This window comes from Sebastes umbrosus, chromosome 6 (genome assembly GCF_015220745.1).
Source record: "Sebastes umbrosus isolate fSebUmb1 chromosome 6, fSebUmb1.pri, whole genome shotgun sequence".
Taxonomy (NCBI): Eukaryota; Metazoa; Chordata; class Actinopteri; order Perciformes; family Sebastidae; genus Sebastes; species Sebastes umbrosus.
The window spans coordinates 30,182,297-30,252,952 of record NC_051274.1 but is presented as its reverse complement, the minus strand read 5'-3'; the positions used below and the strand labels follow the sequence as shown (position 1 = coordinate 30,252,952).

At 42.8% G+C, this 70,656-nt stretch overlaps 4 protein-coding genes and 2 long non-coding RNA genes across 9 annotated transcripts in view; 5 read left to right on the top strand and 1 right to left on the bottom strand.

Annotated features, from left to right (window-relative positions):
* Positions 1-1,060, bottom strand: part of LOC119489311 — a 13,290-nt gene extending 12,230 nt beyond the window's left edge. Inside the window, exon 1 of the long non-coding RNA XR_005207150.1 lies at positions 865-1,060. This is a non-coding gene — a long non-coding RNA (uncharacterized LOC119489311). The remainder of the gene's footprint in view (positions 1-864) is intronic.
* Positions 538-10,296, top strand: mecp2 (methyl CpG binding protein 2). 2 transcript variants are annotated; one of them, XM_037771553.1, is made up of 6 exons: positions 538-692; positions 4,076-4,244; positions 4,385-4,593; positions 4,681-4,874; positions 5,004-5,140; positions 5,993-10,296. In XM_037771553.1, the coding sequence occupies exons 1-6, from the start codon at positions 661-663 to the stop codon at positions 8,579-8,581; spliced, it is 3,330 nt and encodes a 1,109-aa protein (XP_037627481.1). In that variant the 5' UTR covers positions 538-660; the 3' UTR covers positions 8,582-10,296. The 2 variants fall into 2 exon arrangements, with proteins under 2 accessions (XP_037627481.1, XP_037627480.1); XM_037771552.1 differs by lacking the exon at positions 538-692 and having other exon boundaries at positions 3,696-4,244.
* Positions 10,297-13,925: 3,629 nt separating this feature from the next.
* On the top strand, positions 13,926-19,029 carry LOC119489320. 2 transcript variants are annotated; one of them, XM_037771565.1, is made up of 10 exons: positions 13,929-14,239; positions 14,778-14,951; positions 15,714-15,871; positions 16,079-16,277; positions 16,934-17,030; positions 17,117-17,279; positions 17,429-17,472; positions 17,552-17,711; positions 17,837-18,033; positions 18,891-19,029. In XM_037771565.1, exons 1-10 carry the CDS (start codon positions 13,968-13,970, stop codon positions 18,930-18,932), a joined length of 1,506 nt encoding a protein of 501 aa, XP_037627493.1. In that variant the 5' UTR covers positions 13,929-13,967; the 3' UTR covers positions 18,933-19,029. The 2 variants fall into 2 exon arrangements, with proteins under 2 accessions (XP_037627494.1, XP_037627493.1); XM_037771566.1 differs by lacking the exon at positions 18,891-19,029 and having other exon boundaries at positions 13,926-14,239; positions 17,552-17,755; positions 17,837-17,998.
* Positions 19,030-20,417: 1,388 nt separating this feature from the next.
* Positions 20,418-44,957, top strand: fgd1 (FYVE, RhoGEF and PH domain containing 1). 2 transcript variants are annotated; one of them, XM_037772656.1, is made up of 18 exons: positions 20,418-21,428; positions 34,074-34,379; positions 34,470-34,668; positions 34,782-35,529; positions 36,818-36,907; positions 37,297-37,445; positions 37,550-37,706; positions 37,810-37,948; positions 38,909-38,967; positions 39,138-39,284; positions 39,371-39,463; positions 39,573-39,652; positions 39,781-39,811; positions 40,029-40,130; positions 41,581-41,709; positions 41,890-42,048; positions 42,209-42,355; positions 42,858-44,957. In XM_037772656.1, exons 1-18 carry the CDS (start codon positions 21,242-21,244, stop codon positions 43,131-43,133), a joined length of 3,198 nt encoding a protein of 1,065 aa, XP_037628584.1. In that variant the 5' UTR covers positions 20,418-21,241; the 3' UTR covers positions 43,134-44,957. The 2 variants fall into 2 exon arrangements, with proteins under 2 accessions (XP_037628584.1, XP_037628585.1); XM_037772657.1 differs by lacking the exon at positions 20,418-21,428 and adding an exon at positions 29,059-29,383.
* Positions 44,958-47,876: 2,919 nt separating this feature from the next.
* LOC119489838 lies at positions 47,877-51,599 on the top strand. The gene is made up of 2 exons (XR_005207267.1): positions 47,877-49,975; positions 51,391-51,599. It is a non-coding gene; the product is annotated as an uncharacterized LOC119489838 (long non-coding RNA).
* A 2,738-nt stretch (positions 51,600-54,337) lies between these two features.
* tfe3a (transcription factor binding to IGHM enhancer 3a) lies at positions 54,338-69,427 on the top strand. Its single transcript, XM_037772704.1, has 11 exons — positions 54,338-54,929; positions 58,537-58,635; positions 59,321-59,386; positions 59,653-59,818; positions 60,119-60,304; positions 60,480-60,578; positions 63,903-64,023; positions 64,808-64,864; positions 65,044-65,119; positions 65,394-65,541; positions 65,990-69,427. Exons 1-11 carry the CDS (start codon positions 54,790-54,792, stop codon positions 66,362-66,364), a joined length of 1,533 nt encoding a protein of 510 aa, XP_037628632.1. The 5' UTR covers positions 54,338-54,789; the 3' UTR covers positions 66,365-69,427.
* Positions 69,428-70,656: the final 1,229 nt, after the last annotated feature.

Here is a 70,656-nt window from a genome sequence, read left to right as displayed (position 1 = left end):
GATGACCACTATAGTAAACTATACTTAATTTTGTTCTACCTTTTGATTTGTGTTAATATTATTCAATTTAATTCTTAACTCTATTTCCAATTAATTCCTCACACAAATGATTAGGAAAATATTTGAAAAATATAGATAATTATAAAAATATAGATATTTTATTGTTTTAATTTATTTGATTATTTTATTTTATTGTTTTAATTTATTTTATTGTTTTAATTTATTTCATTTTTTAATTTTAAAAATATATATAATTATAAAAATATATATTTTATTGTTTTAATTTATTGTTTTAATTTTTTTTATTGTTTTAATTTATTTAATTTAAAAAAAAAAAATCTTATTTTATTTGATCATGTTTGGCTTCATTAACATTTATTAATTTAATGTTTTCCTGAAACAGCTTCTTAGTAAGTTTGTCATTTTTACGGATCTCAGAGCGTGTCCCTGAACGCCTCGGTGTGACCGAGGAAAGCTCACATCTCGCGAGACTACACCGCCCCTGCGTATGGTTGTCGGTGTCGTTGACCTCATCTTCGGGGCAGATCTCGCGATGTTTCGCTGTACTGACGGCGGTTGGAAATGGAGTCGGAGGGGGCGGGGTGCAGCAGAGATGTTTGGAGGCTTTTTTTTAATATAAAATTATTTATTTAAATAAAAATGGCCGCCGTGGAGAGCGGAGAGGAGAGACTGTAAGTGGGCTATTTCACCTTTTCTCCTCCGTTAAAGCGCCGCCGCCGCCGCCGCCTCCGACCGCCGCCGAGCCGTTAACTGGCGTCGGTTTTATTCAAGTTAAAGTGCGTTGTTTTTTACCCCGGCCTGTCTCGGCGGAGCGGGGTTAGCGGGAATACGTCACCAACTTACTGCTAAGTCCTGTGTGTGTAGTTGAGCTGCTGCTGTAGCGTCTCTACCGTCAGTTCAGAGCTTCAACCCGCTCTCCGTGCGCCACCGGGCCGCTACGACTAACACACAACTCCCCGGGAAGTCAGGCCGGTGGGTCGGTGGAGGAGTGTCCGCCCGCCCGGCGGTGTGTCCGGTTCACCCGCCTCCGTCAGACAGCCAGCGAGCTAACAGGCTGCTAGCTCGTTAGCAAACACTGAGAGTGTGTTTTCATCAGGCTGGACGGGACGGGAGGTTAACCCGGGTTATCCTGAGATAACCCGGGTTAACCTCCCGTTACACACACACACATCCCGTTATAAGATAATGCCCCGACCAGCGGGCTGTTACTCATCATTTCTATTATTATTATTATTATTATTATATTATTATTATTATTGTTGTTATTATATTATTATTATTATTGTTGTTATTATATTATTATTATCATTATTATTGTTTTTGTTGTTGTTATTCATTATTATATTATTATTATCATTATTATTGTTATCACATTATTATTGTTATTATCATTATTATTATTATTATTATTATCATCATTATATTATTGTTATTATCATTATTGTTGTTATTATTATATTATTATTATTGTTATTATAATTAGTATCATATTATTATTGTTATCATTATTATTATTATTTTTATTATCATTATATTATTGTTATTATCATTATTATTATTGTTATCATATTATTATTATTATTGTTATTATCATTATTATTAATATTGTTATTATTATTACCAGGTAGCTGCCTCAGTGCCCCTGAACTAGACTCGAACCTGCGGCTCTGTGTGTGTGTGCGTGTGTGTGTGTAGGGGGGGTGAGGGGGCTGCTGCAGGTTCATCATCATCATCATCATCACACACACACACACACACACACACACACTGGGGTTCTCAATCTGAGGGTCGAGACCCCTACAGGGGGTCAGGTGATGAACGTGAGGGGTCAGTGGGGGGGACTGGACCAGAACTGGAACCATGAACAGAATAGTGTGGACTTCCTCTGGTGCTGTTGTTGTTATTAAAGTAGACTCTGTTTTAATGTAGATGAACTGGTCTCAAACCATTAATTGATTAGTCAATTAGAGGTAAAGGTAAAAATAATCAGAGGTGGAAGAAGTACTTACAGTAGTAGTAATACTACAGTGTAGAAATACTCTGTTACAAATACAAGTCCTGCATTCAAAAGGTTACTCAAGTAAAAGCAAAAAATAAAAACACTCATTATCCTTTAAAAGTGTTATATTACTGTAGAATAATATATTCTGGTTTTTTTTATCACTAATGAATACATTTTAATGTTGTAGTTCATCAATGTGGAGATAATTTAAGATACGTTGTGTACCTGATTAGTATTATATTACCACAGAAAGTATATTGATAAGTGAAAGTCAATTGTTTTTTCCATTGCAACGTCAGCGCCCAGTAGCAGAGCTACGCTTCCACCATTTAGAACTGAAAGTGGCTACCGGATGCCGGTAAAACGTCCGCCTACAAAGTGCCATACAAAAGTTAAACAAAATTATTTCTATTCTATTATGTTATTGGTTATATTCTATTGTATCTATTTATGTCTCTATTAAAATGTCCTGTGTTGAACAATAAAAAAATATCATAAATACGCATACTAATATAACTATTTACTAACTTGTTTATTTATTAAACCTTTTTGCCCGGCTGCTTCCCAGAGGAGCATAAGTGAGCGATGGACATAAATAGATGTTAGAAAAATCCAGCACACAGATTTTGTGACCAATCTCAAACTTTTTCATTTCAAGGGCCTCAAAAATGGATTTCCAATAGACCACAGACCATGGAGGTATAAAGCTTTGTTTATACTCGCGCGAGACACCGTGGCGCGAGACACAAGCATGCACAGAGGTGTTTATGCTCAGCATGTTGTTCGTTGCAATATGCTTCGAAACGCCAGGAGGCATACAAAAAAAATATTCTGTGGATAAGCAAGAAGTCAACGAGTGAAACCGGAAAGGAAAGTAGCGAACACTAAACTTCGATGTACGTACCGCCAAACATTGCATTTGCGTACTGTAATTTCGCTTACTGTACCTCTAAGTAAAAATTACTTTTTGTCTCTCGATGCTTTCCCTTGGGTCGCCACTCTTTCCATGAGACCTTTTTTTTTTAGCTTTTACAAAACGATCTCTCATATTCTTTCACAGAAAAAGAGCCTCTTCTTTCCCCAGTGTGTTGCCTATTTCTTTCCAAGTATTTAATGTAATTTAACTGCTCCTGTGGTCTCTCAATGAACAGTTGTAGAGATGTCTGTACAGGCGAACCTGCTCGGCCAGTTGTGCCATAATTTTCTGCCGCGCGCACCTCATGCTGGCTTCACTACGGCGACCATAAACCAGGCTTAAGAGGTTGTGTCCTGTGCTTTTGCCCTGCGTGTTAGTGAACAGCCTACAACTGCATTAAATTCTGTTTATGTCATGCTACTAGCACTACTAGCTACCAGCCGATAGCCGGTTGTTAGGGAACAGAGACATTAATACATCCACCGCGGTACAGGCTTACAGCATACAGCCTATGGGTGTATTATGAGATAATAAAAGTGATGAATTACAGCCAATATATCCATGATTACAGCTAGCAGGAAGCTGGCAGAACCGGCAGAAATATCTATATCTTTAAATACCTATGAAATATCTGTTATATATATCTAAATATCTATGAAATATCTGTTATATATCTTGAAATATCTATTAAATAATATATATATTATATATCTTGAAAATATCTATTAAATAATATATATATTATATATCTTGAAATATCTATTAAATATCTGTTTTATATCTTGAAATATTTGTTATATTTTTTGTATATCTATTTCTTTAAATATGTTGTAAAAAAGAAATGATCAGTTGGTTCGAATGTTTGTGTAATCTCAGTAGCTTAAACTAACTATATACACAGATCTCAGATTCTCAGTTCTGTGCTCCACCTTGTGCTGACGTAGTCTTGCTCGTCTCCTGCATCCGAGTGTCTGTGGTCTCGTCCACATGTTAATAACAGAGCACGCCGTCAGACTGTCTCTCCTGGAGGATTTTCATAGTGTTGCACTCAGTTTACATGAAAAGAAACCCCGCCTATGGTCAATCACTGTCATCAGTGATGTAATGTTAACATGCACGTCATCTTTTTTCCACAGGGAGGAGGGTGAGGAGGGCCCCGTCGACCCCCAGCCCCCCTCCAGAGAGAGAGACAGGTCTCGCAGTAAGACCAAGAAGGCCCGCAGGGAGCGTCGCCATGCCGACCGGGGGGCGGAGACCACAGCCTCTGTGCCGCAGCAACAGACGGGGGCGGAGCCACAGACCCAGGTAAAGACAGGTGTCAGAGGTCAGCCAGAACAGGTGGAGTCCTGGAGGGGCCGAGTTTTATCACCTACCAAACAATATGATCCAAAATAATAGATGTGTTCAGGACGAGAATCTGGTTTCATGTCACTTCCTTCATGCAGGCGTCGGAGCCGGTGGCGGGCCCCTCAGAGCCAGGGTCAGAGTCCGTGGCCGGCAGTGAGTCTGCAGGTTCTCCCAGGCAGCGGCGCTCTGTCATCCGGGACCGCGGACCGCTGTACGACGACCCGTCACTGCCTGAAGGCTGGACCCGCAAACTCAAACAGAGGAAGTCTGGACGCTCTGCGGGGAAGTTTGATGTCTACCTGATCAAGTAAGCCAAACCCACCCCAATGATGTGTTGGCTTTCCATGATTAGATGGAGTAAAGGATGTGTTGTTGTTTCTATCTCATTGTTCAGCTCGGAGGGAAAAGCATTTCGTTCCAAGGTGGAACTTATCGCCTACTTCCAGAAGGTCGGCGACACGACCACCGACCCCAACGATTTTGATTTCACTGTCACCGGACGTGGAAGCCCCTCCCGCCGTGAGAAGCGTCCCCCCAAGAAACCCAAGGTGGTGAAACCATCAGGACGGGGCCGGGGGCGGCCCAAAGGTATTCGGGCGCTTACATTAATAATTAAACTGAAGTTAAACTTAATTGAACTCAACAGTTAGCATAAGTGTTTCTTGTTTTTCTTTGTTTTTTTGTTGAAAGTGTTTATTTCTCTTTGTGTTTGTGCAGGCAGTGGGAAGATGCGGCAGGCTACGGAGGGCGTAGCTATGAAACGTGTGGTTGAGAAAACTCCGGGCAAACTGCTGGTCAAGATGCCCTTCGGCAAGGCAGAATCCTCCACTGGCACCACCTCCACTGCCTCAAAGGTACGATCAGTCTGTCATTAAGTTGGTCAACCATAATACATACAGAATGTACTTGCAGATTTTTTCACACACACATAAATACTTGTTACTAATGTCAAAAGAAGTTTCCATTTAAATGATCACATCTTAAAGCGATCATCTTATCTGTGAACCACCACCTTGTTGTGGTGGAGGGGTAATCCTTCAGCAGGTCTTGGTAGGGTCTCCAAAGGAAAACTGGTCCCAGGTGAGCCACCCATTTAAAGACCCTTATGAATCAGCAAAGACAAAAAAGAGCAACGGTGCCCTGCTGAGGGAGACCGTAGCTCCCACCTAGAGCCAGGACTTGGAGCGCCCAACCAGTCTCACCTGAAAGGAGAACTAGGATAGGTGTAGGGGTCTTCGACAGGGGCCTTTACTGGAGGACTTCAGTAGTCATACGGGTAATGATGGGAAAACCGGAAGAGGCTGTCTGAACGGAACCTGAGCAGTGTTTTATCATGGACTGTCTATAATGAACACTGAATGAACTGTTTGAGCATAAGGTAGTCCACCAGATACCCTTATTGATGATAAACATCAAGAAGCAGAGTTACCAACTGATAACCACCTGGTTTTCAGTTAAATCAGGTGGCCAGACAGATCTGGTATTACAAACCTCTGGTGCATCCCAAGTTTTTTAATGGCATCCAAGTTTCCCTCACTTATTTATGTTTGTGATTTACATGGTGAGGATTTCGCAGGTATATGACACGTGCATTGACGAAGTATAGTTAGTGCTTTGGGACCTTACATAACGCAATCTTACTTTTTTTTTTAATGCATTAACAAGTTGACGCTAATGCTAGGTGTTGATGTGGTACTTCCCTGCAGGTGGTGTCTCCGACCCTCGTGCCCAAGGCCCGTCCCGGCAGAAAGAGGAAATCAGAACAGGAACTTCCGACCTCACCACAGACCACCCCCAAGAAACGGGGCAGGAAACCAGCCTCAGCCTCAGCCTCAGCAGCATCATCAGTTGCCACAGCATCCACCCCTGTGGCATCAACCTCTAGTAGCTCAACAGCTGGGAGCTACGCTGCAGCTGCCATTTTAGCTGCGGAGGCCAAACGAAGAGCAGCCAAGGAGTCTTCCACCAAACAAGTCGTCCAGGACACAGCCCTGCCAATCAAAAAACGCAAAACGAGAGAGACAGTGGAGGAGAGGGAGAGCGTTCAGACTCCAGCCGCTACACCAACTGAGACTGAAAGAAGGGTCTCTGTAGAGGTGGAGGCAGGTAAAGGAGAGGGAGCGTCAACCTCAGAACCTCAGCCTGCCCCCTCTGAGCAGAGTCAGTCACAATCACAGAAGCAGCCCACTGCTTCAGATGAAAGCCAACCACAGGGACACAAGGCGCATAAAGGGAGGAAGCACAAGGAGAAAATGGGAATAGCAGCAGGAGATGTAAAAAGCAGAGGAGAGGAAGAAGATGAGGATGTAGGTGATAAGGGAGGAGAGGGAGGAGGTGGAGGAAGAAGTAGCAGCAGCAGCAGTAGCATTAGCCCATCAAAAAGCCACAAAAGGAAGGACCGGCCGCCTCACAAACACCACCATCATCACCACCACCATCATCATCATCGCCACCAACATTCCTCTGCCTCCACATTGGATCAGCCTACTCCTCCTCCTCCGCCTCCTCCTCCTCCTCCACCTCCTCCTCCTCCAGCACCCTCCAGCCAGTCCAGGCCTGAAGTCAAGCCCCAGACTGTGCCTCAGCCCACCACCCAACAATTGCAGCACACCCAGCAAGCTCCTCCCAGACCACAATCCAAGTCTGCCCCTCAGTCCCCGCCTGAACCTCGGCATCCTCCCCCTCAACCACGGCACCCACCTCAACCCCGTTCCCAGCAGCATCCCCAGACCCAGTCTCTCAGTCAGCCTCAAGCCCAGCCTCGATACCCAGCATCCCAGCCCTCTCCTACCAGGCATGTCTTGCCCCAGCCACGGTCCCAACAACCCTCACCCCAAATCCACAGTCAGACCCAGGCCTCCCCCCAAAAAGCCCAATCACAGCCTGTCCACTCCCCAGCCCAGCACCAAACCCAGCTTCAGGCTCAGCATGCTCCACCACAGTCACATCCTCCTCAGTCCCCATCCATCCTGCATGTTCATCCGCCCCAAACAAGGCACCCGCATTCCCAAACCCAGTCTCCCACAGTACTCCAAGCTCAAACCCAGCCCAGGCACCCGTTTCAACCCCAAACCCAGCTCAAACAACAATCTCAACCCCAGCCCCGGCAGTCACTGCAGCCTCAACTCCAACCCCAGGCCAGGATCCCAGCCCAACTTCAGACTCAACTGCAGCTCAGAACCCCGACCCAAATACAACCTCAATCCCAGCCCAGGACCCTAGCCCAAACTCAGCATCAACCCCAATCCAGGACCCCAGCCCAAACTCAGCATCAACCCCAATCCAGGACCCCAGCCCAAACTCAGCATCAACCCCAATCCAGGACCCCAGCCCAAACGCAACCTCTATCCCGGCCTAGGACCCCAACCCAAACCCCACCTCAACCCCAGTTCAGGACCCCAGCTCAAACTCAGCCTCAACCACAGTCAAGGACCCCAGCTCAAACTCAGCCTCAACCACAGTCAAGGACCCCAGCTCAAACTCAGTCTCAACCACAGTCAAAGACCCCAGGCCAAACTCAGCCTCAACCACAGTCCAGGACCCCAGCCCAAACACAGCCTCAACCCCAGTCCAGGACCCCAGGCCAATCTCAGCCTCAACCCCAGTCCAGGACCTCAGCCCAACCTCACCTGCAACCCAGACATCAAGCGCAGCCCCAACCACAGATGAGGCACCCATCGCAAGACCAACCCCAGACTCAATACAGACCGCAACCCAGACAGTCTCTCTCCCAGCCAAGGCCACCCCAGTCCCAGTCCCAAGCACAACCACATTTTCAGCGGATTCAAACACAGCCACACCCCCAGCCCCACCCTCAGCTCACCAGGCCCCATTCGCAGCACCTCTCATCCCACCGACCATCTCCCAGCCTAACCAGGACCAACCTGGTCCCTGCCCAGCAGAACCAGAGCGAACAGCCCCAAGATCTGAGCACCACACGGCCCAGCCGAGGAAGCGTGCTGCCGAGCCGAGAGGTCGGTGTGGAAGGCGTCAGAATGGAAGGGAGAGGGGAGCCGGCCATGACATCTGAAAGCAGAGAGGTTTTAGGAGGAGAAAGAGGGTCAAACAGCAACTCCAGGCCTCCCAGCTCCATGCCTTCTGGACCTCCAGGAGTAGCCGGGGCTGGGGTCGGTCTTGTTCCTGGGGCAGATGGAAGGGCTAGGCTCCGGGTGGAGCCAGAGGCAGCAGGTGAGGGCAGAGAGCTCAGAGACATCGTACCCCAGTCTACCGTCCCCTGTCCCAGCCGAGAAGAAACCGTAGAGTCACGGACTGCCGTCAGCGAAAGAGTCAGCTGATTGGTCGGGCTGACGAACAGGCTGAGTGATCGGTAGACTGACGGACTGAGTCAGCACCAGGTGGAAGAGGCGTGTGACTGGGCTGTTCAAGGACGTTTAATGATTTTACACTGTTTTCAGATAGATGGATAACGTCACACAGAGCTGGTAGGACTGTCGCAGCTTCTACTCCGTCTGACTCTGTCTGGCGACTCTGTAAAGTTCTGGATTTGAGAACCAACCTGGCACTGAGGGACAGCTGGAGAGGAGAACGGATAGTGTCTTTTTCTAGGAAAAACAAACAGAGGAAAAACCCGATAAAAAGTGTGTGTGTATATATAATCAAAAGGCAGCTGTTGTGTCCCGCTAGTCTCCGAGGGGAGGGGGGGAGTAGTTTGGAACTAAAAACCAACGCTTAACAACACATTACTCTGAACGAAACGTTGCTTCCGGAATATAACCTATTTTTTTTATTTTGATAGTTTATTGTTTTGTCTCTGTTATACAGCTTTAAACTCTGATATTATTGACTGACGGTCCCTTACTCATCGCCATGCTGCTGACTGACAGTCCCTTATTTAAAGTCCTGCTCTTAACTGACTCAGTAAGACTCCTCCTATTGACTGACAGTCCCTTACTGAAACTAGTTCTTTACTGAAAGCCTCAGAGGTGATGTGGGGCGGTGGTTTGCACCTTTAACTGGTTTCTTAGAATTTTTTTCATCCCCATTTCCATCAAGCCCACAATAAACAAAGAAGGGGGTCTGTAATGTTCTCCATCCACTTCCAGACTGCCCCCTACAGGTAGCGAATCTGATGTATGAGTATTTATATTCATGACTCCACACAGACCTCATTCTGAAGTCTTTGAAACCCATTATGAATATCGTTTGAAATATTTGAACAACTTGAGGAGTTCACGATTCCTCCTGTCAGACACCAAAACAGTCGAGTCAGTTGTTTGATAAGAAAACCTTGAGCGCTCCTCATTCGTTTTTCAAGTATTTCAGACGCAACGAGTTGTTCTTCCAGGTTAGAGATTCTTCCTTACTGGTCTTCATTGTTTGTTTTGGTAGTGTTTTTGTTTCCAAAGGAAGCGCTTTTAATATCAAACCAAACCCACTTTTACAGTAGCTTTATTTTAGTTTGTAGTCTTAATGAAAGAGTGGGAAATGGACTCATTTTTATTGTGTCTTCGTGTTGAATGTCTGGAACAGTTTGCACTCCTCCAGTTTGTACAATCAACCGCCTGCATGTCGCTCGGAGACCCCGCAGGCCTTCAACCGGAGCTGGCACGTACGCAGAGGTCGACCTCGCCGTGGGTTTACTGTCAGCCATGTTGGTGATGAACGAGGTCTGGTTTAGCTTCATGTGGAGTCACAACACAAAACTATTCAGTGAGCAGAAAACGAACTTTGAGTCTGTAAATCCAGATTTGAGAGCATCAAGGAGAATGTAAGATTTGGAGACATCTAGTGGTGTGGTTGCAGATTGCAACCAACTGAGTACCCCTCCGCTCACTCCTCATTTTCCAAGACTGAGGTAACGTGAGCCGCCGAGTGCTAAACTGTGGTAACTCCGTTGGCCTCGCTCAGAGGCCATCCATAACATAATAACAGTACTTAAGGAGCAACGGAAGTCATGGGCTCCAGAAGTATGGGGGCCAACGGGCCATCCTCCCCTACACACACACTTTACGGCCCTGTCCCACTTTCTTTTTAAGGTCGTGAATCGCTGTATCCCCTCAAATGCCTCCATATTGTAACGCGGTAAAAAGACGTTTCAATCATTCCCGTCCACCCCGTGTGTGTCCAGACTGGAGGGTTGTTTTTACTCTACAGATTTGCTCTCATTTTAATCTGTGCAGCAGCTGTCTGCGTGGCTCCGTGTCAGCTGAGTCTCACGTAACCGCAACCTGAACTAAAGCGTTTATTTACGCTTCAAGTCTTTTTTCTTTTTTTTCAACAATACGTGCGTAACGCGAGGTTGATGCCCAATAAACAAGCACTGAATAATATACTGTATTTATCAGTGAGCTATGGATCTTTACCCAATCATAATCAACCATTGCGTAGCCTAATTCAAATCAAATCACAGTGATCTGACATTCAGCCCGCTACAGTTTCATAATGAACCCAAAATATTTGTACACTTCTCAACTGGTGGGCTGGCCCTCGCCAGGTGCATTGTCCGATGCGCCGTGACCGAGCTCTGCTTGGAAAGACTCGACCGTGAGTTTTATAGCACCCCACACCCGGACCTCGTCGTGGCCAGGGGTCGTTGAGTTCTTCCTGTGCAGTGCACCTTCTCTCCCTGTGGGGAGGGACGAGATTCCCGGCGCGACTGTCAACCGGGGCGGACTGTCCTCACTGCGAGGAGTCTCGTTTACCGTGCTTATGCTGCGTGACTTTCAGCATTCATAACCATACAACCTTTATGATTAAACTGTTTAGGAGAACCAAGTTCCTCATAGATCTAGGCTGTTTGTCAGTGGAATGCACCCTGGGAGTCGTAGTTGTCTTCACGTCCACAGGCTTTTTATCATAGAAGCAGGTCTTTTCTTTTGTTTTATGTTGATCACAAACTGACTCCAGATCCGTCTCCTGAGCTCTCAGATCTGAACGTACAGACGCCATGTGAATGTCGCTGCTCTCTCAGTAGATTTGACATCGATAAAGTTTTGCACCTTAGTGGTCACATGTTTCCGTGGGGAAGGAAGGCTCCAGCACTTTAACAATGACGTTGGGACATTGAGCTCTTCGCCCCTCAAACCAGAAAATAATCCAATAACTGAATGTCTTCATCCTCGATCCAGTAAATGTGCCTCGTCCTTTAACGTCCTCTCAGCCGACGCTCCGGTCGCTTCGTTGCATCATCGTGACCTCACACAGGTGATGTTGTTTGTGCCCACCTGAGGCTGAAGTGGCCTCACCTCTGCGTACTTGGCGCTCCGCGTGGCACCCAGTCCACCTGTTAGCATGCTGTCTCTCACGCAGCTGCAGAAATCCGACGTCCCTCTGTGAACGGACTCACTCCACAGGACTCGACCCGGCACCAACTACAGTAACCAGCCACCATATTGCATGTTCCAGAGTTTAGTGCCTATAATATTGTGCGTCTTGCCAGAAGCCACCATGTCAGCCAAGCCATGTTGTGTTTCTAGACTTAGTAGTGATGTGTGTGGTGACTTCATAGTTGCTAATATTGAGGATGAATATTCTGCTTTTACTCTGGTTGGACTTCAGTGAAACTCCAATACACTGTCGCTGTAGACAAACTAGTTTTTACCTGTTTTCTTATTTTTCTTTCTAACTAAAAGCGTTTGTTGTCCCCTGATCTGTGGTCGTCAACTCCTTCACACACACACACACACACACACACACACACACACACAAAGTAACTAAGTACTTTTAATAAGTACTTCAGTAGAAATTTGAGGTACTCGTCTTTCCATTATATTTCTCCTCTACTACATCTCAGAGGTCAATATTGTACTTTAAACTCCACTACATCTCAGAGGTAAATATTGTACTTTAAACTCCACTACATCTCAGAGGTAAATATTGTACTTTATACATCACTACATCTTAGAGGTAAATATTGTACTTTATACTCCACTACATCTTAGAGGTAAATATTGTACTTTTTACTCCACTACATCTCAGAGGTAAATATTGTACTTTATACTTCACTACATCTCAGAGGTAAATATTGTACTTTTTACTCCAATACATTTATCTGACAGCTTTAGTTCCTTCCTGGCAACCAAGGCATGTTTGTATGTGTTGATAAAATATCCGAAAATTATGTGAAAAATATCCAAAACACATCAGAACATTTCTGAAAATTAGGTGAATAATATAAAGAAAAAAACATCAGAAAAATATCCGAAGATTATGTGAAAAATAACCAAAAAAACATCAGGAAATTGTCTGAAAATTAGATGAAAAATATCTTTAAAAAAACATCAGAAATATATCCGAAAATGATGTGGAAAAATAACCAAAAAACATCAGATCAATGTAAGAAAAATATCTGAAAATTATGTGAAAAATATCCAAGAATTATGTGAAAAATAACTAAAAAAACATCAGAAAAATATGTAAAAAGAGTGTTGAGAAAATCCTCCTCATTAACTCGTTATTGTGTATTACTGTACCTGATCATTGATCACTGATCATTGATCACAGTTTTGCCAGGTGAGTGACCATCAGGTCACATCAGGAGCTCCAACAAGGTCTGATGAGGACTACACATCCCATGATGCACTGCTGCCACCTGCTGGCTGTTGCTGCTCAGCTGTATGAACATGATGTATTATATTATTATTATATACAGTCTATCAACACATTAAGGTTTCTTATGGAAGTTTTTATTGGACTTTATTAGTTGTAACCCACAGAAGACATTCCACAAATGTGTACCATGATCTGCAAATATTTCACTATCCAGAAACATGTATATTTGTATTTGTGTTGTGTAAAGTCACATCCACAAAAACACAGGGCGATTTGCAAATACGCATAACTTACTCTGTAAATATGTATTTTAAAGTTTACATGTAAAGTGATATCTACACACATTTGTGCATCTTTTTCGCGTTTTCAGATCGCTTCCTGTGGATTTACGGGCCACATGACATTTGTAACTTTCCTCCTGTTTGTTTACAGAATTTTGTCCGATTGGTACTTCAGCAGATCTGTAGATATTAGTTGTAATCCACAGAAGACAATTCACAAATATGTAACATGATCTGCAAATATTTCACTACCCACAAACGTATTTTTGTATTTGTGTTGTGTAAAGTCACATCACATCAGAAGCGATCTGCAAATGTGCAAATAGCATTCCACGTGTAGAAATAGATGCACAAATACATGTTTATCACTTTACATGCAAACCTTAAAATACGTATTTACAGAGTAAGTTATGAGTATTTGCAAATCGGCCTGTATTTTTGTGGATGTGACTTTACACAACACAAATACAAAAAATCCGTTTGTGGGTAGTGAAATATCTGCAGATCATGTTACATATTTGTGGAATGTCTTCTGTGGGTTACAACTAGTAAAGTCCAATAAAAACTTCCATAGTTTCTTTAAACGTTCATCTGTAACTAATGTTTTTAATATTTCATCGGTTTTTAATGAGCTTCAGTTTCTAGTTTCCGTCAAACTGGAAGTATATATTTATTTGTTTGTTTGTTTGTTTGTTTGTTTGTTTATTTCTGTAAATATTAATTTAAAGTTTTAAAGCATACAGTTTGACTGACTGAAGCTGTTACTGATGAAAAAAAATGAAATAATTAATGAAAACAAATAATGACTCGTGACCTCTCGTTGACCTCTGACCTGGTGAAATCCTGGCTCTGTGATTGGCTGAGCAGACTGAGTGGCAGACGGGTGAAGATGGCGGTTCAGGTGTCCGCGGTGCTGCTGCTGCTTGGACTCTCAGCGGGTCTCGGTCTCTCTGCGGGCCCCGGACTCTCGTCTCCCGGTTCCGGTCCGGACTCTGAGCGCGGCCGGATGGAGCTGCGTCGCGTGCGGAGCCTCGCCGCTCAGCCCAGGTACGGAGGATGTTGGGCTCGAGCTGTGGAGCACCTGGACACGCGCTGCAGGGACATGACGTCAGAGAGCCAGAGCCAGATCGCGCTGAGTTTCACCTTCTGTCACCTGAGCAGGTAAATATAATGTTTTTAACAGGTTAAAGCTTCGTTATGAGCACTTTTACTTTTGAGACTGAGAGTGTTTTTTCTGATAACAATATCAGGACTACAGTGGCCTTCTGGGTTAATGTCTTCTTACCAAAGTAAACGTCTTAAGGGGAATAAAAGTAATAATAATAATAATAATAATAATTTAATATGTATTCAATATATACATTAAACTGGTTTATTATTCATTTATTTGACTGAAAACAGTCAAATCTAATGTTAAAATTTGAAAATCAGCCAAAAAACCCAACATGTGTAATATTAACATGTTGTCGTCAGGTCAACGCATCAATATTAAACTAACATGTATCAATGATCTGATGACTTCATGATTTTATAGAAAGAAAGAAACTGTTTGACAAAAGTAAACAACAGAAATTATTTAAAAAAATATATATTTTTTTTTGACGATGAATTAATGATTGCTGTTTGTATAAAAAAATGTATAGATAAATTAAAGAAAAGAGATTTAGTTTGAAAATCTCTCTCTCTCTCTGTATGTCAGCTCAGGCAGGGATTTCCCATCATGCCCTGAGGGGTCAGAGGTCAGCAGGTGTACAGGTGGTATGGATGCTGTGGCCTTTAACACCTATACCGAGTTCTTCACCCACACTCACTCCATCTGTCACTTCCTGCAGTCTGAAGCCTGGCATAGCCGAGCTGAGAACACCATGCACAGGTGAGACACCTGAACAGGTAACATACACACAGGTAATACAGGTAACACCCTGTACAGGTAACATACACACAGGTAATACAGGTAACACCTGTACAGGTAACATACACACAGGTAATACAGGTGAAACCTGTACATGTAACATACACACAGGTAATACAGGTAACATAGACACAGGTAATACAGGTAACACCTGTACAGGTAACACAGGTAACACCCTGTACAGGTATCATACACACAGGTAATACAAGTAACACCCTGTACAGGTATCATACACATAGGTAATACAAGTAACATACACACAGGTAATACAGGTAACACCTGTACAGGTAATATAGGTAACACCTGTACAGGTAACATACACACAGGTAATACAGGTAACATCCTGTACAGGTAACATACACACAGGTAATACAGGTAACACCTGTACAGGTAATATAGACACAGGTAATACAGGTAACACCTGTACAGGTAACATACACACAGGTAATACAGGTTATCACCCAGTACAGGTATCATACACACAGGTAATACAAGTAACATACACACAGGTAATACAGGTAACACCTGTACAGGTAATATAGGTAACACCTGTACAGGTAACATACACACAGGTAATACAGGTAACACCTGTAACATTGACTTGACTGTACAGGTAGTGGTATGATATCGGGTTGTTTGCTGTCTGTGTGAATGTTACCTGTATTACCTGTGTGAATGTTACATGTATTACCTGTGTGAATGTTACCTGTACATGTGTGTCAGGTTAACAGAGAGTTCAGCAGGTGTCGCTGACCAGCTTCAGTCCACCAGGCAGATGGCTGAGGATCTAATTGATGCCCAGACTGCTGCCTTAGAGGCACAACAAGAGATCCTGAACAACGGCGAGGAGCTGAGAGTCACCCTGAGAGACTCTACCCAGGGTAAAAAATACACAGACACACAACCTGAGAGACTTGACACTGGGTAAAAAAATGATAGATCCTAAAAAAAAATTACATGTTTGTCTGTCTCTCTCTCCACCTGTCTGTCTGTCTGTCTCGCTCCGCCTCTCTGTGTCTCTCCACCTGTCTGTGTCTCTCCACCTGTCTGTCTGTCTGTCTGTCTGTCTCCGCCTGTCTGTCTGTCAGGTCTGCGGTCGGTGTTCTCGGAGCTCAGCAGTGTCTCCAGAGAGCAGCAGGTGGTTTTGTCTGAACTCTTCAACAGAGTTTCTTTCCTGCACAGTTTCCTGCTGATGGAGTCTCACAGTCTGAGCTCCTGCTGCTACAACGCTGCTGCTCTCTGCACCTCCTTCCTGCTCACCTCCACCCGCCGCTCCTCCAGAGCCAGGTAACTCCTCTTCCTCCACCCTTAGCCAGGTAACTCCTCCTCCTCCTCCACCCTTAGCCAGGTAACTCGTCCTCCTCCTCCACCCTCAGCCAGGTAACTCCTCCTCCTCCACCCTTAGCCAGGTAACCCCTCCTCCTCCTCTACCCTTACCCAGGTAACTCCTCCTCCTCAGCCATGTAACTCCTCCTCCTCCTCCTCCTCCTCCATCTCCTCCACCCTTAGCCAGGTAACTCCTCCTCCTCAGCCAGGTAACCCCTCCTCCTCCTCCACCCTTAGCGAGGTAACTCCTTATCCTCCTCCACCCTTAGCCAGGTAACCCCTCCTCCTCCTCCACCCTCAGCCATGTAACTCCTCCTCTTCCTCCTCCTCCACCCTTAGCCAGGTAACTCATACTCCTCAGCCGTGTAACTCCGCCTCCACCTCCTCCACCCTTAGCCAGGTAACTCCTCCTCCTCCACCTCCACCCTTAATCAGGTAACTCCTCCTCCTCCACCCTCAGCCAGATAACTCCTCCTTCCTTAACCAGGTAACTCCTCCTCCTCTCTCAGCCAGGTAGCTCCTCCTCCATCAGCCAGGTAGCTCCTCCACCCTCAGCCAGGTAACTCCTCCTTCCTTAACCAGGTAACTCCTCCTCCTCTTCCTCCTCCTGTGTTTAGGTTGGTGTTGTTGAGTCTGGTGTGTTTAAATTTCTACCTGGAGAGGAAGATCAACCAGTTTGTGATGAACTCTGATTCTCCTGAACACCAACAAATGGTGAGTACGTCACACCTGACAAGTGAGCTCCAGCAGCTGTGTGTCCTCCTTATAACCTGTGTGTGTGTGTGTGTGTGTGTGTGCAGGAGCTGGTCAGTGTGTATGTGAGTGTGTTGCGGCGCTTCATGGTGTGTGTTGGAGTGTGTGTCCTGCTGTGTGTGTATGTTGGGTACAGAGACCCCTTCCAGCAGAGTCTGCAGCAGCTCAGAGAGACTCAGAGTAGCCTGCAGGAGGTGCTGCAGCAGGCAGGTGAGTCCACACCTTCACCGCAATACACCGTCATCATCACAGCAACATCTGGACCTCTGGACGCCAGAGGAACCGCAGCTGCTGATTGGTTCATCCTGTCTGTCTGTCTGTCTCGCTGTCTGTCTGTCTGTCTGTCTGTCTGTCTGCAGAGTCTTTGGCGGAGCTACAGAAGAAGAATCAGCTGACTGTGAAGGTGAGAACAGAAGTGAACCAGTGATGTCACAGATGGTTGGTTCCTGTCACGTCAGACTGACCAATCAGATCTCTTCCAGAGGAGGTCAGAGAGTAGAGGAAGAGAGGAGGCGCTGAGGAGGAGACAGGAGATAATAAAAGAAGAAGAAAAAGAAGAAGTGGAGGAGGAGGAGGAGCTCTGCAGCACGTTGGTGTCTCCAACCACAGAGGACCCAGACCTGTCTCACCTGTCTCACATTGGTCAGTACCTGTCTCACATGTCGGTCAGTAACTGTCTCACATCGGTCAGTACGTGTCTCACCTATGTGTCCACATACTTATGGCCATGTTCGTATTTAAAGTAAAAGTGTGTATTTGTACTGCAGGATGGAGTACTGACAGTATTCTCAGCAGTACAGTGAACAGCTCAGCGGCTGACATCACCCTGCAGCAAAACATAACCCACAATGCCTCAGTTCAGAGTCCCACTACCCAGAATGCCTCAGTGAGTGCAGGTAGGCGCCGTCGTCGCTCCTCCGTCTCCTCCCCTCTGGTCTACAGCATCCTGGTGGAGGACAAACAGGTACATCTGACCAAACCTCTCTGCTTCACCGTTAATACGTTTAACTCAAACCTCTCTGCTTCACCGTTAATACGTTTAACTTAAACCTCTCTGCTTCACTGTTAATGTGTTTAACTCAAACCTCTCTGCTTCACCGTTAATACGTTTAACTCAAACCTCTCTGTTTCACCGTTAATACGTTTAACTCAATCCTCTATGCTTCACCGTTAATACGTTTAACTCAAACCTCTATGCTTCACCGTTAATACGTTTAACTCAGACCTCTCTGCTTCACAGTTAATACGTTTAACTCAAACCTCTCTGCTTCACCGTTAATACGTTTAACTCAAACCTCTCTGTTTCACCGTTAATACGTTTAACTCAAACCTCTATGCTTCACCGTTAATACGTTTAACTCAAACCTCTATGCTTCACCGTTAATACGTTTAACTCAGACCTCTCTGCTTCACAGTTAATACGTTTAACTCAAACCTCTATGCTTCACCGTTAATACGTTTAACTCAAACCTCTCTGCTTCACTGTTAATACGTTTAACTCAAACCTCTCTGCTTCACTGTTAAAAGTTTAACTCTAACCTCTCTGCTTCACCGCTAATACGTTTAACTCAATCCTCTCTGCTTCACTGTTTATACGTTTAACTCAAACCTCTCTGCTTCACCGTTAATACATTTAACTCAAACCTCTCTGCTTCACCTGCTTTTTATTATTCAGATGTTCTTAGCGTTACCGTGGTAACCACAGGAACTACAAAGAGATTTAAAGTCTGCATGACCTCTGACCTCTGCTCCTCCCTCTCTTTTCTCCCGTCTGTATGTATCTCCATCCTCCTCATCCTCTTCTTCGTCCTGATTGATCAGCCTCGGTACAGCCTGAGGAGCAGAAGATCAGAGACTCACTGAAGGACGCTCTCGCTTTGTTTCATTTCTCTGCTGTAGATTTTAAACAGAATGTTTTTTTCTGAATATCAATAAAACTGAATTTTAGATTTTAAACAGACCGATGTGAAACTGGTGTTCAACTACACAACACTGCCCCCTGCAGGATGTTAACAATCACACAATCACAGCTTAGCTTCAGCAGCTGGAAAGAGAAACTGTCTGATTTTAATTGAACAAACGAAGCCTCCTCGCTCACTGGAGACGACATCGTGTCTCATCTCAACTAATGTACAGAAATAATAAAAAAAACAGCTGGTTTCTGATGACAGCAGCTCCAACACTGATCACATCTAAATCTGCAGCAGATAGAGATAGCAATTAAAATGTGTTTGTTAAAAGAACAGCATTATACAATCTAGAGAGAACAGCTACACTCAGTCTGATGTTATAGGACTAATATTAATAATCACTTCAGTCAAAATGAAGTTGAACAGAAAAGAACTGAAGAAGAGAAGATGAAGATTTCCATGTCTGCTTGTAAATAGATGATAATCAGCAAATAACTTATTTGAAATTTCTTTAAAAACTCCTCATCATCATCACATTAGCTACCAGGTTACATTTGTGTAGACAATAAGTCACAATGGGGAGATTTGTGTCCTCCAATGAAGACCAGTCGCTTCTCAAACCTAAGGGCCCTATTTAATCATGTTTATAATAAAGTAACTTTCTATACATTTTGAGGTAAATATTGGGGTAATTTGGCAGTAATTCCAAAGAAACTTCAAATAGGATACTTGCTTATTATCACATAATTACCATGAGATTTGCCGACCTGTAAAATGAAGTATTACCGATGAAGACACTGAGTATTTTTATGATTCACAAACATACATTTAAACGTAGAGCTGCCGTTGGTGCTGTTTCCACAGCTGGTTTGTTTATTATACAATATTAATAATATATCATTTTAATAAACGGATTGATCTTGTAGGAAGCACCTGTGTTCACCTGTCAGAGCTGTTCTGAGACGGTGAAGCAGAATTATCAGAATAAAAAACATGTTTGTTTTGATGTATTAATAATTTACCGTTAACAATTACTCACACAAAAGCTGGCGGTGTAAAAAACAGCATATTGGGACAAACTATTATTACTGTGGATTTCACATCTAAACTGTTTTCGTGAGGCTCTGAACAGGATTTAATGATGAGTTAGCAGATGGACAGAGGGAGCGATGGAGCCCTCTTCTGGCTGAAAGAGACTCCCATGATCCTTCACTTTCATCTCTGCTGCTCCAACTGTCACAAGAGTTAAAAAATAATGAAAGTGTGATGAGGAGGAGAATCAGCTGACTGACTTCTGCAGCTCTGACGGAAAGAAAAGAGCAAAAACAAACTGCTGCTGGAATTTGTCTCCACGGTTTTCCTTTTGCTTCAAATTTCAGCCTCAAAAAACAAAAAAAAAAGAAGGAGAGAAAATGAGAAACAGACCACAGAGAGAGGAGGAGGAGGAGGAGGAGGAGGGGAGCTGGTCTGGGATCAGATGTCTGGCTGGAGGAGGAGTTGTGGTGTCGGTCTGCAGCTCAGATCAGATTTTTCACACAAAAGCCTGAAGCTGCCGAGAGAGAAGAGCGACTGACCGACCGTCTGTGTGACTGACCGTCTGTCTGTCTGTTTGGACAAACTGACGCTGGAATGAAGGATTAAAAATCAGCAGAGGAAGTGAACCTGAAGCAGCAGGAGGAGGAGAAATCAGGAAAAAGTGTAAAGTTGAAGGAAAAGTGAAGCGACTTCTGTATTGGAGCTGAGTCGGCACATTCTGGATTCTTCAGGAGGAAACTAAGGAGAGAAGATTTACTCAGACAAGGTCAAGTTATTTTTCTTTGCATCCGCTCTGATCTGATCTCTGAGCATCTGAGGAAAGTTGTTATTGAATCACATTAGTTGGATTCTACTGATCTGATGGAGACGAGACGATTTCTACGTTTTCTGATAGAGTGACAGAAAGAGGGAGAGATGGGAGAGAGAGGGGGAGGATGAGGGAGGGAGACTCTGACCTCCACATGACTTCAACCCGACAACGAGCAGAAACGTGATGCTGAAATTCTGCTGAAGTTCTGCTGAAACAGACTTTATGTGATGTGATGAACTTTCTGGGGACTCGACAGGAAGTGACTGATTCAAACACAAACTTTCAGATTAAATGTTTCATTTTGAAACAAACGGAAACATGAATATGAACTGAAACAAACAAAGAGTGACCTCTGACCTGCGTACAGGTGTGGACTGACGTACCTGTACAGGTGTGGACTGACGTACCAGCGCGGCATGCAGCTGAACCGACCTCGTAGCACCTTGCTCGGGTTCAACCTCCCCTCTCCTCCTCCTCCTCCCTCACCTCCTCCTCCGCCCCCTCCTCCCTCCTTCTCCAGTCAGTTCAGCACCAGGAGGTTCTCCTACCACCTGAACACCACCTCAACGCCACCATCACTCCGCAGCTCCACCCGCAGGACAGGTGAGTGAACTGCAGCTTCAGTGAGTGAGACAGGTGGTTAGAGCCGTAAACAAGATGTACATTTACAAAACCAACAGTTAGTCTTCATCTTTAAAGCACTGTGTAGTGAACAGTGTACCTGAGCAGGTAGTGAACGGTGTACCTGAGCAGGTAGTGAACGGTGTACCTGAGCAGGTAGTGAACGGTGTACCTGAGCAGGTAGAGTGCGGTGTACCTGAGCAGGCAGTGAACAGGGTATCTGAGCAGGTAAAGTAGGGTGTACCTGAGCAGGTAGAGAACGGTGTACCTGAACAGGTTGTGAATGGTGTACCTGAGCAGGTAGTGTACGGTGTACCTGAGCAGGTAGAGTGCGGTGTACCTGAGCAGGCAGTGAACAGGGTATCTGAGCAGGTAAAGTAGGGTGTACCTGAGCAGGTAGAGTACGGTGTACCTGATAAAACTTTCCTTAGGAAAACAACAAGCCAGGCTTATGGTGACTTTGCCAGGGAGAAAGGGATCCTCTTTGACCGACGGTGTTCAGCATGTAAGGCTCTAGCTGATGAGGTAGCTACCCAACGTGAACTAATGTTGTTAGAGGAGTTTAAAGACTGTGTGTCTGAGCATGCTGTGGTGAACTTGAATGAGCAGAAAGTAACTACACTGCAGCAGGCCGCTACCTTGGCGGAAGTGTTCACTGTCACGCACAAAAGTGTTTCTAATAAATTCCTTCTCCCACCGTAGTTTTTCTCAGAACTCTGATGACACGCATGTCATGCATGCCAAAGCGTCGTCATGTGGTTATAACTTTGAGAAACAGTGTTTTTTCTGTCACAAGCGTGGTCACATAGTCGCTGACTGCATGGCGTTGGATCCTAAGTCTGCCTGTGATGCGAGTGCAGTGGTGAGAGGTATTGAAATGGGTTTCGTGCCCGCACCTCTTCACCGTATTTATGTGCAGTTATACATTAACTAACTCACTCACTATTATTATATAGTAGTAGTATAGTTATACTCCCAATCCGACGGACACCATGTCGCGATGACTGCGGCTCCCCCGTCCACACCGCCCAGAGCTGCTCGCCGTGTCAGCTCTTTCCGTCTGCTTGTGAGTATAACCGAATTAGATAGTTAATCATTTAGTTAGTTAGTTAGTTAAAGGAAAACACGGATCACACGTGTTTGCTTTGGTGATAACTTTTACTTTGTGATGGTAGTTTTGGTATGCTAATGTTGAGCCGGTAGCTAGCTGGCTAGCAGAAGCTACCAGGAAGTTACATAAACAAACGCTGTAGCGTGGGCTTCAGAATAATGTAGTGCTTTGGGCGTTTATTTTCTTAGCGACCCTGTCTTTGAACGGTCTGAATGAGACAGCTGCCTGTCGGTGGGCTCTTTCAGTGATACTAGCCAGCGCTGCAGTAACGTTACTGATCTCCGTTTCAGCGTCAGTTGGTTTTAACATTGTAAAACTCATCTTTACATCAATAGCAATACAATAGTGTGCCCTCTTTTGTTTTCTTCTGTCCCGTGTCTCCTCCGTCTCCGTCTTTCACGGTCTATACCGTTGTATCTGTGTAACTCAGCCGAGCCAACCAACCTCGTGACGTCACAGGCTAGAGTACTGCAACATGGCGGCGCTCTTGCCACAAGAGATGAAACAAAGCTTATTTTTTCTCTTAAATACTGACATTTGTCATGTTTGTTAAATAATTGTTACCTTTGTTTATACACTTCCGTTGTCCTTCATTCTCTTTCCATTGTTTTTTTTCTTTTTTTAATGGCACTCTCCTCATCCCCTGGATTAATCGGGGAACGTAACACTGTGAACTCATAATTCATTTATTATGATAAAATAAATAAATATCTGAGTTTTGTGTGTACGTGCACCGTGTGGGTGTGTGGGTGTGTGTGTGTGTGTGTGTGTGTGTGTGTGTGTGTGTGTGTGTGTGTGTGTGTGTGTGTGTGTGTGTGTGTGTGTGTGTGTGTGTGTGTGTGTGTGTGTGTGTGTGTGTGTGTGTGTGTGTTGAGTTTTGAGTTTTGAACGAGTGAGGCAGGAAATCACAGACAACGTGGCAGAGAGAGAGGGTCAGTTTTTCTCAAAGTATATAAAAAACACAAGAGTCTGACTTCTCTTTAGTTTCATATCATTATAATAACAGTCAATAGATGACTAAGTTTAACTATCTTCAGGATTCTTTGTTCATCAGCACAGTGTTGTTTCTGCTCCCCTCCTGTTACATGTGGAGGGATTTTATTCTGAAAGGTTCTGTTTGTGCTCTTAGTTTCAGGGCTGATTAGTGCCAGGAAGTTTGAGTGTTATGTTGCCTCACTATACCAGCGTCTGGACCTCTAAATATATAGAGCATTTTGAGTTTTTTTCTGACAGACTTATTATTCCATCTATTCCGTAGGGATTTCGGTCAACTACTAACTTCTGCATACTTTCAGCTACAGAAACCATTCAAATTTCTTCAGCTCTTTAAAGACATTTCTGCTTGCAACTTCAACCGACTTGTTTTAATGTAAGGGAATAGGACCTACTCCAAGTTTGAAGTTCAACTACTTCTTCATACTTTCAGCTACAGACTTTATTTAAGTGTTACAAGGGTGACAAACTAATTACAATTCTTCCGTCCATTATTCGGCGGACAACTAGTTCTGCATACTTTCAGCTACAGAAACCATTCAGATATCAAAATGTTATGCTCTAAGGACATTTCCGCTTGTTTTCAACTCTTTTTCTACCTTTCATGCTTTTTAAAGTACGAAGCATTTTTTCTTTCAGCCTTTTCAGTCAATTCATTTCAACTTCTGCCTTTGACAGGATTACAGTTTAGCTTCTTGATTTTCTAGCAAAGTATTTCAGCTCTTAGCTTCTTTAGGTAATGCATGTCAGCTTCCAGCTCTGCCATTTTTACTTTTGCGCATTTCTGCATGTTCAGCAATGCTAAGCAATTTATTTTAGCTTTCAGCATTCACGTGCATTCTCTGCAGGAAATGCATTTTCTAGTGTCATTAGCTGGTTCTAGTTACAGCAGCTGTTATTACACAGCATCATGTGTCCGATACAAACAAACACGTGACACTTTTTACATGTGAAGCATCTGGATAGAAAATATGTCCGAACATGTATCATGTACAGTATGTAGTCCGTGACGTCATTCAAGTGGTCTCAGTGTCCTGCTTGTCCCCCCAGCATGCCGTGCAGCAGCAGGACATGAAGATATGAATGAAGAGCTGAAGGTTAAAAATAGACGACAGATTCAGCTGCAATTAATGTGTGCGTGCGTGCGTGCGCGTGTGTGTGTTTTGTACTGTTGTGTACTGAGTATCTACTGTTGTGTTTAGAGTCTCTACCAGGTGTTTCTAGTTTCTACTGTTGTTTCTAGAATCTCTACTGTTGATTCTAGAATCTCTACTGTTGAATCTATAGTCTCTACCGTTGATTCTAGAATCTCTACTGTTGATTCTAGAATCTCTACTGTTGATTCTAGAGTCTCTACCGTTGATTCTAGAATCTCTACTGTTGAATCTATAGTCTCTATTGTTGATTCTAGAGTCTCTACTGTTGATTCTAGAATCTCTACTGTTGAATCTATAGTCTCTACCGTTGATTCTAGAATCTCTACTGTTGATTCTAGAATCTCTACTGTTGATTCTAGAATCTCTACTGTTGATTCTAGAGTCTCTACCGTTGATTCTAGAATCTTTACTGTTGATTCTACAGTCTGTACTGTTGATTCTAGAGTCTCTACTGTTGATTCTAGAATCTCTACTGTTGAATCTATAGTCTCTACCGTTGATTCTAGAATCTCTACTGTTGATTCTAGAATCTCTACTGTTGATTCTAGAGTCTCTACCGTTGATTCTAGAATCTTTACTGTTGATTCTACAGTCTGTACTGTTGATTCTAGAGTCTCTACTGTTGATTCTAGAATCTCTACTGTTGAATCTATAGTCTCTACCGTTGATTCTAGAATCTCTACTGTTGATTCTAGAATCTTTACTGTTGATTCTACAGTCTGTACTGTTGATTCTAGAGTCTCTACTGTTGATTCTAGAATCTCTACTGTTGAATCTATAGTCTCTACCGTTGATTCTAGAATCTCTACTGTTGATTCTAGAGTCTCTACTGTTGATTCTAGAGTCTCTACCGTTGATTCTAGAATCTTTACTGTTGAATCTACAGTCTCTACCGTTGATTCTAGAGTCTCTACTGTTGATTCTAGAGTCTCTACTGTTGATTCTACAGTCTTTACTGTTGATTCTTGAGTCTCTACTGTTGATTCTAGAGTGTCTACTGTTGTTTTTAGAGTATCTTATGTTTCTGCTGTTGTCTTTAGTATTTTTACCAACGTTTCTAGAGTTTGTACTGTTGGTTCTACTATTTCTATTGATGGTTCAAGTGTTTATTGTTTCTGATGTTATTTCTATCTGTGCTACTACTGAAAACAGCATGGGTCTACTGTTTGAAACTGCAATTGTCCATATTTCTACCTCTATATGTACAATTGTCCTGGTGACAGAAGATGCACAACATGAAACCGTTAACCTCCTCTCGTCTCAGTTTAAAACCAGACGAACAGCTGAACTCTGTAAAAGACACATCAAGGACACACACGCACACACACACACATTTCTCCATTCATAGATGTCCTGGGGGGATGGACGAGTGAGCTTGTCTCTCTGTGGGTCACTGGGTCGCTCACTGTTGCTGTGGGGGGGAAGGGGAGCTGTGTCTGTGTGCGTGTGTGTGTGTGTGTGTGTGTGTGTGTGTGTGTGTGTGTGTGTGTGTGTGTGTGTGTGTGTGTGTGTGTGTGTGTGTGTGTGTGTGTGTGTGTGTGTGTGTGTGTGTGTGTGTGTGTGAGGTCAGAGGTCAGAGGTCAGCCTGTAGTTTTATCTCCTCCCCTGCCAGATGATAACAGGGTGTGTTTGCTTTTGCTTCACTCAGATGTGTTGAAGTGTTTGGGTGCGTTTGTTTTTCAGCCTCAGAAGAGAGAGCTGGTTTTATCCTCCTTAGAGCAGCACTGACAGTTCAGTAACCAGAGGGTGTGTTTGATTTCTTGTTCTACAGTTGTGACTTTCCACCTCCTCCGTCTTCTTCAGTAACTGGGGTGTGTGTTTGTTTTGATCACCCTGTCTGTCTGTCTGTCTGTCTGTCTGCTCTACAGGATCAGCAGCCCCTTAACAGGGGTGTGTTTGTTTTTGTTCATCATGTCCTGACCCAGATGTGGGGTGGAGTTAGATCAACTGTGTCTCTGCTGTCTTCTGATCAGGACGAACACATTCAATTCATGAAATCCACTCATACAGTAATAATTAATTTGTAATAATTAGAAATAAAATAATGATATATAACATATTTTTGAATAGTGGGTGTTTCATTATTAAGATATATGTCACATCCGCCACTAACAGCTGTTATTAAGAAACATGTGGAGTGACATTAATCAAACTGTATTTAGTAAAACTCGATGATTTTCACTTCCTGTCAGCTTTTAGTTTTCTGTTAAAGAAAGCGACACCTCCAGCTCCTGGTGGGCTTTTAATTTGATAAACCTGCAGGAAGTGTTGAGTTTCATGAACAGTTAAACTGTAGTGAATCAGTGTATCATTGTTGAATTAGTGCTGTGGAAATATTTATGTATAATATATATAAATATTTATACATAATATACAATGTTATATATTATATGTATATATAGAGAGAGGGGCGTCGAACTACGTGATTATAAGGGATAGAATGGAGTTGATGACTAATGTTCTCTGTGAAATCATGTTCAAAGTGCCCTTAAAACATGACAAATTTGTTGTTTTTCTCATCCAGTGATGTTTTATTCTTTGAAATATTTTTATATATATAGATATATATATCTATATATATATACAGTATGTGAGTGTAACTGATTACATCCTCTAATGTTTTTATCACGGACTGACTGTTATTATTATTATTATTATTATTATTATTATTATTATATAGACTTTGTAGATCACAGATTTTATTTAGTATGAAAATAATCTGGAACATTTGTGTGTGTGTGTGTGTGCGTGTGCAGCAGATGGTGGAGGCTCTCTGGAGGTAAATCTCTCCATTTAGAACAAAGACAGATTAAATATCATGTTTTTTGTGTTGTGTCATTCAGAGTCGGAGGGAGGCGGGGCTTGTGTCAGGTGTTCTGCAGTATCAGTTCTGAGCATCAGTCAGGTGACCAGGTGGTAGACATAAAGCTGCCTTCATTGTTACCTCTGTTTCAATTTTAGTAAAAATCTCTGCAGAAAAGGTCCATTCCTGTCTGTCTCTCTCCTCACCTGTCTGTCTCTCTCCTCACCTGTCTGTCTCTCTCCTCACCTGTCTGTGTCACTAGACTTAGTTTAGCTCTGAGAATATCTAGTGAATGTGCAGTGGACGTTTGTGCAGAAATAAATGCTGCAGCTCCTCCAGACCAACAGAGGTTTCCCGTGTCTTGTGAAGTGATGGAGCTCCGCAGCGAGAAACGTTATCGTCTCCGACCAAAACTCCGGCGTCTCCCCCGTTCCCTCCGGCTGCGGTCGGGAGGCTGAAGCAGGAAAAGCCAACACTAGGATCAGCATTGATTCATGGAGAGACCTTCGTCTGGTCAGCTAACATTACTGCCAAGCAGCTGAAATATAGAGTGATATTGTGGTTTTAGCTGACGTGTGTCACCTCACTGTTTTGAGTGATGCTCGTTCATGTCTATGTAGAGAGAGCACAAGCGCGAGCAACAGGACGCTGACTTTTGTTGACTTAACGGCCACAGGTGTCGCTGTTAAAAAGCACTTATGATTCTTACAAACAGTCCCTTTAAAAGAAAATCTGCCCATTTTCTAAAACAATAAAGGAGGTCTGACAAAGCGTCAGGATGAGACGAGTTGGGATGAGAAGGTGTTGAAAGACACTCCATCTCTCTACCGCTCTTAATTTGTTGTCAAGGAAACCAAAATGGAGGAGAGTTTCTCCCTCTCTCTCTCTCCCCCCTCTCTCGCTCCCTCTCTCTCTCTCGCTCTCTCTCATCTCTCTCTCTCTCGCTCTCTCTCATCTCTCTCTCTCTCTCTCTCTCTCTATCTCCATCTCTCGCTCCCTCTCTCTCTCATCCCCCTCTCTCTCTCCCTCTCTCTCTCTCCATTTCGCTCTCTCTCTCTCTGTCTAAATCTCCCCCCTCACCCCCTCTCTCTCTCTCCCTCTCCCCCCTCTCTCTCATTCCCTCTCCCCCCTCTCTCTCCCTCTCCCTCTCTCTCTCTCATCATCTCTCTCTCTCTCCCTCTCTCTCTCCCTCTCCCTCTCTCTCTCTCATCATCTCTCTCTCTCCCTCTCTCTCTCCCTCTCCCTCTCTCTCTCTCATCATCTCTCTCTCTCCCTCTCTCTCTCCCTCTCCCTCTCTCTCTCATCATCTCTCTCTCTCTCTCATCATCTCTCTCTCTCTCCCTCTCTCTCTCTCATCATCTCTCTCTCTCTCTCTCTCTCTCATCATCTCTCTCTCTCTCCCTCTCTCTCTCCCTCTCCCTCTCTCTCTCTCATCATCTCTCTGTCTCTCTCTCCTTCTCTCTTTCTCCCCTCTCTCTCTCATCATCTCTCTCTCTCCCTCTCTCTCTCTCTCTCATCATCTCTCTCTCTCTCTCTCTCTCCCCCTCCTCTCTCTCCTCCCCGCCCGCCGCTCTCTCGCACCGGGCAGCCCACTGAATCAAACCGAGCGGATCTAACCTACTTCTCGGTCCTGTAGCAGCAGCCTGTCGGTCTGTCAGCCGGTCCGGACCGTCGCTGTGTGTGCGTGTGTGTGTGTCGGAGCCGTGCCGGTCCGGTCCGTGCGTGTATCCGTGTGTGTGTGTGTGTATCTGACCCGGTTTCTTCTCCGTGCTGTGGACCGGGAGAGCCGCTCTCTCTCCATCAACACTGTCTTTAATGACCGGATTTGTGTTTTGCTGCGCGATGTACATGGACAGAAGCAGCCTGACCAGAGGTGAGTACTACTGTAGTAGTACTACTGTAGTATTACTGCAGGCCTACTGCATGTACTACACATCTGCACCGTGTACCGAGGTACCTGCTGATGCACGAGCACGCGCACACACACGAGCGCGTGCACAGCTGCAGCCTCATCACACCTTTTCCTCCTCGCTGTGTTTTTATCTCTATTGATGAATATGAATATAAATATGTAGAATCATAATAATATGATGATGGTGTGATTTTGTTTGGGGGGGGGTGGGATGACATACGCGCGCTCACACTGGGTGTCGTGCACGCGCACACACTGACCGACATCTCGCCGCAGTGAATGTAGGCTAGTATGGCTGCATGATACTGCGTCTGCCAGATGTGAGTCTGCAGCTCTCTCATCACGTGACTCACTTTATACATATATATTATACATGCATCTATATATATAGATGTATAGGTATATATAAGGATCAGTAATCTCTCTGCTGCATGTTTTATTTCATCAGTACTGTGCACGTAACCACACAACACAGACGGAATCCAATTAGACCCAGTGTGTGTGTGTGTGTGTGTGTGTGTGTGTGTGTGTGTGTGTGTGTGTGTGTGTGTGTGTGTGTGTGTGTGCGTGCGTGCGTGTGTGTATTGATTGACTCCTGATCCATTGATCCTGAATGTTGAGGCTGAGGGGATGTGGATGAACAGCAGCACGGTGTCAGTTATTAGTGTTGGTTTGTGTCTGCAGACAGACGGACACACCCCCACCCTGCACACACACACATACACACGCACAGACACACACACACACATACACACACACAGACACACACACACACACACACACACACACACAGCAGAATCTCCTCATGTTAACCCTTAAAATGCTGTTAATGATGAAGATGATATCTGCATCCTCGTCTGCTCCACCAGTCAGTCACTGACATGCTGTCCTTGTCTGTCTCTCCAACATGGACCATGTTGTTATACCCTGTAGACCTCGTCTCTCCTCCTGTGATCTGGATCTGATATCTGATCTGGATCAGGAGAGACTCGTGTTAATGCAGCTGAACACATTCAGAATCAGAGTGCAGATTAAATCGTTCAGACAACATCTGGAGGTCTAGTCTGCCATCAGAGACCCAGATAGCGTATCCAGATACAGATTACTACCATTAGAACCACCTAACAGACCCCTATAGAGAGGCTAAGTCCCTCCCCTGCTGGTGGATCACCATGGGATCTTATTTCAGAAAAAATATGAACGGTTGTCAACGGAGAGAGACAAATAACGACGAACTGAGACCTTCTGGGCTCGAAAAATTATCTTTTAAATGCAAACATCATGTGTGTGATTCATGGAGCAATTCAAACAGGATCAAATAATTATTTGTGTCTCTCCGTTGACTACCGTTCATATCTTTTCTGAAATAAGGTCCCATAAGGTCCACCAGAAGGGGCGTGACTTCACGTCTCTAGAACCAGTACCGATTAGAACATCCTGAGAGATGACTTGGACCACTTCAATAACCTCTAGGGCATCCTCTGTGACCACCAAGACCCCCTAAACCTTACTTACTAAAGGGCTCCTGGAACCACATCAGTGGCCATCAGAACTTCTTAAAAGAACATTAGAACCACCTGTTGGACCTCTACAACTCCCACCCCCAATGATAGCTAGAACCTTCTAAAGGAGAACTTAAACTATTTATCATACAAGACCCTTAGATCCTCCAGACCACTAGAACAGGCTTCTGTCACCTCCTTCATCACCATTAGAACTCCCTAGATCCACCTAAAGGACCAGTAGAACCTCCCTAATGACCACTAGAAAACACCCACAGGACCAGTAGAACCTCCCTAATGACCACTAGAACCACCTAAAGGACCAATAGAACCTCCCAATGACCCCTATAACCACCTAAAGAACCAGTACAACCTCCTAATGACCACTAGAACCACCTAAAGGACCAGTAGAACCTCCCTAATGACCCCTAAAACCACCTAAAGGACCAGACCAGTAGAACCTCCCTAATGACCACTAGAACCACCTAAAGGACCAGTAGAATCTCCCTAATGACCACTAGAACCACCTAAAGGACCAGTGGAACCTCCCTAATGACCACCAGAACCACCTAAAGGACCAGTGGAACCTCCCTAATGACCACTAGAACAACCTAAAGGACCAGTAGAATCTCCCTAATGACCACTAGAACCACCTAAAGGACCAGTGGAACCTCCCTAATGACCACTAGAACCACCTAAAGGACCAGTGGAACCTCCCTAATGACCACTAGAACCAACTAAAGGACCAGTAGAATCTCCCTAATGACCATTAGAACCACCTAAAGGACCAGTAGAGCCTCACCAATGACCACTAGAACCACCTAAAGGACCAGTACAACCTCCCTAATGACCACTAGAACCACCTAAACAACCAGTAGAACTTCCCTAATGACCACTAGAACCACCTAAAGGACCAGTAGAACCTCCCTAATGAGCACTAAAACCACCTAAAGGACAAGTAGAACCTCGCTAATGACCACTAGAACCACCTAAAGGACCATTAGAACCCCCTAATGACCACTAGAATGTGCACAGAGTGTGTGTGTGTGTGTGTGTGCGTGTGTGTGTGTGCATGTGTGTGTGTGTGTGTGTGTGTGTGTGTGTGTTTCCTGCATCACAGCTGCATGAAACAATCCAATGCCTCTGTTTAATTCTATTTAATTCTATTCTGTGCAGTAGACTCTCTGCTGCACCAGCTAGTTCTAACATGTTTCCTGTCTGCAACACGACATACATCACTGACATACATGTGTGTGTGTGAGCGTGTGAAGGTGACAGTGGTGCTGCAGCAGACTGGCTGTATTAAAGGAACAGTACAACATTTTAGTAAACCCTCTTGTTCCCTGTCCATCTGTCTCATCTCTGTGTCCAGTACAGAGACAGATCCAGGAACCTAGCTTAGCACAATGACTGGAAGCAGGGGGAAACTGCTAGCCTAGCTTCACACTAACAGGCAAGAGAATGAAAATGACTGACTGTTGGTCTGAATGGAAGAAAATCAGTTTAATGACTACTGCTGTTATTAATAGACCTTTATAAATAGACTACACACACACACACACACACACATACACACATACACACACACACACACACACACACACACACACACACACACACCATCTGCTTTAAATTAGCCTGTTGATGTTTTCCCATGACCTCTCCCATCTTGTTCACATCTGTACACACACACAGCTCCCACTACTGTTGACATTATTGGTTTATTTCATGTGTTATATTATTAGTGTTTTTAGTCAATCTGCTTGTTTTATTGTTGTTTTACACTTTAGATTTTCTCCTTTTGGCTCAGTAAACGTTGGATGAACTCATTTAAACAGAAATAATTCCCCACAGAGCTGCATTGACCAATCAGATCGCTCGTTTCCGCTGAGGTCATATCCTTCGATGCTGAGGTCAGAGGTCGTTTCAGAGTCACAGAGCAGAGAGGATATTGATCGACGGCAGAGCAGTAGTCACAAAGACACATCAGCCTGATTGGATCCTCCCATTATTGATACATAACGCTGCATGTTTAATGGTGACCATGAATAATCAATAACGTTATCTACAGCAGGTGTTGTTTATTGTTGATGCAGTATTGCAGGTCACAGTTTATTTCCAATGTACCGTGACAGTTCATGACGATACAGACAGATGTGTTCTTATTAGGGAATGATGAATTCAAAAGTCTTGATTGTCACATTACAGAGGTAGAAGTGAAGGGTGTGTGGCCTCGATGTTCATTTTGAATCAGATGTTGTTTTAAATTATTCCTTTTAGCCAATCAGCTCTCAGGAAGCATCTAGATTCAGCCAATGAGCTTCAGCCGTAACAGACCACAAACATTTCTCTCTGTGTGTCTTCCATGTGGAGTTTATTTCTGTCCAGCTGCTGCAGCCAGAGACCTCATATGGAAGCTATTACTGTGTGTGTGTGTGTGTGTGTGTGTGTGTATGTATGTGTGTGTGCGTGTGTGTGTGTGTGTGTGTGTGTGTGTGTGGAGACTGTTTTTACTATCAGCTGATTTCATCCTGTCTGTCTGAGAACTTTATTTATATTAGTTACAAGAGTAGACGATTTTTGCGGTACTGTGTCGTTGTGCCACTGAGTTAGACTTTGTGTTCCTGAGTTGGCCTTTGTGCTACTGGGTTAATCTTTGTGCTACTGGGTTAGCCTTTGTGCTACTGGGTTAGTCTTTGTGTTACTGGGTAAGACTTACCACTGTGTTAGCTTTTGCGCTACTGAGTTAGACTTTGTGCTACTGGGTTAACCTTTTGTGTTACTGGGTTAGGCTTTGTGTTACTGGGTTAGATCTTCTGCTACTGGGTTAACCTTTGTGCTACTGGGTTAGACTTTATGTTACTGGGTTAATCTTTGTGCTACTGGGTTAGCCTTTGTGCTACTGGGTAAGACGTTGTGCTACTGGGTTAATCTTTGTGCTACTGGGTTAGCCTTTGTGCTACTGGGTTAGACTTTGTGCTACTGGGTTAGCCTTTGTGTTACTGGGTTAGATTTTCTGCTACTGGATTAGCCCTCTGCTACTAAGTTAGCCTTTGTGCTACTGGGTTAGCCTTTGTGCTACTGGGTTAGCCTTTGTGCTAGCATGTGATGTCATGTGATCACCATTCTGACCTATCCCTCCCCCCCAGGTCCCTCCTCCTCCTCCAGTCCCAGTTTGCTGACTAAGAGTCTCTCTCTGGAGCCGTCCTGCTCTCCGTGTGGCCATCAGGGGGCGCTGGACGCTGATGCTCCCCAACAGCTGAGCTCCGACCCGGGGCCCAGCTCCTCGTTATCAGGCCCCGCCTCCCTGGAGGGAGGCACGGAGCTAACGGAGCGCCGCGGCTCTGCTAATGGGCTGCTGCTAGTCAACGACACGGGGCCGCCTGAACTGCCGAGTACCACAGTAACACCACCGAGCAAGAGCAGACCGCCGCTGCCCGGACCGAAACCTCAGGGTAACAAAGTTTATTTAAATTTAAATACATGCATTTTATTAAAGACATGAACGAGTTTATGACACTAATTGACCTCTGACCCCTCCTCAGTCCCCCCGAAGCCCCCACACCTCCAGCAGCAGGCTGGGGTGTCGAGGCCACGACCCCGGGCTCCAGATAAGCCCCTCCCCCCTACCCCGCCCTGCAGACCCCTCCCGGCGGACCCCCGGGGTGGCCGGACTCCGCCCACCCGCGCCGATGGCACCGCCTCCCCCACCTGTGTCCTGTCACTCATCGAGAAGTTTGAGCGGTGAGTTCTGATTGGTCAGAGGAGGAGTGATGTCATCATTAAAGGCTTTAGTGAGATTTTACAGTGTGTGTGTGTGTGTGTGTGTGTGTGTGTGTGTGTGTGTGTGTGCACAGCGAGCAGATCATCGTGGTTCCTGACATCACCGGGGGGGCTCTGTGTCCCCGCCTCCTTGACCCCCCCTCCTCCCTCTCTCGACCTTCATCACCATCGTCATCATCATCGCCCGCCCTTCCCCCACCTGATGAGCAGCCGCCCTCTGAGCTCAAAGATCATGATGACATCACACTGGGGGGTGAGGGGGAGGAGGGAGACGGTGACCTGCATGATGACCATAATGATAATGATGATGATGATGATGATGAAGAGCTGGCGGCGGCGTGTCGTGACGACCTCCATCAGAAGCGTCTCTCCATGGAGTCGGGTTACAGCGCCTCAGAGAAACACATGGAGGACGACGTGGTTGCCGTGGAGATGAGGGAGCAACAACAGCAGCAACCGCCGCCGCTCGACCAATCGGAGATCCCCTCGGAGCGTCTGTCCCTCCCCTCTTCGCAGACGGAGGGGAAACTGGCCAATCGGGACAGCGGCATCGACAGCATCAGCTCTCCGTCGCACAGCGAGGAGCTCTGCTTCGCCGGCGTGGATGACGTGGGCGTGGCTTACCCCTGCAGCCCCGCCCTCCTGCCCCGCCTCTCCAGCTCGTCCTCGTACGCGGGGGAGGGAGAGGAGGGGGAGGCGCGGGGCGGGGCCAGGAGGAGGAGGGATTTCTCTGAGGAGGGAGACAGCGACCTGGAGGAGGAGGAGGCCGAGCTGACCCTGGTGCTGCCGCCCCCCAAGACAGACAGACAGGACTCTGTTGAGGTGAGACAGGAAGTGACATCAGACAACAGCTCCACCTACAGTCAGGCCCTGTTCACACCTGGTATTAACATGATCCGATCCCAGGTGTGAACGCACTCGAGACGCGTTGAGATCGGATCGCTCAGACCACATTCAGAGGTGGTCTGGGCCACATTAAGGACCGCCGACTCTACTGGCGTCCTCTGTGTCAGCGGAGTACGTACTGTATGTACTGGCTTCGTCCACAACGTCTGAACATCTGGTAAAGTCCATAGAAATTTATTACGAGTGCGCCAAACATCTGGAACACGCCGATGAACAGATCCAGTCTGTATTGATTAGATTTCTTCTTTTTTTTTGTCCGTCAGACAAGGCACAGGAAGTGCATCGCTGCCTCCCGCCGGTTGAAAACAACAACACATTTGGTCTTTGTAAACAGAAATGATGTCGCTGTTTATCTGCATATAGAGCGGGAGAGTGACACGCATGTTAATGCCAGGTGTGAACATGATACAACACCATAGACATACAGACATATATACATATATACGTAGACGCCGCATTGGACGCTTCAGCCAGTTGCGGCAATACGTCAACGTGGGCGCCATATTGGAAAGGGCAAGACTGGTTTGTAACTCTATACAAGTGAATGGGGAGCTGCCGTTTTTCGGGATAAAAAGCACTATAACATCTACATTTCTCAACCGATTTCAATGAGTCGTTATTATATTAAAGGGTTTATGATCTACGTGGAGCAGAAAGATAAAGTTTTGTCTCCAGTTACTTAGAATCTAGGTAGTTAAGCTATAATCGCTGCCAGACGCTCAGGATATGAGTGTGTCTCGTAGGCTTGTGATGTGATAGATAATAATTCGTTTATCATAAGGAATTGTTAAAACTCAAGTATGTCAAGTATGGCTTTGGCTTATTTGCCTTGTTTAAGGTTAATACTTGTAGAGAGGTCCCTATATAATATAATGTAATATAATATATTATAATATAATATAATATAATATAATATAATGTAATATATAATATAATATAATATAATATATTATAATATAATATAATATATTATAATATAATATAATTTAATATATAATATAATATAATTTAATATATAATATAATTTAATATATAATATAATATAATATAATATAAATCTACAAAGCCTTATTATTATTATAATTATTCAGTATCAATATTGTGATAAGTGTAATCACCTTGCTGACGGTCAGACTCGCCACTCTGTGATTGTTGTATTCGTTGTAGTGCAGATGTCTCACTCTGTCTCCGTGTCTCTGTCCAGCTGTCTGTCCAGCAGAGGGTTTTCAATATCGCCAACGAGCTGCTGCACACAGAGACCGCCTACGTCTCTAAGCTCCACCTCCTGGACCAGGTGAGTCACCTGCTGCTGACCTTCAGTCGGAGCTGTTTATCATGGCCTGGTATCCTGGTTAAGATCAGGTCTCTGGAGTATCCTGGTTCCGTTGTGCATGTACAGATCTTATTGTGGTTTCAGGAGTATTGTGACAGAAACCAGGACATCACCAGACCACGTCGCAGATTTAAATGAGTCTGGGACCTATTCTTCGTTAACGTGAAACGATCTACTCGTACAGTAGGAGTAGGATGTACACAACAACCTGTCTAAAATCCTACAGTGTATGAGCAGTTTAAATCAGGTCAAAACCAGCACACTGATGATGATGTCACCGTTACCATGGCAGCCCCACAGTGTTTACCTGCAGGACCGGCTGCTGTGACCCCTCTCGTCTCCTCCTGCAGGTTTTCTGTGCCCGACTCCTGGACGAGGCCCGGTCCCGCTCCTCCTTCCCCTGCGACGTGGTTCAAGGAATCTTTTCCAACATCTGCTCCATCTACTGTTTCCATCAGCAGTTCCTGCTGCCGGCGCTGCAGAAACGGATGGAGGAGTGGTGAGGACCTTCCTCCTTCTCCTTCTCCTCCTCTTCTTCTTCTCCTGCTGCTTCTCCTCCTCCTCAGGAGCTGCCTTGACTTCATTCCTCCTTTTTGTCTGCAGGGACTCAAACTCGCGGATCGGGGACATCCTGCAGAAGCTGGCGCCCTTCCTGAAGATGTACGGCGAGTACGTGAAGAACTTTGACCGAGCCATGGAGCTGGTGAACATCTGGATGGAGAGATCGGCTCCGTTCAAGACCATCATCCAGGAGATCCAGGTGTGTGTCTGTGTGTGTGTGTGTGTGTCTCTGTGTGTCTGTCTGTCGGTCGATATGCGTGTGTGCGTGTGTGTGTGCTAATGTGTGTGTGTTTTCGGTGCAGAGGGAGGAGCGTTGTGGGAACCTGACTTTGCAGCATCACATGTTGGAGCCGGTTCAGAGGATTCCTCGCTACGAGCTGCTGCTCAAAGATTATCTCCACCGTCTGCCGGAGGACGCACCGGACCACCGGGACGCCCAGAGTATGTGAAACAAACACACACAAACACGTTCATTAGCTGATACCATTTAAAGAGCTTTTTAATAACACGTTTTCAGACATCACACTCTGACCTGCAAACGTTCAGACCAGTTCGTCTCTGAGGAAGAGCTCTTTAAAACTCAGAATCAGGTTTAACAATAAACATAGGAAGATAAATAAAAAGATAAAAGCAGATACTGCAACACTCAAGAAACAGAAATAAAATAAGAAAACTGACAACAAAAATATGAAAGAAATACTATAAAGTGTGTAAAAACAATACTATAAAAATGTGTTTGTGTCACTTTTAAAAATGTGAGCAAATACCATAAAAATATCAAAAAAAAAAGAAATACTATAAAAATGTGTACACAATACTATAAAACTGTGGTAAAGCACTATTAAAATATGAAAGAAATACTGTAAACACATAAAAAAAAAACTATACAAATGTGGTAAAACACTATTAAAACTATGAAAAAAAATATAGAAATATTTAAAAACAAAAAATACTATACAACTGTGGTAAAACATTATTAAAAATACCAAAACAAATACCATAAGAATATCTAAAAAAGATACTATAAAAATGTGTAAAAATATTATAAAACTGTGGTAAAACACTGTTAAAAATATAAAAAAATACCATAAAAACACCTACAAAATATTATACAAATGTGGAAAAATACTATAAAACTGTGGTAAAACAATATTATAAAATGTGAAATAAATAAATAATATAAATAAATAAAAATGCTATAAATATATGTACAATATATCTGTTTTAAAATCAAAGAGCTGCGCAGTTTAGTGCAGGAATGCACTAAAGTTGACAGTGGAAAGTATAAAGAATGTGTGCAATGTACAGAGATGATAATAATCCAAAAGGATTTGCTTTAATTTAACGGATTGTGATCATTATGATCATGTGACCATCGTCTCTCTCTCTCTCTCTCTGCAGAGTCTCTGGAGCTGATCGCCACGGCAGCAGAACACTCCAACGCTGCCATCAAGAAGATGGTGAGAGTTTGACCTAGTCAACCAGAGACACAGTGTGACATTAACCTTCTTCTCTTAGTGTTGAATTACATCCTCTGATTACACTCATTACCCGCTGACTCACAGCTGCTGGGTGAGTTCCGGTCTGTCATGTCCTCAGCTTGTCCTCAGCATCAATGTTTTCTTTCCAGGAGCGAATGAGGAAGTTGTTGAAGGTGTACGAGTTGTTGGGAGGAGAAGAAGACATCGTTAACCCGACCAATGAGCTCATTAAAGAAGGACACATCCTCAAACTGTCCAACAAGAACGGGACCACACAGGACAGATACCTCATCCTGGTACTCTACTGTCTTCTACTCTACTCTACTCTAATATTCTATCGTTCTGCTCTCAGTGAGAACTGACCGTCTGTCTGTCTCTGCAGTTTAACGACAGGTTGCTCTACTGCGTCCCCAAGCTGCGTCTGATTGGTCAGAAGTACGGCGTCCGTGCTCGCATCGATGTGGACGGGATGGAGGTGAGACATCATCAGCTGATAAACGCCACCAATCACCGAGTGGAGCTCCTCCTTCTACACCTGGATCTGATTAAACCGTCTGTCTACCTGTCTCTCTCTCTCTATCCAGCTGAAGGAGACAAGCAGTGCTGCAGTTTCCAGGACGTTCGTGGTGTCTGGAAAACAGAGATCCCTGGAACTGCAGGCCAGGTACAGACAGACAGACAGACAGACAGACAGACAGACAGACAGACAGACAGACAGACAGACAGACAGACAGACAGACAGACAGACAGACAGACAGATGGTTTTCTGACCATGTGATTGTGTCTCTGCAGGACGGAGGAGGAGAAGAAAGACTGGATACAGGTAAACACTCACTTCCTTCTCACCTGGCTGCAGTGATGTCATGATGTACTCCAGAACCCTGTCACATCACTGCTGAGTGTGGCAACAGGCCCAACAGAGCACAGTGTGATTGTGTGAACAGCCTGATGTCTGTGTCAAAATATTTACTGTGTCAAATTAAAAGCATCATTTCCAGGTAGGCTTTTATTGTGAAACATCTGCATGTGTGTGTTGTCAGGCCATCCAGGCGACCATCCAGAGACACGAGCAGACGATGGAGAGCTTCAGACACCTCAACTGTTCCCTAAGAGATGACGAGTCCACACCGCCTCACTCCCCGGTAACAAATCCATCTGACGAACCTTCTGGAGCTTTAAGACACACCAAGTTGACGTCAGAGAACTAGCGGCGATGAAGGCCGACTGTTGCGTCGCTTCACGTCGCCTTTGTTTTGGCCAAAAAGTTGCACTCGAACAAACCACAAAGACTCTAGCCGACGGCCAGTTAGTGCGTACATTCTGCGCCTGCGTGAGAGGAAATAACTCTCCACACCAGCAGGCAGCGGTAGTCTGTATTTGTCATTCAAAAAGGGAAACAGGAAGACCAAGGACGGCGGATAAACAAGCCGTTGTTAAGATACATACATGAAATAAAGCAGCGTTTGCCAACCATTTATCATAAACCACATACTGTCTGTGGTAGAAACAACAACGTCGCTGCCGTATTTATGCCTAGATGACTTTATGTTGAGTGTTGATGGAGCAGCTGCATAGCCTGGCACTGATCGATCCAAACTCCATTCAGAAAACAAGCAATTTAAAAGTTGTTTGCTTGTCGTCTTGCAGACAGACCTGACAAAGCATGAATTCAGACGTTTTACAAATGAACATCATTATGTTGTTATTTCGGCATCCTTTTAATCCGTTTATTTCAATTAAATCACAGCTCAATCTGTTTATTTTGGGTTCATACCGCAGTAGCGACATGTGGCTTGCTAGATACAGAAAAGAGTATAGAAGGAAAGAGACAAAACTGTTTGTTTTACAACAGCCGCTGCCGCCATTTTGGACTGAAAACGCTTATTATATTCATAGTATTTTATTGTTCAACACAGGCCATTTCAGTAGAATATGACAATAGAATATAAATAATTAATTTTCTTTTACTGGCGTACGGTAGTCGCTTTCAGTCCAAAATGGCGGAAGCGTGTCTCTGCTGCTGGGCGCTGACGTTGCAATGGAACGAACAATTGACTTTCACTTCTATCAATATACATTCTTTGGATACAGTCAGTGAAATCGCAATGTATATCAATACAGCTCGCCGCCGGGTGACGTTATGAACCCAAACACGACAGCGTTTGGTTTTCCGACATAAATTATCTGGGACTTCCACAACATGTACAAAGCAGCAACAGTGGTTATTTCTTCTATGGTTGATGGAGGAAATGGTGGAAAGAAAAGTTGTTGTCTCCTCTCCGGAGCGTCTAGCATGAATGAACAGAAATGACTCGTGGAAGTAAAGCGAAGTGAAAATTTGTTTCGCTCATGGTGTGAACACGGCATTAGAAATGATGGTAGAGCTGCAGGAGTAATCAAAAACTACATGTTTTATTATTGTTTTTTAATTTGTTATCATGAACACTGATGTTCTTTGTTTAGTGACATTTGATGATGTTGTGTTCATGAAACAGGAAGTGTTTCAGCTTTAATGTGACTTCCAGAGTAACGGTGCCTGAAGCAGATCAGCCGTCATTAAACTGACCTCCGTCTCCATCCTCTGTCCCTCAGAGCTGCGTGGAGTTGGGAAAACGAGCTCCGACTCCGATCAGAGAGAAGGAGGTCACTCTGTGTATGAAGTGTCAGGAGCCGTTCAACTCCATCACCAAGAGACGCCACCACTGTAAAGCCTGCGGACACGTACGTCATCAGTATCTACCTTATCCCCACCATCACCTCTCATAACACATGATGATCTTACAGACCATGATGCATTGCTGTAGATTAAACTAGCCAACAGGATATAAAGGAGTTAAAATGCAACACACACATTAATGCAGTAGTAATATTAATCCATTAATCTATTAATGTTGACTCCAGGTGGTTTGTGGGAAATGTTCAGAGTTTCGTGCTCGCCTTTCGTACGACAACAACCGCACCAACCGAGTTTGTATCGACTGCTACGCCATGCTGGTGGGGGCGTCGCCCTCTCCCGCCTTGCTGAGCAGCAGCACCCAGAGGAGACGCTCCATCCTGGAGGTTAGTGTGACATCACTGTGACATCATCATGTCTCTGACTATTATCACCCAATGGTACTACAGAAAATAAGAATACATGACTTCACTAAAAACTCTGTTTTTCTGGTTGAGTCTGGCAAAGCACTGATGCTCTCCTCATCTCTGTCTCTTGTTGCCATAGAAACAGGCCTCCCTGGCTGCAGAGCACAGTGTGATTTGTAGTTTTCTTCACCACATGGAGAAAGGAGGTGGGCGGGGCTGGCAGAAGGCCTGGTTCGTCATCCCCGAGAACGAACCGCTGGTGCTCTACATCTACGGAGCTCCACAGGTACTGCACCTATATATAATACATAAATATATATATGTATATGTGTGTAATATACAGTATAGAACCAGTGCTGCTGCCCCCTACAGGCAGCACTTTCAGTACAACCACAGTATGAGCAAAGCACCAACTTGTAAAAGTTCGGTGGTCAGATCGGCCCTTGAGGAGGTTTTAGGGTCCTTGAGGAGGTTTGAGGGGGAATTGAAGAGGTTTAAGGAGGACTTGAGGAGATTTAAGGGGTCCTGGAGGGGTTTGAGGGGGATTTGAGGAGGTTTGAGGAGGACTTGAGGAAGTTTCAGTGTCCTTGAAGACGTTTGAGGGGTTCTTGTGGAGGCCTCAGAGGTTCCCCCAGACTGAGTAAATCTGATCTCTTATCAGCTAATTCAGATTTTTGCTGCTATGACACATGACTCCGAACCAACCAATCAGAATTCAGAAGTGTCTTTGGCCATGGTTTAATACCCATGATGCACTCTGAGGACTCTATTTGTTCTCTTCCCACCAGGACGTGAAGGCGCAGCGCAGTGTGCCTCTGATTGGCTTCGAGGTGTCCCTTCCTGAGTCATGTGACCGCCTGGAGCGACGCCACGCCTTCAAGATCTCCCAGAGTCACCTGACCCTGTACTTCAGCGCCGACGGGGAGGAGCTACAGCGGCGATGGATGGACGTCCTGCTGAGGGCCGGGAGGGGGGAGGAGCCTCAGCTTCCCCTGTCAATCGCGGAGTGTCTGGAGGAGGAGGGGGAGGAGCTGGCAGCTGCAGCGGAGGGGGAAAACACGTGATTCTATCGTACGAGGAAGAATGTCGATGATGAAGACCAGTCAACACACACACACACACACACACACACACACACTGCATGACTCCTCCTCGCTGTCAGACACAAGATGGCGTCTTTCTCTTCCTCACCTGTTTTTTTCTTACCTGCGCTGTGATGCAGTGAGGTGGGCGGAGCCTCTTCTCCCACAGTACATCCTCACATTCTCCCTTCTTCAGTTTGGTCTTAAAGTACCCATAAGCCTCAGCTGCCGTTGCTGTGGAGACAGCTCCATCCAAAGCTGTGACATCAGAGTTGTGTCCGTATCCATCAGCAGTAAGAAGCTCTCTGATTGGACGGTGTTATCAGCTGTTTCCCTTCAATAGAAATCTAATAACAGAACAGACAGATTTATTATTACTGATATTCATTCATCTCTCAATATATAGAGCCCCCTGAAACACCAGACCAGTGTACTGAGAGACTGGACTGAGATCCAGAAGCTACTGGAACCCACAAACCAGATCTGGACTCTGCCTGAACCCAGTTAGACCAGTAGAGTCCAGCTCGGTGACCCTGTGGATCACACTCATACTGGACAATTCTGAACCTCAAGGTTTACGTCCAACGGCAATGTTTAGATGCAGGAAGAAGGAGAGTGAATGTAGGACGTGGTTCTGGAGGACGTGGTTCTGGAGGACGGACATGTAGCGCGTTGGAGTTCATGTCCCCAGAACCAGCGCCTGCAGTCACACACATTTAGTAAAAAAATTTGAATTTAAAACTGTTGGTGTCGGACGTAAATCTGGTAAATTGTCTGATATCAACGTTCTGATGTGATTCGGACCCGAACTGATCCGGGTCCAAGTTCTGGTCTCTGACAGACGAGTGGAAAACAAGCACATAAACATGTTGAGCTGAATGATCCACAACACCAACAAGAGATTCCTCCTGGTTTTCCTGAAACACGTCAACAGGAAATGGATATAAACCGATGTGAGATTTTTAAAACACCACAGAAGAAGAAGACGTGTCCTCTTTAGATGCACTTAAAGACATTTGTCCCCTGAAGGAGAAAGTCCTTCTGTTTGTTTGATTTTGAAACTTCACTGCTGCCACCTGTCCTCCAAACCTGGAGGTAAAACTACATTTCCCAGCAGCCTCTGCTCCAATGCTTGAAGCCTCTCTGTCATCTGCTGGTGAAGTCGGGTACTGCAGATTTTTATTCGTCGCGCTCTGGAAGAAATCTCACTTTACCATTTATACGTATTATTAATATATTACTTTCTTTATCAGACGTTTAGTTCTCAGAGTTCAACTTTTCAGAAACACTTAAACATGAAGCAGAGACGTTTTTGACTTGAAAAGTCCAAATAAAAATATAAAAGACAGTCTCAAAATTGTGACTTAAAAAGTCAAAATACACTTAGTGTCTCATTATTTGAGCAACGCTTTGGAAACTGTGAACCTCATTTGACAAACAAAGTCAAAAAATTATGATTTAGTTTTGTGTCAATTTAACTTCCATCACTATTTTTTATTTTTGTCATTCTGAACATTCGACCAACGTTTGTTTTCGGGGTCAAATGAGCTTCCACACAAAGTCACAAAGCATCAACTGTGAAATTATTCCAACGGAAACCATTGTGATGGTCAGCCGACCAATCAGAGAGCGTTAAGATGATGACATCAACACATTCTCACTCCAACTCGTCAAATATCACCGCTTGGTCGGTGCCCCTTGGCATCGGGCGGCTGTGGCTCAGAGGGTAGAGCAGGTTGTCAACCAATCAGAAGGTCGGTGGTTCGATCCCCGGCTGCTCCGGGTCACATGTCGATGGGTCCTTGAGCAAGACACTTAACCCCAAATTGCTCCCGAAGGCATAGCCATCGGTGAGTGAATGAGTATCTAGATTAGATCCTGATGGGCAAAGTTGGCACCTTAGTAACCTCTGCCATCAGTGTATGAATGTGTGTGTGAATGGGTGAATACTGACATGTAGTGTAAAGCGCTTTGAGTGGTCGGAAGACTAGAAAAGCGCTATATAAGTCTAAATCTATTTACCATCAGAGACCGACGCACGGGGAACCTTTCTAGTGTTACTTTCGGACGTGAGCCGTTGGCTGCGGTTAGCAGAAGGCTAAACTATTAGCAACCCTTTCTCTCCATCTCTGAAACGCTTCACCAATATTTTACGAATCTCTTTTACTGTAGGATAGTTAACTATAGGCATCCAAAGATTTATACGCCCTCAATTTATCTTTACAGCGCTGGTTGGACGGCTGGCCAATTAGCTAGCATAGCTTGCTAATTCCGCCATGCTGTCGTGCAACACAGAAAATGAGCTGAACAAAGTTGTCACTCATCCGGCGATAGCACTGTGCTTTCCTACGCCGTGACCAGAGTGTGTGGATGAAACATTAAGTTGTTCAATTTTACTCATTTAGCGACTGGCTAGTTAGCTAGCTATCTTGCTAATTCCACCATGCTACAGAAAATGAGCCAACAGTGGACAGCGCCGGGTCACGGTCCCTCCGCCTCACTCCTCGCCGCTAGGAGACTACTTCACCGGGAGGAGAGCAGGCGTTAGCTAGCTAGCTTGTCAGTCTCAAGACAATCTAGCTAGATAACTAACATTAGCCAGACGTCTACTCCTCCTGAAGTAGTCTGCCAGCAGCGTAGGGGTCGGCTAATCTGGTCCCGTTGGTTAATGTTAACTTTCTCAACTCACACTCGTGATCCTGGAGAGTGAGTGACAGAACATATTGAGAGAAACTAGTATTTTCTTCAACCATTGTTAAAAAAACAAGCCAACAATACTTGTTAGCCAGCGTTAACTAACGTGTTCCACGTAACGCTCCGCCCACAAAATATGTCATGATGTTTACTAACAGAAAAGGGGTCTATAACGCCGCGGGTGGGTTTACAATAGAGTTAGTTGAAAGCCCGGTGCGTTACATACAGTCGATAAAGGGCACCTCTGTGTTGGTCTCCGATGCCGATGGGCGCTTCCAAAACGGCGGTATTTGACGAGTTAGGAGTGAGAACGGGTTCAAGACACTGACTACGTTTACATGCACAAAATATTCTGTTCTTAAAAAAAGTTAATATTCACTACTAAGCTGTTTTCATGGCTAATGAAAATGAATATTCCACTAATATTCCTGTTTACATGCAGCCGTTCATACTCTGATTAAAGTAAAAAATATATGCTTTTTACATGACCCGTATCAAATTCATAATAATAGTGGAATATTAGTGTGCATGTAAACGTAATCACTGTCACCTGTAGAGCTGAAATGATGAGTTGATTCATTAATCAGTTAACTGACGGACAGATGAATCAGTTATAACTGTGATAATTGATGAACCTTTGAAGGTGAAGATGTGCTGGTTTTATATCTCAGTAAACTGAATGTCTTTAGACAAAACGAAACATTTGAAGACGTCACTTCTGCGAGACATTATTTTTATTGACCAGACGATGAATTGATTAATTGAGAGGATAATTAACTGAGAATGAAAACGATGGTTAGTTACAGTACTGAGATGCGAGGCTTCAACAGGACACTGATGATCCCAGTCCCAGATGATGATGATGATGATGAAGGCTTTGTTTTTTGAGTTGGATGTAAAGAGTTTGAAAAAGATTTTTTAAAGACGGAGACAGGAAGAGGAACCAGACTGGACTGTAAACCTTCATGTTTCTGAACCGCTCCGGGTATGTTGGGATGAATCCAGAGATTAGACGGAGCCGATATGAACAGAACCCGCAAGAAAAGACTTTAGTTGTTTTTATCATGTGGTCCAATATTTCTCTCTCTGTCTCTATAAACACATTTTGAACAAAAGTGTTTTGATAGTGAAAATATGATTAATATTATTATTGTTATTCTGATGAATCTATCTGATGCTATGATGAACTGAACAGACTTGTTGTTGGATATTTCAGTGTTTATGAGTCTGGGTTGTGTTTGATGTTTGCTTGATGCAAGTTGATGCAAGAAGAAAAACAAAGAGTAAAGATTTTGTAAATATAATTTATTCTCCTGTGACCTCCTCGGTCATGTGACTATGTAAAGGTTCAAGGTTAATGCTCGCTGTTCCTCCACACAGCCAGAGCCAATCAGACTGTTTGGGTTTCAGCTGCGGCCATGTTGGCTCCACGGTTTAGTTTAACAGCTAAAGGGGTGAAGATGAAAAAAACAATCCGATATTTTAATAAATCCTCTCGTTCTCTGTCAGATGTTTCCCATGCTTCCAGCCTTTGCGCTAAGCTAGGCTAGCAGTTTCCAAGGCCTATGGAAGGAGGCTGGGATACGGGCGGACACGTGTCTTACGGTATGGGGTATAACCAGGGTCTGAAATTAACTTTTTTCACTGCCTGCCACTGTGGCAGATAAGTATTTTTTTTGTCTGCCACTTTTGAAATCTCTGCGCTAAATGAAGGAATAACATTCTAGATCTGATGTCATTCAATGTTCGGTACATTTTACACAAAAAACATTATAGGCCTATGCATGGTAAATTACAGTGTTTGAATTACACAATCCGGGGAAGCCCTATTTTTCATCTCATAATAATAATAACTCAATGGCACCTCTGTTACCGTTAGTATTTAACCAAGCAGGACTGTGCTGCCCACCGGCTGCTAACAGATAGCATTACTAACTCTCCTCCTGTTGATTTCAACACGGATTTGTTGTTCACAGTGTCACATTATCAGGGAAAAAATAGGGTGCACCCCTCAGGTTTAGTAGCGCCATGCTGTTGAGAGCTTTTTTTTCTCTCCGCCGTGGCTCCGGTCCAACACAAACTGAAACATGATACAGTGTGTGTATGCGCCATAGTGCTAGCGTTTTCCCTGTCTGCCAAAGTGGCGGATGGCCTGAAGATTTTATCCGCCACTGTCAACAATTTACCTGTATTTGGCGGGTGGCGGGTGCTAACTTAGGATCCTGGAGCTGTGGTCGTGCGTTGCAATTGGTTAAATTTCGGCGAGTGCAGACCAGATTTTACTGCACATGTGTTGTACCCCAAAGATATGACGCGTTGATGAATCGTGACCTAGCCTCCTTCAATAGGCCTTGGCAGTTTCCCCCTGCTTCAAGTCTTTGTGCTAAGCTAGGCTAGCAGTTTCCCCCTGCTTCCAGCCTTTGTGCTAAGCTAGGCTAGCAGTTTCCCCCTGCTTCCAGTCTTTGTGCTAAGCTATGCTAACCATGTCCTGTACACAGAGATGAAACAAAATATTTTAAAAGCTGGATTTGTGAAAATGTTGGAACTTTTCCTTTAACTCCACAGCTTTGTCAGTAACATGATGCTCAGTCTGATTGTGGCTCTGGTTGTCACAGTGTGTTTTTAGCGTGTTTTTGGTGTGTAAAGCAGACTCCAGTGGTGTGTTGTCCTCTCCTCCCTCGCTGGGAATGGAAGGAAATGGCCAGTAACTCAGCCTTATAGTTTCCATCATCACCAGTTGTCTCGATGTGGTGAAAAACATTTTAAATTTCAATCTGAGTGACTTGTGTTGAGCAGTTGTTGATTATTTTGTATGACTTTTATTTTCATTCTGTTTTTCAGAGACTTTTGCAGACTGGTTCTAACCAGTCCTGACTGGTTCTGACTGGTTCTAACCATTCCTGACTGGTTCTGACCGGTTCTGACTGGCTCTGACCAGTCCTGACTGGTTCTGACCAGTCCTCACTGGTTCTGACTGGTTCTAACCAGTCCTGACTGGTTCTGACTGGTTCTAACCGGTCCTGACTGGTTCTGACTGGTTCTGACCAGTGTGTGTATGATAACAGTGTGTAGTATCAGTCCAGTGTGCACTTTCTCTTCATGTGCCAAAGTTCGTATTTAAAACTATACAGTATTCAGTATACAGAGCAAGTGAAGTTGTTGGCTAATATATCAGATTATGTTTTAAGTATTTCTTGTTGTTACTTTGGGCTGGATACCAGTTTATAGCCAGTTACAGTCTCTTACACCAGTTTGGGACGGTTATAACTAGAGATGAACATAATTAAGTTATTACACAAATTACTTTTTTTAGGTGCGAAATTAACAGATTTCTAATATGTGGTTGATTTCTAAGAATAACACCTGTGAGGCCCCGCTAATGCAAACTAGCTATAGCTAGGAGGCTAGCGCTCCAGATGACTCGCCACACTTAATAATAAATATAATGTAATTATTGAAAAAAACAGAGGCAGTGTATATTCACAGTAATTCAACAAGTTTGGACTCCCATGAACATGAGTTAATGTGATGAGTTTATTAATTTCCATTTAAATGTTAGCGAATAACTGGACCTGCTTGTCTGTAGTTATAACCGCCTGTTAGCAGAGCCAGTTAATGCCTGTTTTGACCAGTAAGATCAAGTTTTAATTGGTTTATTTACAGCCAGTTTGAACCAGTTAGAGCCACTACTAGCCAGCTGGAAACCAGTACAGCCAGTCAGTATGAAGCTACTACCACAGCTGGTCAGAACTGGTTCTGACTGGTTCTAGAGCTGGTTCTGTCACACTGGACTGTCATCAGTATTTTGCCTTACAGTTTCTGAACTTTATTGAACTTTGCTTTGTGCCAAATCAGACGACTCGGATCGCTGTCAGTGTTCAACAGTTACTGTCTGTTTTTGTATTTATTTGTCTTTTTTAATCCAAAGTGTTATTATTGTTTTCTTTTTTTTTTACTTCCTGATATGATCTCAGTGGTTTTCATCCTTTCAAACTGTCTCTGATTCCTCCTCATCAGACGGTCAATGTGTTATGGACTGTTATGGGCTGCTGTTACCATGGAGACCTTCACTGAGATGAAGCTGAAACAACCAAATAATGTTGATAAACCTCTAAATATCACCAAATATGGTAAACAGATTTATAATATGGAGCTCTTTGGAGGTGCAATGTGTAATACTGAGGCACATGCTCCAAACCACTATGGGGCAGCAGTTCACCTCTACTACTGGCTCCATACGATCTACATTACAGTCACCTGTTATTGAACAAAGCCAACTACTAACAGCAGGGCAAGAATACGCAACATTCAACCCTCCACTCGGCGGCTCCGGAGAGGGACCTTCAGTTAGCGGTTAGCTGTAGCAACTTACATTCAGCCAGTGCAAACCCCAGCACCAGGGGTCTGATCCTCTCGGCGGTGGAGAGGACGAAACAAAAGAACCGCTGTGTGTTCCAATCCACGTACTTCCTGAAGTACACTTCAATGTAGTACACTGTGTGCACTCTGAACTTACTTGAGTAGTGCATGAATTTCAACGGGAAATATCTTCTTCTTCTTCGGGGTTTTACGGCAGCTGGCATCCTTTGTGTTGCATTGCTGCCTCCTTCAGGTTTTACCCGTCCACTACCCGCCAAAATATGTCTGCTTTGTTGATCAAGAATACACAGAAAATGAAATCAAATGAGTAGACGTGAGAAGTTATAACTTACATCTATAAGGTACGTTGTTCAGCACCGCAAAAGCTCCTGCATCATATGCCGCCATTTTCACATGTTTGAATAGTGGTCGTGGTCCCACCCCTTCCGCGACGTAGCCAAGATGGCAACAATTGAGTGTGAAAAGTGTCCGGCGTTCCACACTCAACGATTTGACCGTTTTGAGTACAACATCCGGGTACTTCGAGTGCTCTGCATTTTGCCATACTTCACAGTGTGAATGCACTTATGCACTGAAAATAGTGAGTGTAAGTATGAAAGTACGCGGACTGGAACAAACTGTTAGTGTTTTTCTCATTTCTGCCACTTTGGATCTAATCCAGTAATTAAACTCTTTAACGTACACGCGTATGTGTACATGTATTACTGACAGCCCTCGGGGCAACTCTACTTCCTGGTCCTCTCATGTTGGACTGAGGGCAGATTGGACGCTACAATGACTCACTGTCACCTCTAGAGGTACAAGTGGTATTACAAGACAGGCCGGACTGGGGCTAGCTGGTTAGCATGCTTATTTCACTAGATAGCTCTGCTACACAACACACAGACGGCTTCTTTTTGCCACGTATTACACATTGCACCTTTAACAGCCAATCAGAGGAGGACTGGGCCGTGATGTCCTTTAGTTGAACTATATCATTTTTGTGACCAGTGAGCTCTTTATCTCCTGACATGTTGCTATAGTAACCGCTGGGTTTCTGGAGCCGCGTGTTGCCACGGTAACCAGCCAGGCTCTTTCCACAGTGTTACCTTAGCAACCACTGCGCTCTAGTTACCATGACAACAACATCCACCACCATCATCTCTCTCTCTCTCTCTCTCTCCAGGTGTAACAGCAGCATGGTTGTGTATTCTTCTTCTTCCTGTTGTACTTCTGGTATCTTGTTATTAATGATTATTGAGTATTGATTGATTGATTGCAGGTTATTGGTTAGTGGCCGGCCACTGCCTTCCATCCTGTTTCCCATCATGCCCTTCTGTAAGAACATGAGAACTGTTTATGAGGATATAAATGAAATAAAAACATAAAAACTGACCACATGACTGGAAGTACATATACTACTACTGCTACTGTTATTACTACTACTATGGACATGAAATGACTATTTAAAACTGAGGAGACATAAATGAAGAACTGGAATAAATAAAAGTTAGAGAGTAACTCCAGCTAAAGGTTTGATATATTTTACAAATATATGTTTTCATTTAGATGGGAGGAGGGATTGTAGAAATATGATATTCAAAATACAACTAAACATATCTATTTTTCTTTGGTATTTTTACATTTGTGAAAATTAAATTTTACCAAAATAAAAATTTATTTTATACAGAAAAAAACATGAATGTCTTTAAATCATATACATACCGTAGATACTAAATGTGATATGTTTGAGTCAATTATAACGATACATTCTATACATATACTTTACTTTAATTATAAAGGTCTAAGTCCATTTACTCAAGTACTGTACTTAAGGTAGGCTACTTATACTTTACTTGAGTATTTCCATGTTACTTTCTACTTCTACCCCACTACATTTATCTGACAGCTTTAGTTACTTTACAGATTCAGATTTTACAAAGAAACAATATTATGAGTTTAGAAAACATGATGTTGCAGATTAAACTGAACAGTATGTCAAAAAAGAAAAGAAAAAAAAGCATCAGTAATCAAAATCTAAAAATAACACACAGGCTAATACAACAATTAATGAGTAACTTTACCATTTTTAATTCTAATTTCATGATATTATGCTGATAGTACTTGTGTACTTTTATTGCAGAGACATTTTGAATGCATGTTATACTGATTTAATGTATCTATTATTATTATTATTATAATTATTATTATTATTATTGTATTATATTAATTTTTATTTATTTTTAAATTAAAAATAAATCACTTTTGAGAAAGTACTTAAAGGTCCCATATCGTGCTCATTTTCAGGTTCATACTTGTATTTTGTGTTTCTACTAGAAAATGTTTACATGCTGTAATGTTCAAAAAAAACTTTATTTTCCTCATATTGTCTGCCTGAATATGCCTATATTTACCCTCTGTCTGAAACGCTCCGTTTTAGCGCATTTTGACGGAATTGCAACAGAATTGTGTTGCTATGCAACAGCTTAGGTCCATGTTTACTTCCTGTCAGCTGATGTCATTCACATACACTGCAACTAGGAATAAACTGGGACACATTTAGAATGTTTACGTTTAAAATTATGTCAAGGGTCTAAATATTGTTTATTCGTGAAATCATAACTTGTCTCAAATGCAGAGTTTCTGAATACGGGCTGTGTGTATTTCCCTGTGGATTGAGTGTTTTGATACTTTCACAGTATTTATATAGGACTTAAGCCTGCATTATAATAAAAAAAAACATGAAAATCTCACTTTTTTATAATATGGGACCTTTAAATTAATTAATGTATTGAGTTCTGTATGTGTGACGTCATCCCGTGCTGATGAAACGCTCTGTAATCACCTTAGAAACCCCCCAGAACCCCTAAACCCTCCTCTCATAGTTCGATCCTGTCCTCGGCCTCTGATTGGACGGCTCTCCTGTCAGACTGAGCTCGGCCGATCAGTCGAGGTGGTCTTACGTCACCTCGGATTTCCCCGCCACACTCTCGCTGAATTCCCGTAACAGTAGAAAAGAAACAAAAACAAACAAGATGGCGTCTGAGCGCTGACGTACAGCAGCAGCAGCTCATTGGCTGGCAGTGAGCAGAGCAGCAGCTCATTGGTCCAGAGGAGATCAGTCCAGTGGGTTAGACCCGCCTACTGCACATGACTGACACACAGAAACAGAACAGGTAGAAAAGACCTGCAGAGCTGAGAGATTAGTCCTTGTTAGCAGAGTTGTTTGAGTAAAGCAGATGGTATCTCTCTCTCCTCTCTTTTTATCCAACAATCCCTCCGTAAAATAAATAAATAAATAACACTATAATTCATTTGATTATCATATAAAAAGAATATTTTAGCAGATACTGGACTTCATGGAAGTGAACTACACCTTCAGATTAACATGGATAAAAGATCAGCTTTTGGTGATAAATTCATACCATAAATATTTTTGAATTAATTTCTTCTTGTCATTTGTATATGATTTATTTAATAATTATGTATTGAACATATATTTAGTTCACTGTGAAATAATATTTTCTGTAAAATGTAATTCCCTTATTGAAGGACCAACAGGCTGCCTCCTCCCAGTCTGACAGACCAGCAGCAAACTGGGTGGAAGTACAAACCCTTCAGTTGTTTATTGGCCTAAAAGTCTTTAAACACTGAACATATCCAGTATATACAACGGAGTAATAGGGCCACATTGAGGGAAAAAAAAAATCTGAGATTTTATTACGAGAATAGTCATAACTTTTCTCGTAATATTCTGACTTTATTTCCTTGTAATATTACGACTTTTTTTCTCGCAAAATTATGACTTTATTCTCGAAGTATTACGACTCTTTTTCTCGTAAAATTACGACTTTATTCCCTTAATATTATGACTTTTTTTCTTGCAAAATTACGACTTTATTCTCGTAGTATTACGACTCTTTTTCTCGTAAAATTACAACTTTATTCCCGTAGTATCACGACTTTTTTTCTTGTAAAATTACGACTTTATTCTCGTAAAGTTATGACTTTATTCTCGAAATTCTCCGATTTTTTCTTCCCTCAATGTGGCCCTAATACTCCATCGTAAATCTAAACCTGGAAAATACTACAATACAATACGTCTATCTCCACGTATACAGTTAGATTTGAATAGTTAATTTAAGTTCAATATAAATGTATCATTTTTTATTATTTATATTCTTGTTATGGAAATATTTAAAATTAAGAAGAACTAAAAATGTCACTTTTATCCTCCAAGTTGTGCAACACAGTCTGGTTGAGCTGTCTGATCTGTGTGGTGTATATCTATGTCCACAGCTGCTCCTTGCACTTGAACTCTGTCTGTCTGTCTGTCTGTCTGTCTCTCTACCTGTGTGTCTGTCTGTAGTTCGGTCTGTACTTCGGTCTGTAGTTCGGTGTCAGACTGCCCTGGTGCCGCTCAGTTTAGCAGCCGTGAGGAGGACTCGAACCTACGACCAGAGTTTGTTTAACATGCTGCTGTGATTCCACTCTGAGACTTTGATCCTGCGGTGGCTGCTGGGTAATAAAGCTTCTCTCTGAGCTGCTCAGTTTGTTCGTTAAAACGCCTCTTGTCTCTGGAGAAATGTCGGCTGTCAGCTCGAACCAGATCCAGAACCGAACTGGAGCCGGTCCAGAGCTCCAGGAGGAGGAGACCGGCGGGATCCTGCAGCCGCAGACCGTGTTTGTCATCCTGGACTCGGCTGAAACACTCAACCTGGTCCGGTGAGTCCCGGAAGTTCTGGGAGGCACCGTTATTCCTGCTGCGGAGACAACCTCACGCCAGACTCCGTTCAAAAAGCAACGTTTTTTAGTCCGATTTGCTTATTGGTACAAAAACATATCTATCTTAACATAACTGATGATATATCTCAGATCTTTGGAGTGTTCTGGTTCATTCGGCTTATAAATTATAATCCAAACAAGTTTCCTTAATAGTATTTTATTAAGATAACACGTTTATGAGCCGTCATTGGGTCGCAGTTGAGATGAGTTACATTACCAGAGGTATTGCTTAATAAAGTTCAATTTCTTATTTGAATACGTTTTTCTATGTGCCTTTGAGCAATGCCGAATAGGAGTATCGTTCCTAAAGATTAAAGAAAACACGTAGTCTGCTCTGTAAAAGCGTTAAATTAGCAGAGAAGAAAGTTAATATTAAATTGCAGAAGTTTTGAATGAAGTTTGGCATGGCTGGCTCTATGTATCTGATAGGCTAATTTACATAAAGCTGCTAGTTAAACCAGAACTATCATAAATGTTGAGGTTGATGATGAAGATAACAGTCAGTCAACTGGACAAAGTGCTAACGGTGGTTTTAAAATGTTCAATCCAAATATATAATATATCATAATCTAATAATAATAATAATAAATGAAAAATATAATCCAAAATATGACATGAAACCTTCAAAAGTATTCTCTAAACATTCGATGTCTAATTTTAGATGTCACTTAAATTATCTGAGAGGCAAGTGAACGTAAAATCGCCGAAATCATGTATGGAGTTTGGTGTGAAGTGCTCTCTGCTTGTGTTTCCATAAAGAAGCAAGTTAAAATATGTCAAGTTGTAATGTTAAAATGCTGAGTGTGTGTTTAGATGATGATGATGATGATGATGAGGACGACGACGACCTGTCTGAGGTTGATGTTGTTACTGTTTGACCTTTGACCTCTGATCCTCTGCCTCCTGGTGTAGTGAGTCATCCATTAACGCGCACACACACACACACACACACACACACACACACACACACACACACACACACACACACACACACAAACATAAATGATGTGGGGTGAGACAGAAAACAAAAGTAAAAACAGAACGATGAAGAGTCTTTCAGTCTCAGGTTACTGCTCAGCTGGTGAAGAGGAGGATTTGATGAAGATGTTGAGGTGAATTAGAGGATGAAGGTGATGAAGAGCAGCGTTGTGTTCAGTTTTTTTCTGCTCTTTCAGACGTTTTTGTCTCAAACTGCTTCCAGGTGTTTTTTAAAACCAGAAAAACAACCTCTGCTCTTTTTTTTTAACAACAACAATTTTTTACAGTGTGGACTGTCTGTTCAGCTGCATCCCATTTAGCAACGAGCTGCTCCTCCAACCTCTCCTCTCCCTCACATAGATCACACGTATTCTCATGGAGTTTTAACATGACGTTAAGATGATCAGTTTCATCATCATATCAATATCGATTGATAGGAAAACAGTTATTGTGATGAAATATTTGGCCAAATCTGTTGCTCATTTCAGAGAAGGAAGTCCAGATCGGCCCAACGAGTCCTCAGATAGACTCCCTCTTGTTTTACTGGATATTAATATTCTTCCTACCATGACATTTGCCTCTCATGCATGAAAATAAACCTAGAAAATATTCAGAACAAATCAGCCATACAAAACGTATTAAACATATCTCCTCCCACATTTTTTGCTCAATTGACAGCAAATTGTCTCTGCTGCATCTTCAGACTGTCCTTCACAAACCATCCAGCCAGATCTTTGAATTATCAAAAATTAAAACCACAGTGCATCAAAGTGTTTTAGTGTAAACACTACTGTACACCGCTACTGCAAAGTGTTGCTAAATAAAGCTCCATTGTTCATGAAAATAAATGACAATATTTTGAGGTCATGGTAGATGTAGGGTGTTTAATTTCATAATTTTATCTTAAAAACTGCATTTTTTTACACTATTTTGAATTATATCCTCATCCTCATCCTCACCATTGCATTCAATGGAAATCAAATCATTTGTCATTTATGGAGCAATCAATCTTTATAAAATAAGTTACAGACATCTCTGTGTTCCAAGTTCTCTGTATTTTGTCTCAAAACAAATCTGAAACAAAAACATATGATAGCAATTTTTTTGGGGGGGATTTTGAAATAGATTTTTTTAATGCCAGAATCAATACATTTGCTTCATTTGAGTCTATGTGGAGGTAGAAGGAAGTAACCGCTTTTATTGTTGTAGTCTGAGTAACGTGACGTCATATCCGTTCCGTATCCTTTAACCAAAACAAACTGCAGCGAGCCGAAACGAGAAAACGGCGGTGGTTCTACATGGATACGACCTGCACCCTCACATGATAAATCCGACGAGGTAAACACTACACATCCAGTAAAGGATGGAAACACTTTGGGTTTCACACATTGTAGGAAAAGCAGAGCTAGACATCACGGCTAAAGCTGCATGCTAACTCTGTCATGGACAGGAAACGTTATCGTATCGCGGTAACGTGCGGTTAAGCCAGCCGTCACTCTCATCTCCGTGGTCAAATGGGCTGACGCTATAACTGTAGAGCACCCATATACTGACATTTATGTTAAATGCATTCAAACGGCCCCGATGGAGCTGACCATGGATGTATAAAGAGAACGGAGCTGACGGGAGAGCTAGAGACGGACTTGGAGAAGTTAGAGGAAGTATACACGTGTGACTACGTCCGGTTTTCAAAATAAGGTGTCAACGTTTGTGTTCACACCTTAAACTCTGCTGTTGTTACATAAAGAACACTTTTTATAGTGTAGGAGGAGGCGTGTCTGCAGCTCCATGTGGAGGAGGAATCAGAGGAAGTGACTCAGCACACACACACACACACACACACACACACACACACACACACATACACACAGGAAGTGGGATTAAACTGAACTGCTGACACATTTTGTTCCTCCACATTCTTCATCTCTTGTGTCTAACATTCACATATTTCCATCAGCAGATGATGATTGAGCTGTCAATCATTATATTTATATTTATATTATATATTATCATTATATCTCTTCCTGTCTGTCTGTCTGTCTCTCAGTCTCTCAGTCTGTCTGCCTGTCTGTCTGTCTGTCTGCCTCTCAGTCTGTCTGCCTGTCTGTCTGTCTGTCTGTCTCTCAGTCTGTCTGCCTGTCTGTCTGTCTCTCAGTCTGTCTGTCTGTCTGTCTGTCTGTCTCTCAGTCTGTCTGTCTGTCTCTCAGTCTGTCTGCCTGTCTGTCTGTCTCTCAGTCTGTCTGTCTGTCTGTCTGTCTGTCTCTCTGTCTGTCTCTCAGTCTGTCTGTCTGTCTGCCTGTCTGTCTCTCAGTCTCTCAGTCTGTCTCTCAGTCTGTCTGTCTGTCTGTCTCTCAGTCTCTCAGTCTGTCTGTCTGTCTGTCTGTCTCTACCTGTCTCTCTTCCTGCCCGTCACAAACTCTGCATTTGTAAAAACTGTATTAGTAGAAAGAAGTTGGAGTTTTTCACATTAACTTCAATAACCGTTTGATTACAGCACCATCTGGTGGAGGTTAGAGGAACTGCAGCTGCTGATTGGTTCATTCTGTATGTCTCTCTGTCTGTCTGTCAGGGTGGAGTCTGGTATTGTCGCTGACATCGAGGTCGACAATCTGCTGCCGTCTGACGTCGACACCTTCTATGAGATCAAGAGTCAGCCAATCGGCATCAGGTAACACACACAGCCCCGACCTCTGACCTCTGACATTGGGACTGAGGGTTCAGGGCTGAAGGCCTTAGGGGGGACACTGGGACTGAGGGTTCAGGACTGAAGGCCTGAGGGAGGACATTGGGACTGAGGGTTCAGGACTGATGCCTGAGGGGGGACACTGGGACTGAGGGTTCAGGACTGAAGGCCTGAGGGGGGACACTGGGACTGAGGGTTCAGGACTGATGCCTGAGGGGGGACATTGGGACTGAGGGTTCAGGACTGAAGGCCTGAGGGGGGACACTGGGACTGAGGGTTCAGGACTGATGCCTGAAGGGGGACATTGGGACTGAGGGTTCAGGACTGATGCCTGAGGGGGGACACTGGGACTGAGGGTTCAGGGCTGAAGGCCTGAAGGGGGGGACACTGGGACTGAGGGTTCAGGGCTGAAGGCCTGAGGGGGGACACTGGGACTGAGGGTTCAGGGCTGAAGGCCTGAAGGGGGGACACTGGGACTGGGCCGTTTGTTTCCTGTTCATCTATATTATATTGTTTCCGATAAAGAGGTGTGATGTCACCTTTCTAACTGCCAGCATGAAGTCATGTGATGAGAGATGATGTCACAGATTTCAGATGATGTCATCAACTTCATTACAGGAGGCTCTCTCTCTCTCTGTCTCTCTCTCTCTCTCTGTCTCTCTCTCTTTAGTACATCAGCAGCAGCTTCCTCTTCTCCCTCCTCTTCATCCTCACTGCCGTCAGCCATGTTTTCCAGGTAACACAACTACTACAACAACAACAACAGAATAATAACAACACACAAAAAAAACACAACAATAACAAGTTCTTCTCTTCTGTTCTCCTCCTCTGTTCTCCTCTGTTCATCTCCTCTGTTCACCTCCTCTGTTCTCCTCCTGTTCACCTCCTCTGTTCACCTCCTCTGTTCTCCTCCTCTGTTCTCCTCCCCGTTCTTCTCTTCTGTTCTCCTCCATTTTCCTCCTCTGCTCTTCTCTCGTCTCCTCCTCTGTTCTCCTCTTGCAGGGTTTTGATGCGTCAGGATCTGATGCGTCAGCAGGCTCTGGAGGAGGAGCAGAAGGAGGCGCAGCAGCAGCAGCTCCTCCGCTTGACTGACTCATCCTCCCCCATCTCTGTCTCAGTGTCTTCCTCCTGCAGACCTCCTGCTCAGGTCCCTGTGGAGGTGCTCAAGGTAGGAGGAGGAGGAGGTGGAGGAGGAGGTGGAGGTGGAGGTGGAGAGAGGTGGAGGTGGAGGGACGAGATGGAGGAGAGAGGAGAAAGGGAAGAGGAGAGGGAGGGACGAGAAGGAGGAGAGAGGGGGAGAGAGGAGGAGGAGAGGGAGGAGGAGAGGGAGAGAGGAGGAATGTCAGTCGACAGTGTTAGCGGACAGAAAATATACAGTAAATATTTTCCAAAAACCGTGGATCCTACATTTCCCATAATGCACCTGGACAGCTGTACTGAATACTGTACCTCCCTGTGTGTCTCTCAGGTGCAGACTCACCTGGAGAACCCCACCAGGTATCACATCCAGCAGGCTCAGAGGCAGCAGGTGCGTCAGTATCTCTCCGGCACCAAGACAGCCAATCAGGAGCCAGCTGGACTGTCGCCAGGCCCCTCCCCCCACCTGAGCTCCGCCCCCAAACTGCAGCCTGCAGACTTCATCCACAAAAGCCAGGTAAATGCATATAAATATAATGTATATGTATATACATAAAATAATATATATATATATATATATATATATATATATATATATATATATATATATATATATATATATATATATATATATATATATATATACACACACATACAAATACAAATATCTGATCTGTGATTGGTTCGTTCAGATGGAAGAGACAGTCATCGATGACATCATCAGCCTGGAATCAAGCCTGAATGATGAGTATCTGACATTGATCGACTCTGGACTGCAGCTCGCCAATACGGTAAAAATACACACAGGAAACAACTAGAAAACACACTGGAAACATTCAGGAAAAAATCCAGAAAACATCCAGAAAAAAATCCAGAAAACATCCAGAAAACACAGGAAACATCCAAAAAACACACAGAAAACATACAAGAAACATCCAGAAAACACACAGGAAACATACAAGAAACATCCAGATAACAAACAGGAAACATACAGGTAGCATCCAGAAAGAATACAGAAATCATCCAGAAAAACACACATGAAACATCCAGAAAAAAATACAGAAAACATCCAGGAAACATCCAGGAAACATCTGAGTATTTTTACTGTCTGGTATTAGTACTTTCACTGTAACAGAGTATTCTCACAGTGCGGTGTTGGTACTTTCACTGTAACAGAGTATTCTCACAGTGTGGTGTTGGTACTTTCACTGTGACAGAGTATTCTCACAGTGTGGTGTTGGTACTTTCACTGTAACAGAGTATTCTCACAGTGCGGTGTTGGTACTTTCACTGTAACAGAGTATTCTCACGGTGTGGTGTTGGTACTTTCACTGTAACAGAGTATTCTCACAGTGCGGTGTTGGTACTTTCACTGTAACAGAGTATTCTCACGGTGTGGTGTTGGTACTTTCACTGTAACAGAGTATTCTCACAGTGCGGTGTTGGTACTTTCACTGTAACAGAGTATTCTCACAGTGCGGTGTTGGTACTTTCACTGTAACAGAGTATTCTCACAGTGTGGTGTTGGTACTTTCACTGTAACAGAGTATTCTCACGTTGTGGTATTAGTGCTTTTACTGCAGTAAAGGATCTGATTACTTCCTCCCTTCATGGTTGCGTCTGTATTGAATGAAACTTGCTGCAGTATTTTATATCACTTCAGTTTTCCAGACTTCCTGGTTCCTGCTGGTGGCGGCGGCAGTGGGTGGAGACACTGAGTGTGTGTTAACGTGATAAGCTCACTGGGAGGTTTTTCTGTTTCTTTCTTAAAGAGACGTTTCCCCATTTTTCAACAGTCGTCCAAACAGAAAGAGGAAGAGAAGCTGTGTGTGTTAGTGTGTGTATGCACATACATGTTTATGTGTTTGTGTGAAATCAGAGAAGATGAGGATTCTAGTTTTACTGCCAGACCATGAGAAGAGGAGGGTTAAATCTGAGGTAAAGAGCTTTTCTTGTTGTTTCAGGTCAGTTTGAGTGTTTGACCTCTGACCTTTGACCAGCTCTGTGCTGCAGACTCGTGTTACTGATCGCCTTGTCTGTTTTATTGATCAGAGGTGGAAGAAGTATTTGGATCCTTTAGTTAAGTAAAAGTGTTATCAGCAAAGTATACTTAAAGTATCAAAAGTAAAAGTACTCCTTGAGCAGATAATTATTAGTATACATTAACATAGAAGCAGCATTTTAACCTTGTAATCAAAGTAATCAGTAACTCACATAAATATTATGAACATATATAAATATTATGGAGTAGAAGTGTATAAAATAACAGAAAAATGTGTCAACTTGGACTTTTAATGCTAGTTTCCATTCATTATGATTATTATTATAAATTAGATGCATTCATTTGCTTTCTTTTCTAATCAGTCTGAAGTTAAACTGCACAACAGTCAGAAAATACATGTAGAGAACACGCTGATATCTTCCTGTAAGTCCAGTCTGCTCTGTGTGTGTGTGTGTGTGTGTGTGTGTGTGTGTGTGTGTGTGTGTGTGTGTGTGTGTGTGTGTGTGTGTGTGTGTGTGTGTGTGTGTGTGTGTGTGTGTGTGTGTGTGTGTGTGTGTGTGTGTGTGTGTGTGTGTGTGTGTGTGTGTGTGTGTGTGTGTGTGTGTGTGTGTGCGTGTGCATGTGAGTGTGTGCGTGTGCGTGTGTGAGCGTGTGTGTGCATGTTTGTGGTTTCCTTTGTTCATTCAGCAGATTCCACAGTTTTTCTGGAGGAACATGAACTGACTTCAGTTCAGATCAGAGCCTGAAAAACACAGTACAGCTTACTATTATACTATTTAGATGTGTGTGTGTGTGTGTGTGTGTGTACATATATATATATATATATATATATATATATATATATATATATATACATATATATATGTATGTATGTATATATATATATATATATATGTATGACACATTTTGTGTGTATATACTGAATATATATATAAAATAGATTCAGTATATACACACAAAATGATGAAAAGCTGTTGTGTAGCGGGTTAACCGAGGCTTTCACTCTGAGATTTGAGGCACATTGATACGTGAATATTCACTGTCAATGTGCTAAATGGCTAAATGATGCTGGTGACAGGGACTAGCATGGCTAGCTAACGTTATTTTGAGCGGGAGGCTGCTGCAGTGATACAGTCATACATTAACGTTATAACAGCAACTAAATCTCAGCCTCTAGATCAAACAGTTGGCTAATAATTCGTTGGTTATTTAATGAAAATCATATTTTTCCTTTATTTTATCTCCATTGTAATCTCCATGGTAAAATTGTTTAGTTTACTTACAATTTATTCATTTTCTTTAGCTTCTTACCTTTCAAAGGAGACCAGATATATGCATCTAAGCCTTCTTTGAGGAGCTAGTCCTGATTCATTTTGAGTAGTTATCTGAGGCGTTTTTTTTCCGAGGAATAGGGCGAGGGCGCAGGAGGTTAAGTATTAAACCTGAAACTCAGCATCAGTAATTATCTTAACTTTCCTTCTGTGTTTTAGCTCGTTGATTAACCGCTTCTAATTTAACAAACAGGAATGTTCTTCCCCTTTTAAGTCAAAATACAAACCCCAAATATGATAAACGGCTTTCAAGTGAAATAATCAAAGACAGGAATATGGCTAAAGAGCCTTTTATTTTATTTAGAAAATAAATGAATAAGTGAACGCAAAATAGACCCACTTTAAACCCAGTTTCTTACAGGATTCCCTCTCAAACACAGAACTGGAATCAATTAAATAATCAAATGACAAAACATAAAGTTTTTGTTCCAAATACATTTTAGATGCAACAAATATAAGTGGCCCAACGTTTGTATAAAAGAGATGAATGCATACGCACTTGTCAAAATTACAATCCAAACATACGTCAGATTACATTGTCGGTTTAGCCTATCCCCGATGAGGTCTCCAAACTACGTTTTGTCACGAAAACACACACGAGAAGTGATGGGCATACTCATGCTTGTTGACGTGTTCACGTAATAACCTTTTTCCACACGTCTTTACCATTTCTCCTATGTGCATCAGCCAATCACAGCGCAGGATGCTCTGGATGTTCTCAGCCTCTGATGGTCACTTTCTCTGTCAGTCGCTGATTCTGTGCTCTAATTGGTCTGTTGCAGCTGCCGGTGTCGGGGAACATGCTCGACGTGTACGGCGGTGGCGGAGGAATGGCCACGCCCACCATCACCATTAGCAACAGTTGCCCGGCCGACCTGCACGCCATCAAGAGGGAGGGGAACGGTGGGTATCACACACACACACACTTCTATATTAGTGAGGACCTCTCATTAACATAATTAACATAACCTCAACCTGATTGGACGAGAAGATTATAATGTTAGCAGACTGCTGATTGGTTTAGACGATGATGACCTCAGAGCTCTGAGAGTGAAGCCCCTCCCCCTTGTGTTTCCCTATTTTCTGCTGAAAATCTGTTCTTCTTCATTTTGATGAGTCAACATCACGACTTCCTGTGAACACACACACACTCGTCGTATTTTCCCACATCATCAGTTCCCACTTCCTGTTCAGTCAACATGGACTAAAAACACTTTCTGCTGTTTCAACTGAAAAAAAAAAGAGTTTTAAGCTTCTGAGACTGAACGTCTTGTTTAAAACCTTTAAATGTCTGTTAATGTATTTTTAGTCTTTAATGTTCGTCAGAAAACAAACATGATATATTTTGACTATTTTAAATGAAATTACTAAACATCAAATTTCTTTCTTCACTTTGGAAGTAGTGGTTTGATAAAGCAGTCCTGACTCAGGGTCCACTTAATAGCTTTTTCTAGAGCTTTCAACGAATCTCATGATCTTCATCAGCGGATGGAGTTTGCTCAGTTTTCATGGAGATGGATCTGTGTGAAAGTTTTTAACCTCTGTGTTGAACGTTTCAGAAAGAATCTGTTATTGCCGTTTTAAAAGCTGCAGGAAAATCTTTCCGACTTTTCCTACGCCAGTGAAATGTTTGTACAATGTTTGTTAAATGTTTCTGTTGTTGTTGTTGTTGTTGTTGTTGTTTTAGAGGTGGAGACCAAAGCTTTTATCAAAGAAAGAATAAAGAAAGACAACCACAACCTCAGTGAGTACTGCAGTATTTCTTTTTACTGTCTGGTATTAGTACTTTTACGGTAACAGAGTATTTTTACTGGGGTAGTAGTACTTTTATTTTTATATATATATATATATATATTGTATATTATATGTTGTATATTATAGCTATATATAATAAAATAATAACATTGATATTGTGTGTTTCAGTCGAGAGGAGGAGGAGGTTCAACATCAACGATCGGATCAAAGAACTCGGAGGTCTCATCCCCAAATCCAGCGACCCGTAAGTGAACCCTCCATCCTCACACTCTGCTAGAGTACTAATAGTACTAATACTTCAGTGCAGTATCACAGTACTTCATCACAATCACTTTATAAATTCAGTATAATATTTATTTCCACAACAACAAAGTCTTGTTTCTCTGGTTGACTGTACTGAAACAAATACTGTAGTACTGTGATCACTGTACATTGTGTTGACACAGAGATACAGTAATACTTTTTATTATTATTATTTATTATTTATTATTTAACAAGAACTATGATTGGTTTATCAGGGAATCAAGGTGGAACAAAGGAACCATCCTGAAGGCGTCGGTTGATTACATCCGCAAACTGCAGAAAGAGCAAAACAGAGCCCGAGAGATGGAGGAGAGACAGCGGAGGCTGGAGAACACCAACCACTCACTGCTGCTCCGCATACAGGTGAGGAGAACACCATCCATCCATCCATCCATCCATCCATCCATTTTCTTCCTCTTATCCTGCTGTATTGGCTTGTGGTTCCTGCTTGAATAATCCTAAATGTTTGTTGACTAGTCATTAAAATCACCACTTTGATTGGTCCTGGTCCTTCAGACGGGAGTGGGGACACTTTCCTAAAACAAACAACTAGGATACATAAAAAAGTTCTTTACATTTTTTATTTATTTATTTATTTAGTTAGTTAGTTAGTTAGTTAGTTACTTAGTTATTCATTTATTTATTAAGAGTTGACGTGACTTGATTGACAGCGAAGAAACAACCAACAGAATCTGATTCAGATGACGCTGAATCCTGATTGGTGCACAGACGTCTGTGACATCACAGTCAGTCATGTGAAATATCCAATCAGAAAACTGTGTTCATGGTGTGTTTTGTGTCTTGGTTGTAGGAGTTGGAGGTTCAGGCTAGCCTCCACAGCCTCTCTTCCTCCTCCTCCACCTCCTCCTCTCTGGACCCCCCGGCCCTGCTCTCCCCCCCGCCGCTTCACCCCTTCTCCTCCTCCTCCCCCTCGTCCTCCCTGGTGACCCCCTGCCTGGGTCTGGACGCCCTGAGCTTCGTGGAGCTGGATGAGCCTCAGGGAGCCTCCGCCGTCTTCTCCCCAGACCTGATGTCCGATGTGGGGCTGACGGAGCTCCACAGCCTGGGAGACATCCTGATGGAGGAGCGGGGAGGAGCGGTGATGTCCGACCCCCTGCTGTCCTGCGGAGCCTCAAAGACCAGCAGCAGGAGGAGCAGCTTCAGTATGGACGAGGACTTCTGTTGACATCATCACACACGCAACCATCCCATTGGCCAGAGCTGGAGGCAGGATGCCGCCGTGTGAGACTGACAATTGAGTTCAGTGTTGTCTCATCCTGTAAACGACAGACCGAGCAGACCAGAAGCCGATTGGCTGATAATGAACAAACTCCCAGCTGATTGGCTGGTAGAGGCTCCAGGTGTCTGCAGGTGATCAATAACTAAAAAGTGGTTTAAAGTCCGAAATTCAGATTAGAAAATTGAGAAAAACAAAATGTTTAACACAAACTGAACTCATTAATGATTAAATATGTTTAAATTATGAGATACTAATTCAAAATTTTGAATTAGTGTCTCATAATCTTGCTTTAAATCAGTGAATCAGCCCATTTGAACTGTTAAAACCTGCCCTCCTGACCATGCCCCCCATCAGTGATGTCACAGCAGGTGTTTCACCTGCAGCAGAATCAGATGATTCTCAGTCAAAAACCCCAAAGAACAAATGAGATGTTTGATAGTGAAATGATTCATCGGCCACCTGTTGTGACCAGTTTTAACCAGCAGGTGGCAGCAGAGACACGGCGGTCTTTGTACGGGTGTGAACTCACCTGTGACTCTGCTGCTGTTCTCAGGCCTGTAAATATGAACACATGGATCTATAATCACTGTGTGCTGGAAACAAACACAGAGGAGATGTTTGAGTGGAAGAATCTGATCATTATTGATGATTATTGCTCTTTTGTTACAGTATGTGCTTTACTTTGTGTTGGATATGTGAACTTCAGAGGAAACAGAAGGGAAACTGTAACGCAGCATCACTTAAACTAGAGGACCCCTTCAAGATAGAGAATATAACAGAGACCCCTTAAAGATAGAGAATATACCAGAGACCCCTTAAAAATAGAGATTACAACAGAGACCCCTTAAAGATAGAGATTATAACAGAGACCCCTTAAAGATAGAGAATATAACAGAGACCCCTTAAAGATAGAGAATATACCAGAGACTCCTTAAAGATAGAGAATATACCAGAGACCCCTTAAAGATAGAGATTATAACAGAGACCCCTTAAAAATAGAGATTACAACAGAGACCCCTTAAAGATAGAGATTATAACAGAGACCCCTTAAAGATAGAGAATATAACAGAGACCCCTTAAAGATAGAGAATATACCAGAGACCCTTTAAAGATAGAGAATATTCACTTTATGCTGGTGGAAACTGTTGGGATTATACACGCTGTACAGAGCCAGAAACAGGGTACGATAACGAAAATGGAAAAAAAGTGTGAAAATTAGCCATAAATCAGGAGAAATACGGGACAATTGTGACCCCGGGAGTCTCCTGGAAAAATAACGAGGCTTGGCAAGTATGAGCTAGATAGTTATCCATCGCCAAATTTCTAGCTATAAATAGCTATGATTGGTGGTGCTTGATTTAATGTAACTTTATTATTATTATATTTTTTAGTAGCCAATGGTTAACCCTGCAGTGTGGACCTGTGTCTACTCCCTCTAGCAGTGAGAGTAATCACTAAAACACTGTTGACGTGTGCTTTTATACGTTGACCAGCTGGTCTCACACAGCCAGCAGCTCCTCACAGCTCCTAAAACATCGACGCAAATTCACACATTTATTTTGTTAAACTGATCCCTTATTGGAAATCTAGTTACTTTCTCACCTGAAAAACACATAAAAACTTAATAGCATCTTTTTTTAAGGCTTAAAAACAGCTTTTTGGCAAGTAAAAGATAATAACCATGAATGTATTAACAAGGGTGCGACGGGTTACGCTAAGCTAAATAATGGCACTCAAGATGACGCAATGCAGAAGCACCGTAGTTCAGACAAAGAATAAGGTGAATACGGTGAATACGGTGACCCCCTCATGTATGTCCCTTGGAATAATGTGACCTAGCCTATTTTTTACACTTCTATAGTCTATAGTAGAGTATACTATAATATAGTTATGTGAAAGAACAACACAAGAGAAATGTAGAAAGATATTAGTGTTAAACAAGAGATATAGATTTGTTAGATTAGAACGTAATCTATGAACTATTTTAGATTTAAAAATTTAAATATTATTCGTTGAACTATGAAACTTTTTGTAAAAAGAAATATATACAAATTTTTATATAAAAATATTTTAAATTAATGAAAACGTTTCACCAGACCGGCAGTGTTAGCTAGATTTAGCTACTTCTCAGACCCTCTTAGCGACTTTATTTAAAAAAAAGTCACTAGCGACAAATTTAGCGACTTATCCACATCAGGGAAAAATATTGAAATATATTATTTTATAATTCATTCCCATGTATGCTGCTCAGAGTAATCAACAGCGCCGGGTCTCTCCTCTCCTCTGGCGCTGTAATGATAGCTACTTTCATTGGAAAAGAGTTTGCAGCACTGAGCTAAGTTAAAAACGTAAACTTTTAGGTATCATGACATACATACAGGTACATACATGAACTCTGACCTCTGCATTTAAGCAATCATTAGGAGCAGTGAGTTGCTGTAAAGCGCAACTTATGGGGTTCAGTGTATTGCTCAAGGACACTTTGATATGCAGACAGTAGGAGCCGGGGATTGAACTGGCAAACAATTTGTTCACTTCCTCTTTAGTTGACTGTGTGAAAGTTTGTAGATCCCAATGAGCTAGCAGCGAGCCAACAGACCTAAGTTAGCTAGCTGTTAGCTGTAGCTGTGTTATAATCTGGGATTCAGACAGCAAACTCATGAGGCAGCATGTCTTCTAATAAGATGCATCAGGACATTGTTGAATGAGTCCTGCATCAGAACAAAGCAAAACTGTAAGTGAGTTAGCATAGCTACCAACTCTGTAGTTGATTTTGTCAGATAAATATGAAGCAGGTCGTTCACTCAGCTGTTATCAGATTCTTCATAAAGGGAATTTTGTTCGTCTTTTTTTATTGATGTTATTCTGATTTATATTTGTGTTTACAAACATCCAGTTTATTGTTTATGTGGAGTATGTAGTCTGAATATGATCTGTTTAGATTTAGCATCATGTTTGTTTTTATAAATTCAAACTTTTATATAGAAATAAAGTCATTTAAGAAAAATAGATTTTGTCTTTTATGTTTTGTTTCCTCACAAACAGTTGCTCTCAATCTTTTCTAGAATAGCAATAATAACTATATACTTTTTTTCAGAGATTTTTCAGATCTTTTTTTCAGACTTTTTTGAGACGTTTTTCAGATCTTTTTTATCAGATCTTTTTTTACAGATTTTTTTTGTCTGACATTTTTCAGATCTTTTTTTTTCAGACTTTTTCAGACATTTTTCAGATCTTTTTTTTTCGGACATTTTTCAGATCTTTTTTTCAGACTTTTTTTTCGGATATTTTTCAGACTTTGTTTTCAGACATTTTTCAGATCTTTTTTTTCAGACTATTTTTGTCCGACATTTCTTAGATCTTTTTTTTTCAGACTTTTTTTTCAGACATTTCTCAGATCTTTTTTTCTGACATTTTTTCAGACATTTTTCAGATCTTTTTTTTCAGACTTTTTTTGTCCGACATTTTTCAGATCTTTTTTTTCAGACTTTTTTTGTCCAACATTTTTCAGATCTTTTTTTTCAGACTTTTTTTGTCCGACATTTTTTAGATCTTTTTTTTCAGACTTTTTTCAGATCTTTTTTTTCAGACTTTTTTTTTCGAATATTTTTCAGACTTTTGCTTCTGGACATTTTTAAGACTTTTTTTTCAGACTTTTTTTTTCGAATATTTTTCAGACTTTTTTTTCAGACTTTTTTTTTTCGAATATTTTTCAGACTTTTTTTTTTTTTAATATTTTTCAGACTTTTTTTTCCGAATATTTTTAAGACTTTTTTTTCCGAATATTTTTCAGACTTTTTTTTTTTTGAATATTTTTCAGACTTTTTTTTCCAAATATTTTTCAGACTTTTTTTTCAGACTTTTTTTTCCGAATATTTTTCAGACTTTTTTTTCCGACTTTTTTTTTCGAATATTTTTCAGACTTTTTTTTCCAAATTTTTTTCAGACTTTTTTTTCTCGAATATTTTTCAGACTTTTTTTCCGAATATTTTTCAGACTTTTTTTGCAGACTTTTTTCAGACTTTTTTTTCCGAATTTTTTTCAGACTTTTTTTTCAGACTTTTTTTCGAATATTTTTCAGACTTTTTTTGCAGACTTTTTTTTCAGACTTTTTTTTCCAAATTTTTTTCAGACTTTTTTTTCAGAATATTTTTCAGAATTTTTTTTTTCCGAATATTTTTCAGAATTTTTTTTTTTTGAATATTTTTCAGACTTTTTTTTCAGACTTTTTTTTCCGA

Excerpts from the sequence above, each read along its gene's own strand:
- tfe3a (XM_037772704.1), top strand. The coding sequence starts at position 54,790 with ATGTCGGCTGTCAGCTCGAACCAGATCCAGAACCGAACTGGAGCCGGT. Across the intron at positions 60,579-63,902 it reads GACTGCAGCTCGCCAATACG|CTGCCGGTGTCGGGGAACAT; the intron begins GTAAAAATACAC and ends GGTCTGTTGCAG. Across the intron at positions 65,542-65,989 it reads CACTGCTGCTCCGCATACAG|GAGTTGGAGGTTCAGGCTAG; the intron begins GTGAGGAGAACA and ends TCTTGGTTGTAG.
- LOC119489320 (XM_037771565.1), top strand. The coding sequence starts at position 13,968 with ATGGCGGTTCAGGTGTCCGCGGTGCTGCTGCTGCTTGGACTCTCAGCG. Across the intron at positions 16,278-16,933 it reads CGCCGCTCCTCCAGAGCCAG|GTTGGTGTTGTTGAGTCTGG; the intron begins GTAACTCCTCTT and ends TCCTGTGTTTAG. Across the intron at positions 17,473-17,551 it reads AGAATCAGCTGACTGTGAAG|AGGAGGTCAGAGAGTAGAGG; the intron begins GTGAGAACAGAA and ends GATCTCTTCCAG.
- mecp2 (XM_037771552.1), top strand. The coding sequence starts at position 3,927 with ATGTTAATAACAGAGCACGCCGTCAGACTGTCTCTCCTGGAGGATTTT. Across the intron at positions 4,594-4,680 it reads TTTGATGTCTACCTGATCAA|CTCGGAGGGAAAAGCATTTC; the intron begins GTAAGCCAAACC and ends CTCATTGTTCAG. Across the intron at positions 5,141-5,992 it reads CCACCTCCACTGCCTCAAAG|GTGGTGTCTCCGACCCTCGT; the intron begins GTACGATCAGTC and ends ACTTCCCTGCAG.
- fgd1 (XM_037772656.1), top strand. The coding sequence starts at position 21,242 with ATGCAGCTGAACCGACCTCGTAGCACCTTGCTCGGGTTCAACCTCCCC. Across the intron at positions 34,669-34,781 it reads CTCATCGAGAAGTTTGAGCG|CGAGCAGATCATCGTGGTTC; the intron begins GTGAGTTCTGAT and ends GTGTGTGCACAG. Across the intron at positions 35,530-36,817 it reads ACAGACAGGACTCTGTTGAG|CTGTCTGTCCAGCAGAGGGT; the intron begins GTGAGACAGGAA and ends GTCTCTGTCCAG.